We start from the raw sequence: 72089 nt of genomic DNA, 5'->3' as shown, positions 1-72089 counted from the left end.
GGAGAATGTTGTGGTCTAGAGGCAAAATGGTGATCATGGTAATACAGCCGGACTACACCACCGATAAAGCAGCCACAGCCGGTGACTGAGAAGAATCTGTGACTTCTCTGCATTTAGTGATTACTACTCACCTGGGTAGTCATGTGTAGGAATCTCCTCTTTACACCACTCGTCACCCCTCACATATGTCTCTGTAGTATTAATATGGGTCTGATCTTCACCCTGAAACAAATATTGTAAAAGTCACAGACAGATGGAGAAGTCACATCTATGATCAGTTCTAATCCTGCCATCTCCACCGTTCTCATTACACAAGAATAAAACATACTAGATGGTGGCCCGATTCTAACGCATCTGGTATTCTAGAATATGTATAGTAGTATATAGCACAGCCCACAAAGTATATAACACAGCCAACATAGTATATGTTATGATCAGGTGACCTTGGAGCAGCATGAATAACTGTCACTGGAGTAGGTGGTAACTATACTGACCGCAAACCCTGATCTTAACACAGCAACTAGAAGTAGCCGTGGGGTGTGCCTAACAAAACCTAGACACCTCGACACAGCCGGAGGACTAAATACCCCTATAGATGGAAACAGGAATTCTACCTTGCCTCAGAGCAGAACCCCAAAGGATAGACAGCCCCCCACAAATAATGACTGTGAGTAGTAGAGGAAAAGACACACGCAGGCAGGAAACAGGATTTAGCAAAAGAGGCCACACTAGCTAAAATAGGAAAGGATAGGACAGGATACTAAGCGGTCAGTATTAAAATCCTTCCAAAAATATCCACAGCAGAAAATACAAAAACTCCACCATCTAACTAAAGATGTGGAGCGTATATCTGCAACTCCAGAGAATCCAACAAGACTGAGAAAACACTGACACAGTCTAAGCTGGACAAGAGAAAACAAATGAATAGCACAGAATATAAGCACACAGCTTGTGTGCCACAGAAAAAGAAACATACACTTATCTTTGCTGAATTGGCAGCTAAGCAGAATAAGCCAAAGAGATCCAACACTTCCCAAGAAACATTGACAACTGGAAAGGACTAATGAGTCCTGCAAACCTAAATACTCCAGTCAGAATTGCAATCAGCAGATACACCTGTCCAAGACTGCAGCCCAGGGACAACTGCATTACCACCTACAACCACCGGAGGGAGCCCAAAAGCAGAATTCACAACAGTATATAACACAGCCACGTAGTATATTGCCCAGCCACGTAGTATATAGCCCAGCCACACACTATATAGCACAGCCACGTAGGGGTCATTCCATATCAAGTGATCCAAATATGAATATTTTTTTTACCTTACGTCTTTAGATTTTTTTTATTTTTTGTTTTTATGAAGTACAACTTTAGTTAATTACAAATAAAAGTTTAGAATTTTTTTCTTCATCAGTTAATTTTTAAAGTTTTGAAAAAGGGCGGATTTTGGCCTGGCATGGCTTTACATTTTTTATCATATCTCGGGCTAGAATTAAGATATAGAGGTGGGAGCAGCATCATTTTTCTCAGAACGGTACCAGCTTTCATTTGATATTTCACAACACTATGTTTCTTTATATTTTTCTTTGGAGAAATCAAATTAAAAATTTTGATGCGCAATTCTGAAAAAAAACGTATGTTTTAAAATTGTGAAAACATGCATGTGTGTTACTCGTGTCCTTGTTTATATTTGTACAGGGACTCAACTTGGGATCTATCAAATTTGTATTTTTTTTTAAGCCTTGAATCATCTGATTTTATGTTTGTGTGAGTTTCCTCCTTTTTGCTTTTCAAATTACAACTTATTGCATTCAACATTTATATGTAACAATAAAGAAACACAAAAAACAAATACCGAGGTGACAGAATAAATACATCTTCATCATCATAACACAACTTGCTCAGTATTTTCAACCTGAATTCTTTGAACAAGCCAAAAGATAAAAGGTGATCACAACCTCAAGTGTGGTTTTCTAAATACAGTCTGATCCTAATTATATGTTAAAAACAAGATTAAAAGAACCAATATTTCTACCACCTATTTATACATGGAACAATTTTTTTCTACTATATCACTAAACATGTCATTTCTGAAGTGTTTAAGAAGAATAGTACAGTAGTTAAATCCTCGTTCTATAAAATATGAACTAATCAAACAATTAATAGTAGGTTTTTACACTGGCCTGTTATCATCAATGTGTCCCTTCTAGTGGGTGAAATGTCATCTTGTCCATAAGGGCTCAGTAGCAATGGCCGTCTCCTTCTGTGTCAGAGTATGGACGGCCGGTCATGGTGCTCGGCTCCCCCTGAGTTATATCTGATTTTTGTTCACTTTTACAATGTCTGATTTTCTTGGATACACAAAGGACGGCACTGGACCAGAAAGTGCAGAAAAGTCACTTCTACGTCTTCATTTTCACAATCTTTGGAGAGTCCAGTAGCCGCCAGCGCCGATCATATTCACAGGTCACATAGCCAGTTGTGTCATCCATTGCAGATCTTGTGCCGCCTTCTACCACTTCATGGTCGTCTCTGTCTTTATTTCCACTACATGGGATGACAGTCCGGTATTGCCGAGTCCCTGTGATGGGTTCTGCTTCCTGTAACTGATGTTATAACAAACTCTCCTCCTCCTCTTCGTAGTCCTGGTTTGTACAATACATGAACTGGATGTTAAGAATATTTTTCTCCCTCCATTTGCGGAGTTGCTTGGGTGATAAGATTTGGTGTGAATACCGTCTGTGGAGGCCCGAGCTGCCGGCCGGTCATCTGCTCTGCAGTCAACGTCTACCCCTGGTCATTCTCAGCCCTAACAAAGCTTCTCCTCTGTCCTCTCCTGCTTCTAAGTGGTAACATAATAAAATAATACAGTAATATCTAGCAATCATGGATTATTTGGTAAATCTAGACCCCACAATGATAGACCACAGGCTGAACAGATCTGAAATCAAGATTTTTGAACTGACACTAATAGTTTTATTTTTTAAAATATGATCCCATCACGATCCCATCTTGTATTTTGGTACAGATGTGGATAGGAGCATAGCAGGCACATGTGCAGTTTTTGAAATTTTTAAATTAAACGTTTTTTTCGGAAATGCGTTTTAAAGTTTTGCGCTTGCGTTCGCATAGGTAAAATATTATCAAAGATACTCTTGTGACATATCTGGTGAAAGCCTGTACGGTTTTGAGTAGAATGGTGTTTATTTTGTTTCTCTAGCTCTTTTCTAGCCTGAGTTATGGGGAGAAATGTAAAGGCATGCAATACCGAAATTCACACTTTTTCTGAACTTTGAAAAATCAATAAAAAATAAAATATCTAGAATTTTTTCTTCTTCACATTTTGCATTCTCTGACACACTGTTACCAAATAACAAAATCTCAAAAGAATTAAAAATATAGTGGTTAAAATCATTGGTTCACTTGACATGGAATGACCCGTAGTATATAACACAGCCCATGTAGTATATAACACAGCCACATAGTATATTGCCCAGCCACGTAGTACATAGCAGAGCCCAAGTAGTATATAGCACAGAGACATGGTCTATAACACAGGCCACGCAGTATATAACACAGCCCAAATAGTATATAGCACAGCCACGTAGTATATAGCACAGCCACGTAGTATATAGCACAGCCACGTAGTATATTGCACAGCCACGTAGTATATTGCACAGCCACGTAGTATATTGCACAGCCACGTGGTATATTGCACAGCCACGTAGTATATAGCACAGAGACGTAGTATATAACACAGGCCATGCAGTATATAACACAGCCCAAGTAGTATATAACACAGCCCAAGTAGTATATAACACAGCCCAAGTAGTATATAGCACAGCCACGTAGTATATAGCACAGCCACGTAGTATATAGCACAGCCCACGTAGTATAAAGCACAGAGACGTAGTATATAACACAGGCCACGCAATATATAAAACAACCCACGTAGTATCCAACACAGCTCATGTAGTATATAGCAATGTGGGCACCATACCCCTGTTAAAAAAAGAATTAAAATAAAAAATAGCTATATACTCACCTTCCGACGGCCCCGGACCCAGCCCAGGCGTTTACAGATGATCCTCACAACGCTCCGGTCCCAAGAATGCATTGTGGCAATAGCACGTGATGATGTAGCGGTCTCGCGAGACCGCTACGTCATCTCCAGTCATTGCCGCAATGCATTCTTGGGACCTGAGCGTCGCGATGAGCGGGAAAGGCGCCGGAAGGTGAGAATATAATGATTTTTTATTTTTTTATTATTTTTAACATTAGACCTTTTTACTATTGATGCTGCATAGGCAGAGTTAATAGTAAAGAGTTGGTCACACAGGGTTAATAGCAGCGTTAACGGACTGCGTTACCACCGCGTTATGCCGAGATGTAACACAGTCCGTTTAACGGACTGCTAAACCGCTATGGGGGCACTGACTGGAGGGGAGTAGGGAAGGGCGAATTCGTGGCCGGACTGTTCCCGTCGCTGATTGGTCACGGCTGGCCGCGACAAATCAGCAACGCGGGATTTCCGTGACAGACAAACAGACGGAAGTGACCCTTAAGACGATTATATAGATAGATAATACTGGGGGATAAAACAAGACTGAGCACAAGACCTTCACAGCCATCTACACATCATAGGGGAGATCCCATGACACCTTCTCTCCATCTACCTGATGATTCTGAGGAACATTGTGATCTTCTTGTTTACAGTCCTGTGGATAAAGAGGACGGTGACATCTCTCTGGTATTGTCCTCTTACTGGACAGATCTGGAGGAAACACATACAGGGACTGAATTCATTCTTTACATACAGATAATTATAGGCCGTGTGTATTTAGTCCTGTCTGTTACCTGGTGATGTGAGGGGCAGGGGAACCTCCATCATGACGTCCTTGTACAGATCTCTGTGTCTTTCTAAATACTCCCACTCCTCAATGGAGAAATAGACAGTGACATCCTGACACCTTATAGGAACCTGACACATACAATGATACCGTCATCCCCTGATCCCTTCATAGTGTTACTGTATAATGTCCCAGCATTGGGACGTACTAAAAAGAATGAAGAAAAGGAATAAATAAAAAGAATGAACATAATAACTTATAGGTCCAAAGAGATGGAGAGGTGTTATAGATTTCTTATGCATCTTGGATATGAACTGAACATAAATTATATGTAAAAAAAATTAGGAAATCAACATAGATCCCGTAAAAAAGGTATATATTATATTCCCTGAGCTTTATAGGTGGGGAATGAACATAAAATATGTGTAGAGAATAGGAGAATGAACACATATCCCATATAAACAGGTGTATATTATATTCCCTGAGATTTATAGGAGGGGAATGAACATGAAATATATGTAGAGAATAGGAGAATGAACACATATCTCATATAAACAGGTGTATATTATATTCCCTGAGCTTTATATGGGGGGAATGAACATGGAATATATGTAGAGAATAGGAGAATGATCACATATCCCATATAAACAGGTGTATATTATATTCCCTGAGCTTTATAGGTGGGGAATGAACATGAAATATGTGTAGATAATAGGGGAATGAACACATATCCCATGTAAACAGGTGTATATTATATTCCCTGTGCCTGATAGGTGGGGAATGAACATGAAATATGTGTAGATAATAGGGGAATGAACACATATCCCATGTAAACAGGTGTATATTATATTCCCTGAGCTTTATAGGGGGGGAATGAACATGAAATATATGTAGAGAATAGGAGAATGAACACATATCCCATATAAACAGGTGTATATTATATTCCCTGTGCCTGATAGGTGGGGAATGAACATGAAATATATGTAGATAATAGGGGAATGAACACATATCCCATATAAACAGGTGTATATTATATTCCCTGAGCTTTATAGGTGGGGAATGAACATGAAATATATGTAGAGAATAGAGGAATGAACACATATCCCATAATAAACAGGTGTATATTATATTCCCTGAGCTTTATAGGTGGGGAATGAACATGAAATATATGTAGAGAATAGGAGAATGAACACATATCTAATATATAATTGCCTAGAATACTACTTCCTGCAATTTGTGCCAACTTCCGTGGCTTTGTCCGGAGCTAATGTCCGGAGCTAATGTCCGGAGCTAATGTCCGGAGATAAGTGACGTCAACAGTGTCCAGTGTCTGATTGGTTGCCGCCTGCTGCGAGCGACCAATCAGAAACGTGTCGTACTGTGACACACTCCGCCCGCCATTTTGGTGTGATTTTTGAATTTTTACCTCACAGCAAGTTTCTACTGCGTGGAGGCGGGCCCAGTGACGTTGCTCTTCAAGCTCCTGCTGAATTTCGTCAAAAAAATGATAATACCATTTACCAAAACTATATATATTTAGTTGTGAAGTGGTTCAGTGACATTTTCACACCAATTTTGAACTTTTGTTTGGTGTTTTCTCCATATACTGCCTATTATTCACTGACTGTTATACTGAGAGATTGCCGTTTATTAACCTCTTCTTTGCCACATTGGGTATATTGCTCTATTATTTGCCACATAAGGACATTGTCCATTATTGCCCAGCAATTTCTCTGCAATATAAACTGCCTATTTATTAATATCTGCATTCCTGCAAAGAACTATTGCCTATTATTAACTGGCTATTTTCCTACTACCTGACACTGCCTCTTATTAACCTGTTGTTTGCCACCACCACGCTTAAAGCTGTTTAGCTTAGCCAACATGAGCTCTAATAGTAAGGATACTAATGACACAGAGCCCAAAGCTGCTGATGGCGCACGTAAGATTAGGTCTGATAGAAAGTATACTAATAATGCAGAGCAAAAAGACGCCGATGCCGCACGTAAGCGCAAACAGCGTGCTAACAAGAGTACAGAGGATAGATGCAAGCGCATGGACACTGTTAAGTATACTAATGACACAGAGTCCAAAGCTTATGATGGCGCACGTAAGATCAGGTCTGATATAAAGTATGGTAATGATGCAGAGCGAAAAGCCGCCGATGCCGGATGTAAGCGCAAACAGCGTGTTAACAAGAGTACAGAGGATAGATGCAAGTGCCTGGATACTGTTAAGTATACTAATGACACAGAGTCCAAAGCTGCTGATGGCGCACGTAAGATCAGGTCTGATATAAAGTATGGTAATGATGCAGAGCGAAAAGCCGCCGATGCCGCATGTAAGCGCAAACAGCGTGCTAACAAGAGTACAGAGGAGAGATGCAAGCGCCTGGACACTGTTAAGCATACTAATGACACAGAGCCCAAAGCTGCTGATGGTGCACGTAACATCAGGTCTGAAAATAAGTATACCAATGACGCTGAGCGAAAAGCCGCCGATGCCGCACGTAAGCACAAACAGCGTGCTAACGAGACTACAGAGGACAGACATAAGCGCCTGGACACTGTTAATGCTGCTTGCAATAAACGCATTACTAATGAGTCTTTTGAGGACAAAACTAATCGATTAAGTAATAAAGCTGCTGCTGCACGCTCTCAACGTTGCAAACATAATATTTCCACGTCCTCAGTCATAGATTCTGCCCACAATACAGCTTCTTTGTCTCCATTCATAGAATGTGTGCAGCTTGAAGCTCCTTTAACCGTTGGTAAATCTGCACGTAAGCGCAAACACTGTCCTACTTACACTCCAAATGATAAACGCCATCGCCTGCACACTGTTAAGTCTGCTTATAAGACATGCTTCACACCTGACTCTTCTAAGGCAACAAACAAACCATTACCAAATGCAGCTGGTGCACGCCGTGAATGGCGCAAAAAAACCGCTTGCACCTCCATATTAATAAACTCTGACCACGATACACCTTCCAACTCCTCAGTGATCGTCTGATGTCTTTCATCCCTCCCCTCATAAGCATGTTCATGGATCCTGTGTAACTGTACCTTAAATAACAAGAATTGTCAAGAGCTGGTGAGTGCAGCCATTTTTTGTTCTTTCTTACTATTATTTATTAATTGTATTATTCTTACATTTGAATAAATAAAGTATATATGGATTCTAGACTCCCGATTCTTTAGAATCGGGCTGCCATCTAGTCCCATATAAACAGGTGTATATTATATTCCCTGAGCCTGATAGGTGGGGAATGAACATGAAATATATGTAGATAATAGAGGAATGAACACATATCCCATATAAACAGGTGTATATTATATTCCCTGAGCATGATAGGTGGGGAATGAACATGAAATATGTGTAGATAATAGGAGAATGAACACATATCCCATATAAACAGGTGTATATTATATTCCCTGAGCCTGATAGGTGGGGAATGAACATGGAATATATGTAGATAATAGAGGAATGAACACATATCCCATATAAACAGGTGTATATTATATTCCCTGAGCTTTATAGGTGGGGAATGAACATGAAATATGTGTAGATAATAGAGGAATGAACACATATCCCATATAAACAGGTGTATATTATATTCCCTGTGCCTGATAGGTGGGGAATGAACATGGAATATATGTAGATAATAGAGGAATGAACACATATCCCATATAAACAGGTGTATATTATATTCCCTGAGCTTTATAGGGGGGGAATGAACATGAAATATGTGTAGATAATAGGAGAATGAACACATATCCCATATAAACAGGTGTATATTATATTCCCTGTGCCTGATAGGTGGGGAATGAACATGGAATATATGTAGATAATAGAGGAATGAACACATATCCCATATAAACAGGTATATATTATATTCCCTGAGCTTTATAGGGGGGGAATGAACATGAAATATGTGTAGATAATAGGAGAATGAACACATATCCCATATAAACAGGTGTATATTATATTCCCTGAGCTTTATAGGTGGGGAATGAACAGGAAATATGTGTAGATAATAGAGGAATGAACACATATCCCATATAAACAGGTGTATATTATATTCCCTGTGCCTGATAGGTGGGGAATGAACATGAAATATATGTAGATAATAGGGGAATGAACACATATCCCATATAAACAGGTGTATATTATATTCCCTGTGCCTGATAGGTGGGGAATGAACATGAAATATATGTAGATAATAGAGGAATGAACACATATCCCATATAAACAGGTGTATATTATATTCCCTGAGCTTTATAGGAGGGGAATGAACATGAAATATATGTAGAGAATAGGAGAATGAACAAATATCCCATATAAACAGGTGTATATTATATTCCCTGAGCTTTATAGGTGGGGAATGAACATGAAATATGTGTAGATAATAGAGGAATGAACACATATCCCATATAAACAGGTGTATATTATATTCCCTGTGCCTGATAGGTGGGTAATGAACATGGAATATATGTAGATAATAGAGGAATGAACACATATCCCATATAAACAGGTGTATATTATATTCCCTGAGCTTTATAGGGGGGGAATGAACATGAAATATGTGTAGATAATAGGAGAATGAACACATATCCCATATAAACAGGTGTATATTATATTCCCTGTGCCTGATAGGTGGGGAATGAACATGGAATATATGTAGATAATAGAGGAATGAACACATATCCCATATAAACAGGTATATATTATATTCCCTGAGCTTTATAGGGGGGGAATGAACATGAAATATGTGTAGATAATAGGAGAATGAACACATATCCCATATAAACAGGTGTATATTATATTCCCTGAGCTTTATAGGTGGGGAATGAACAGGAAATATGTGTAGATAATAGAGGAATGAACACATATCCCATATAAACAGGTGTATATTATATTCCCTGTGCCTGATAGGTGGGGAATGAACATGAAATATATGTAGATAATAGGGGAATGAACACATATCCCATATAAACAGGTGTATATTATATTCCCTGTGCCTGATAGGTGGGGAATGAACATGAAATATATGTAGATAATAGAGGAATGAACACATATCCCATATAAACAGGTGTATATTATATTCCCTGAGCTTTATAGGAGGGGAATGAACATGAAATATATGTAGAGAATAGGAGAATGAACAAATATCCCATATAAACAGGTGTATATTATATTCCCTGAGCTTTATAGGAGGGGAATGAACATGGAATATATGTAGATAATAGAGGAATGAACACATATCCCATATAAACAGGTGTATATTATATTCCCTGAGCCTGATAGGTGGGGAATGAACATGGAATATATGTAGATAATAGAGGAATGAACACATATCCCATATAAACAGGTGTATATTATATTCCCTGAGCTTTATAGGGGGGGAATGAACATGAAATATATGTAGATAATAGAGGAATGAACACATATCCCATATAAACAGGTGTATATTATATTCCCTGAGCTTTATAGGAGGGGAATGAACATGAAATATATGTAGAGAATAGGAGAATGAACAAATATCCCATATAAACAGGTGTATATTATATTCCCTGTGCCTGATAGGAGGGGAATGAACATGGAATATATGTAGATAATAGAGGAATGAACACATATCCCATATAAACAGGTATATATTATATTCCCTGAGCTTTATAGGGGGGGGGAATGAACATGAAATATGTGTAGATAATAGGAGAATGAACACATATCCCATATAAACAGGTGTATATTATATTCCCTGAGCTTTATAGGTGGGGAATGAACAGGAAACGTGTAGATAATAGAGGAATGAACACATATCCCATATAAACAGGTGTATATTATATTCCCTGTGCCTGATAGGTGGGGAATGAACATGAAATATATGTAGATAATAGGGGAATGAACACATATCCCATATAAACAGGTGTATATTATATTCCCTGTGCCTGATAGGTGGGGAATGAACATGAAATATATGTAGATAATAGAGGAATGAACACATATCCCATATAAACAGGTGTATATTATATTCCCTGAGCTTTATAGGAGGGGAATGAACATGAAATATATGTAGAGAATAGGAGAATGAACAAATATCCCATATAAACAGGTGTATATTATATTCCCTGAGCTTTAAAGGAGGGGAATGAACATGGAATATATGTAGAGAATAGGAGAATGAACACATATCCCATATAAACAGCTGTATATTATATTCCCTGAACCTGATAGGTGGGGAATGAACATGAAATATATGTAGAGAATAGGAGAATGAACAAATATCCCATATAAACAGGTGTATATTATATTCCCTCAGCCTGATAGGTGGGGAATGAACATGGAATATATGTAGAGAATAGGAGAATGAACACATATCCCATATAAACAGGTGTATATTATATTACCTGAGCCTGATAGGTGGGGAATGAACATGGAATATATGTAGAGAATAGAGGAATGAACACATATCCCATATAAACAGGTGTATATTATATTCCCTGAGCCTGATAGGTGGGGAATGAACATGGAATATATGTAGATAATAGGAGAATGAACACATATCCCAGATAAACAGGTGTATATTATATTCTCTGAGCCTGATAGGTTGGGAATGAACATGAAATATATGTAGAGAATAGAGGAATGAACACATATCCCATATAAACAGGTGTATATTATATTCCCTGTGCCTGATAGGTGGGGAATGAACATGGAATATATGTAGATAATAGGAGAATGAACACATATCCCATATAAACAGGTGTATATTATATTCCCTGTGCCTGATAGGTGGGGAATGAACATGAAATATATGTAGATAATAGGAGAATGAACACATATCTCATAAACAGGTGTATATTATATTCCCTGAGCCTGGTAGGTGGGGAATGAACATGAAATATATGTAGATAATAAAGGAATGGACAGATATCCCATATAAACAGGTGTATACTATATTCGCTGAACCTGATAGGTGGGGAATGAACATGAAATATGTGTAGAGAATAGAGGAAAGAACACATATCCGTCAATACATACAGGCACATAGAACAATTCCTAAGACCCACGACTTTAATAAGGAGGCTGATTTTCTGACACAGAAATTTATCAACAAAGGGTACGACAAACGTCAATTGATGCAAACAAAAGAACTAGTGGAAAACATACCGAGGTTAAATTTACTCCAAAATAAAAAAAAATGAGACCCTAACATTAGGGAAGATATCCCTATCATTTTCCAATACAATGCAAATTGCCATATTTTAAGGAATATAGTGGAAATATATTGGAGTGTCCTAAAAGAAGACTATGTGAATATTTTTCCGCCCAATGATGACAGAAGTATTCTAGGAGTGATACCTTTATTGGCTAACCAGAAAATAATATGTTTGCAGCTTTCAGAGCACAGTGGCTCCTTCTTCAAGCAAGATTACTAATTATTTTCTGGTTAGCCAATAAAGGTATCACTCCTAGAATACTTCTGTCATCATTGGGCAGAAAAGTATTCACATCGATTTTTCTGGCTAACACAGTACCACAATACAATTTGTTATTGTAGATCATCTAAAAGAAGACAAAAATCAAGGGAGATCGTTTATCAGCTCATTCCAAATGTATTTACAAGAAAGCTAGAAATTTGGGCAATCTAATAGCCCCCACAATCACCAATCCCTAAATAAGTCCTCTTTCACACTTCTTACAAGTCCGCAGAGGATTTTACCCCTGCAGCAAGTGTAAGACATGCAAAACATTGCAGACAGGAAAATAATTTAACCCCTTTCGTTACCCCTAAGGGTGGTTTGCACGTTAATGACCGGGCCAATTTTTACAATTCTGACCACTGTCCCTTCATGAGGTTATAACTCTGGAACGCTTCAACGGATCCCAGTGATTATGATATACTTTTCTCAGGACATATTGTACTTCATGTTAGTGGTAACATTTCTTTGATATTACCTGTGTTTATTTGTGAAAAAAATAAATTTGTCAAAAATTTTTGAAAATTTCGCAATTTTCCAAATTTAAATGTTCATGCCCTTAAATCATACTGATTTATCACACAAAATACATAATAAGTAACATTTCCCACATGTCTACTTTACATCAGCACAATTTTGGAACATCTTTTTGTTAGGAAGTTATAAGGGCTAAAAGTTCATCAGCGATTTCTCATTTTTACACCATTTTTTTAGGGACCACATCTCATTTGAAGTCATTTTGAGGGGTCTATATGATAGAAAATACCCAAGTGTGACACCATTCTAAAAACTGCACCCCTCAAGGTGCTCAAAACCACATTAAAGAAGTTTATTAACCCTTCAGGTGCTTCAGAGGAATTTTTGGAATGTTTAAGATAACAAAAAATGAACATTTACCTTTTTTTCAATTTTTTTTTATTTCAGATCCAATTTGTTTTATTTTACCAAAGGTAACAGGAGAAATTGGACCCCAACAGTTGTACATTTTGTTCTCAGTAGCATATACCCCATATGTGGGGATAAACCACTGTTGGGGCGCATGGAAGAGCTTGGAAGGCAAGAAGCGCCGTTTGACTTTTCAATGCAAAATTGGATGGAATTGAGATAGGAGGCCATGTCGCGTTTGGAGAGCCACTGATGTGCCTAAACAGTAGAAACCCCCCACATGTGACCCCATATTGGAAACTAGACCCCCCAAGGAACTTACCTAGATGTGTTGTGAGAACTTTGAACCCCCAAGTGTTTCACTAGAGTTTATAAGGCCGGCGTCACACTAGCGAGTTTTATGGACGTATGAGTGCAGAAAATACGTCCGTAAAACACGCCTAACAAACGTCCCAATTATTCTCTATGCCCCTGCTCCTATCTGCCGTATTTTATTGATCAGTATTATACGGCTTTCTACGGCCGTAGAAAATCGCAGCATGCTGCGTTTGTCACCGTATTGCGCAAAAAAAACGCCAATGAAAGTCTATGGAAGCCAGAAAAATACGGATTACACACGGACCAGCAGTGTGACTTGCGAGAAATACGCAGCGGTGTTAGAGAGAAAAGCCAGCAATTCAGTGCGGTGTACAGTAAAATCACACTGACAGCTTACAGTAGAATAGGTAGAATAAATGTGTACACATAGAATAGGTGTGTATATATATATATATATGTCAGTGAGACACATATATGTATATATATTATTACTTCATACAGCGCTAGATAGCTTTAAAGCCGGTAATTCAATTGCCGGCTTTTGCTATCTCTTTCCTAAACCCGACATGATTTGAGACATGGTTTTCATACAGTAAACCATCTCATATCACCTTTTTTTTGCATATTCCACACTACTAATGTTAGTAGTGTGTATATGCAAAATTTGGCCGTTCTAGATATTAAATTAAAGGGTTAAATGGTGGAAAAAATTGGCGTGGGCTCCCGCACAATTTTCTCCGCCAGAGTAGTAAAGCCAGTGACTGAGGGCAGATATTAATAGCCTGGAGAGGGTCCATGGTTATTGCCCCCCCCCCCCCGGCTAAAAACATCTGCCCCCAGCCACCCCAGAAAAGGCACATCTGGAAGATGCGCCTATTCTGGCACTTGGCCACTCTCTTCCCATTCCCGTGTAGCGGTGGGATATGGGGTAATGAAGGGTTAATGTCACTTTGCTATTGTAAGGTGACATTAAGCCAAATTAATAATGGAGAGGCGTCAATTATGACACCTATCCATTATTAATCCAATAGTAGTAAAGGGTTAAAAAAACACAAACACATTATTAAAAATTATTTTAATGAAAAAATCACAAAGGTTGTTGTAATATTTTATTCTACGCTCAATCCACTCACTGTAGACCCTCGATCTGTAACAAAAAAAAAATAATAAGCCAACAATATACATACCTTCCGAAGATCTGTAACGTCCAATGATGTAAATCCATCTGAAGGGGTTAAATTATTTTGCAGCCACGAGCTCTGCTAATGCAGCGTTGTTCGTGGCTGCAAAACCCCGGGGAATGAAGGTAAAGTAGGTCAATGACCTATATTTACCTTCATTTGCGGTGAGGCGCCCTCTGCTGGTTGTCCCTAGATCGTGGGAACTTTCCTAGAAAGCTCCCAGGCTCGAGTTCATATGAGGACAACCAGCAGAGGGCGCCTCACCGCAAATGAAGCTAAATATAGGTCATTGACCTATATTTAGCTTCATTCGCCGGGGTTTTGCAGAAATGAGCAGCTGCATTAGCGGAGCTCGTGTCTGCAAAATATTTTAACCCCTTCAGATGGATCTACATCGTTGGACCTTACAGATCTTCGGAAGGTATGTATATTGTTGGTTTATTATTTTTTTTTAATTTACAAATCGAGGGTCTTCAGTGAGTGGATTGAGCGTAGAATAAATTAATACAACAGCCTTTGTGATTTTTTCAATAAATTAATTTTTAATAATGTGTGTGTGTTTTTTTATTAACCCTTTACTAGTATTGGATTAATAATGGATAGGTGTCATAATTGACGCCTCTTCATTATTAATTAGGCTTAATGTCACCTTACAATAGCAAGGTGGCATTAACCCTTCATTACCCCATATCCCACCGCTACACGGGAATGGGAAGAGAGTGGCCAAGTGCCAGAATAGGCGCATCTTACAGATATGCCTTTTCTGGGGTGGCTGGGGGCAGGTGTTTTTAGCCAGGGGGCGGCCAATAACCATGGACCCTCTCCAGGCTATTAATATCTGCCCTCAGTCACTGGCTTTACTACTCTGGCGGAGAAAATTGTGCGGGAGCCCACGCCAATTTTTTCCGCCATTTAACCCCTTATTTTACTAGCTAGAACAGCCAAATTTTGCATATACACACTACTAACATTAGTAGTGTGGAATATGCAAAAAAATGGTGATATGAGATGGTTTACTGTATGTAAACCAGGTCTCATATCATGTCGTGTTTAGGAAGGAGAAAGCAAAAGCCGGTAATTGAATTACCGGCTTTTCTCTCTAACAGCGCTGCGTATTCCTCGCAAGTCATACTGCTGGTCCGTGTGTAATCCGTATTTTTGGGGCTTCCATAGACTTTCATTGACGTTTTATTTGCGCAATACGGTGACAAACGCAGCATGCTGCGATTTTCTACGGCCGTAGAAAGCCGTATAATACTGATCAGTTTAATACAGCAGATAGGAGCAGGGGCATAGAGAATAATTGTGCCGTATTTTTTGCGAGTTTTACGGACGTAGTTTCTGCGCTCTTACGTCCGTAAAACTCGCAAGTGTGACGCCGACCTTAGGGTTATGGCTTGTTAACTATCATTGTTAGGATTAGGAAAGGCCAGGTGATACAAATTTCCCAGACTTATAAAACCCAGACTCCTCTATCCTTGTGCCAAAAACAGCAGCCTTGGGTTCTTCTAAGGGTATGTGCACACGTTGAGGATTTTGCTGCGGATCCGCAGCAGTTTCCCATGAGTTTACAGTACAATGTAAACCTATGACAAACGAAATCCTCAGTGCACATGCTGTGGAAAAAACGCGCAGAAACGCAGCGGTTTATAATCCGCAGCATGTCAATTCTTTCTGCGGAATCCGCAGCGGTTTTACACCTGCTCCAATAGAAAACTGCAGGTGTAAAACCGCAGCGGAATCCGCAGTAGAAACCACAATAAATCCGCAGTAAAAACCACAGCGGTTTTGCACTCTGGTTTTCCAAAATCCAGAGTCCTCCAGAATACTAAGCAGCTGCCTAGCACTCTGAAAATTAAAATGGTGGAGGCTCACAAAGCAGGAGAAGGCTGTTAGAAGATAACAAAGCGTTTTCTTCAAGTTGCCATTTCCTCAGTTCGAAATGTACGGTAATTAAGAAATGGCATATATATTCACATGCAGGAGTCTGCTACAGACGCAGTCTGCTGCAATTCATCTTTTAACTTCCATCTTTTAAATTACATCTTTTTAATTATGATTTTGAATTAGACTGAATTCTAGAATGCATTTGGCTACTTATCACTACTACAATATTATCATCATCTGCACCATCTAATCGAGCTGTTCTCCTCTTCCCATAGGTATGCACTGACTTTCCCCAGCTCTCTCTGGCATACCTCCCAACTTTTGAAGATGGGAAAGAGGGACAAAGTTTGCGGCGCGCGTTGCGCGCCGCTGCAAATTTTAGGTCACGCCTCTGACCACACCCATTCACTAGTCACACCCATATCCACGTCTCAACCACACCCATTTAGCACTGCTGATCAAACTGTTCATAAAGAATAATTATAAACAAAAAAATATGGCCACACAGTGCTCCATACTGTATAATGGCCACACAGTGCTCCATACTGTATAATTGCCGCACACAATGCTCCATACTGTATAATGACCGCACATGATGCTCCATACTGTATAATGACCGCACATGATGCTCCATACTGTATAATTGCCGCACATGATGCTCCATACTGTATAATGACCGCACATGATGCTCCATACTGTATAATGACCGCACATGATGCTCCATACTGTATATCGGCTGCACATGATGCTCCATACTGTATAATGACCGCACATGATGCTCCATACTGTATATTGGCTGCACATGATGCTCCATACTGTACAATGACCGCACATGATGCTCCATACTGTATAATAACCGCACACGATGCTCCATACTGTATATTGGCTGCACATGATGCTCCATACTGTATAATGACCGCACATGATGCTCCATACTGTATATCGGCTGCACATGATGCTCCATACTGTATAATGACCGCACATGATGCTCCATACTGTATATTGGCTGCACATGATGCTCCATACTGTACAATGACCGCACATGATGCTCCATACTGTATAATAGCCACACATGATGCTCCATACTGTATATTGGCCGCACATGATGCTCCATACTGTATAATGACCACACATGATGCTCCATACTGTATATTGGCCGCACATGATACTTTGTACCGTATAATGGCCACACATAGCTACTCCTACACACACGGCTCCGCTCCATACATCTCGTACACACGGCACTACTCCGTACACCTCGTACACACACGGCTCCGCTCTATACACATTGCACACGCTCCGTATACTTTGAGCACGCATGGCTCTGCTCTGTACACCTCATACACACGTGGCTCAGCACTGTACACCTCGTACACACGTGGCTCCGCTCCATACACCTTTCACACTCTGCTCTGATCCGCACACCTCTTACACACACGACTCCGCTCCGTACACCTTTCACATGCTGCTCCGCTCCGTACATCTCGTACACACCCGGCTCAGCTCCGTACACCTCGTAAACACGCGGCTGTGCTCCGTACACCTCGTACACACGCGGCTGTGCTCCGTACACCTCGTACACATGGCTCCGTACACCTCTTACACACGATTCCGCTCCGTACACCTTTCACATGCTGCTCCGCTCCGTACACACGCGGCTGTGCTCCGTACACCTCGTACACACGGCTCCGTACACCTCTTACACACGATTCCGCTCCGTACACCTTTCACATGCTGCTCCGCTCCGTACACACGCGGCTGTGCTCCATACACCTCGTACACACGCGGCTGTGCTCTGTACACCTCGTACACATGGCTCCGTATACCTCTTACACACGACTCCGCTCCGTACACCTTTCACATGCTGCTCCGCACACCTCGTACACACGCGGCTGTGCTCCGTACACCTCGTACATATGGCTCCGTACACCTTTCACAGTACGAGGTGCACCGAGCGGAGCCGCGTGTGTGTACGAGGTGCACCGAGCGGAGCCGCGTGTGTGTACGAGGTGCACCGAGCGGAGCCGCGTGTGTGTACGAGGTGCACCGAGCGGAGCCGCGTGTGTGTACGAGGTGCACCGAGCGGAGCCGCGTGTGTGTACGAGGTGCACCGAGCGGAGCCGCGTGTGTGTACGAGGTGCACTGAGCGGAGCCGCGTGTGTGTCTGTGTACGAAGTGTACTGAGCGGAGCCTCAGCCGCGTGTGTGCACCGGGCGGAGCTGCAGCTTGTAATTAGCACATGATGATACAGTGACTGTCATAGGGGATTAGGCTTAGCACTTTTATGCCTGGGGAAATAAAGCAGCCACATTGATTAGTGTTGTCACTCTCTCCCAGGGAGCTGCTCCTCCTCCACAATGCACTGGACGGAGTCATCTCTGTGACATCCACTACTCACTGACCTGCATCTGTCCCATTAGCAGCCTCCAGTCCACTAATGGTCTGCTGCTTACATTGCTGCCGGCACCCAGGCTGTGTTCGGCTGTGACTGTTATGTCACCTCAGGTGTCCCCTCTCTCTGAACTGTGAGGCACACTGGAAGTCAGACTCAGGAACACACCGACGGGGAAGGGGCGTGGCCTAACAAAAGGGGGCGTGTGACAGCAGCTTCTCCTGTTCTGTCTGCGGGACGCTCTGCGTCCCGGGCAGGACAGACGGGGCAAGCATGAAATCCGGGGCAGTCCCGCACAATGAGGGACGGTTGGGAGGTATGCTCTGGCTCCTGAATGTCTCTGTATATTGCATCGATTTTCCATGGTATGCACTGACTTTCCCCAGCTCTCCCTGGCTCCTGAATGTCTCTGTATATTGCATCGATTTTCCATGGTATGCACTGACTTTCCCCAGCTCTCCCTGGCTCCTGAATGTCTCTGTATATTGCATCGATTTTCCATGGTATGCACTGACTTTCCCCAGCTCTCCCTGGCTCCTGAATGTCTCTGTATATTGCATCGATTTTCCATGACTGAATTGGACTGGAATTGACTGGAAGGTAACAGAATACCAACCACTACATTGTTTCGGTTTCTTTTCTCTTTCACCCCCATACTACTTTCCTTCTTACAATCTCCTGCAATTCCTCCACCTAGTAAGGAACTAGTCATTTCTTCCTCCATCCTCCCCAGCCATCTCACCTTCTCCTCAGAACTGTTCCTCCACATACAATCCTTTTTCTCCAGACACACACGGCCGCATCATGTCCTTTCCTACTCCCACCTTCTAATACTCTGTCTGTTACTCCTCATTGCTGGTGACATATCCCCAAATCCCGGTCCTCCCCAACTCATCCCCACACTCGTTTCTTACCCCCTGCCACGATCCTCCGCACGTTTTCCCAACCATGACAACCTCATACCCATTCATCCTGCCCCCACTCCCCTGGGCCCCCTACCTGGAGCACTATGGAACGCACGCTCCGTCTGCAACAAACTGACATTTATCCATGACCTCTTCATCACCAACAAACTCTCCTTCCTCGGCCTCACTGAAACCTGGCTCACCCCCTCTGAGTCGGCCTCTCCAGCTGCGATCTCCTATGGTGGATTCCACCTCTCTCACACCCCTCGCCCCAGCAACAAACGTGGTGGAGGAGTTTGCCTTGCTCCTGTCCGACACCTGCTCCTTCACTCCAATCCCGCTACCACCCTCCGCTACTCTTCCCTCGTTTGAGGTGCACTCTGTCTGCATCTATTCCCCCTCCAACCTCCAGCTGGCTGTCATCTACCGCCCCCCAGAACTAGCCATCTCAACCTTTCTCGACCACTTCACCACCTGGCTACTTCATTTCCTCTCTGTCGACATCCCCACTATCATCATGGGTGATTTCAATATCCCCATTGACACTTCCACCTCAACTGCCTCTAAACTTCTATCACTGACTGCCTCCTTTGGCCTCACTCAATGGTCCTCTGAGGCCACTCACAAAGATGGCCACATGCTGGACCTCATCTTCACCCGCCTCTGCTCCCTTACTAATCTCATTAACACAACCCTCCCCCTGTCTGACCACAACCTACTGACATTCTCTTCCCTCTCCTCTCCTAATGTGCAACCCCCACTCCACAAACTCCCTCGCAGAAATCTTAAACATCTCAACTTACAATCACTCTCGGAGTCCCTTCTCCCTCTCACAGACATAGCTTCCCTTCGTGACACAGATGCTGCTGCCACTTTTTATAACACCACAATAACAGCAACACTCAATTCGGCCGCCCCGCTCATGCATAATAAAACCCGTACAATCAACAGGCAGCCCTGGCTGACCAGCCTGACCAAAGAATTGAGACTGGCTTCCAGGATTGCTGAGTGGAGATGGAAGCAATCCCGCTCTGCCGACCACTTCACTGCATACAAGCAGTCCCTCGCCACCTTCAAGTCTGCGCTCACTGCCGCAAAACAAACTTACTTCTCATCTCTCATATCCTCCCTGTCTCACAACCCTAAACAGCTTTTCAACACTTTCAATTCTCTACTCCGTCCCCCAGCACCTCCCCTCCTCCCCCCTCATTTCTGCTGAAGACTTCGCCTCTTTCTTTAAACAGAAGATCGATACGATCAGAGAAAGCTTTGGCCCACAGCGCCCACTGCCCCTCTTAGCTGCTCAACCCTGCTCCTTTAAAACCAGCTTCTCCACCATGACAGAAGATCAGCTCTCCACCCTCCTGTCAAGATCACACCTCACCACCTGCACGCTCGACCCGCTCCCGTCCCACCTCATCCCTAACCTTTCCACGGTCTTCATCCCAACCCTAACGCACCTCTTCAACCTTTCACTCACAACAGGTGTCTTCCCCTCATCCTTCAAGCATGCCAAGATCACACCCATCATCAAAAAGCCCTCCCTTCACCCATCCTCTGTGTCTAGCTATCACCCGATATTTCTTCTCCCTTATGCTTCCAAATTGCTGGAGCAACACGACCATCTTGAACTGTCCTCCCACCTCTCCTCCTGCTCCCTCTTTGATCGGTTACAATCAGGCTTTCGTTCCCATCACTCAACTGAAACTGCCCTAACTAAAGTCACCAATGACCTACTAACTGCCAGGAGTAAGCGACACTACTCTGCCTTCGACACTGTGGACCACTCCCTTTTGCTACAAATCCTCTCATCTCTTGGCATCACAGACTTGGCCCTTTCCTGGATCTCGTCATATCTGACAGACCGAACATTCAGTGTCTCCCTCCCCCACACCACCTCCTCACTTCGCCCCTTGTCAGTAGGTGTTCCTCAAGGCTCTGTTCTAGGACCCCTACTCTTCTCCATCTACACTTTCGGCCTGGGACAGCTCATAGAATCCCACGGTATGCAGTACCATCTCTGCGCTGATGACACGCAGATCAACCTATCCGGACCTGACCTCACCTCCTTACTTACCAAAATCCCGCACTATCTGTCTGCTATTTCAGCCTTCTTTTCTGCTCGCTTTCTACAACTGAACATGGACAAAACAGAATTCATCATCTTTCCCCCATCTCACTCTACCCCTCCACCAGACCTATCCATCAATGTCAATGGCTGCTCACTTTCCCCAGTCCCACACGCCCGGTGCCTTGGGGTGATCCTCGACTCTGCCCTCTCTTTCAAGCCACATATCCAAGCCCTTGCCTTCTCCTGCCGTCTCAAACTCCGGATTTCCCAGATCCGTGCTTTCCTTGACCGCAACACCACAAAAACGCTAGTGCATGCCCTTATCATCTCCCGCCTCAACTACTGCAACCTCCTACTCTCTGGACTCCCCTCTAGCACTCTGGCACCAATCCATCCTACACTCTGCTGCCCGACTAATCTACCTGTCTCCCCGCTATTCCCCAGCCTCTCCCCCATGTTAAGCCCTTCATTGGCTTCCTATCGCCCAGAGACTCCAGTTCAAAACCCTCACAATGACATACAAAGCCATCCACAACCTGTCTCCTCCATACATCTGTGACATGGTCTCCCAGTACCTACCTACACGCAACCTCTGATCCTCTCAAGACTTCCTTCTCTACTCCCCTCTCATCTCTTCTTCCCACAACCGCATCCAAGACTTCTCCCATGCTTCCCCCATACTCTGGAACTCTCTACCCCAACACATCAGACTCTCGCCTACCATAGAAACCTTCAAAAAGAACCTGAAAACTCACCTCTTCCGACAAGCCTACAGCCTGCAGTGATCCTGAAGTTACTGAACTGCCGCACAACCTGCCCTACCCTCTCCTAGTGTTTCATCACCCATCTCCTGCAGACTGTGAGCCCTCGCGGGCAGGGTCCTCTCTCCTTATGTACCCGTGTGCCTTGTTATTTGCTCATGTTTAATGTATTTGTCTATATCTGCCCCGTATTCACATGTAAAGCGCCATGGAATAAATGGCGCTATAAAAATTTATAATAATAATAAATAATAATAATTTAACAGGAACAATGGAGGTCAAGGCACGGTCTGGAAGACCAAGCAAAATTTCAGTAAGAGCTGTTTGTAGGATTGCTAGAAAAGCAAATCTGCACCTCACTTGACTGTAAAAGACCTCCAGAAAGATTTAGCAGACTCCGATGTTGTGGTACGTTGTTCTACTGTTCAGAGACACCTGCATAAATATGGCCTTCATGGAAGAGTCATCAGAAAAAAACTCCTGCGACCTCACCATAAAGTTCAGCATCAAAAGTATGCAAAAGAACATCTAAACAAGCCTGATGCATTTTGTATACAAATTCTGTGGACCGATAAGTTTAAAATAGAACTATTTGGCCTCAATGATCAAAGGTATGTGTGGAAAAAAAGGGCACAGAATTTCAGGAAAAGAACATCTACCCAACCATACATGGGGTGGATCAATCATGCTTTGGGTTGTGTTGCAGCTAATAGCACGAGGAACATTTCCCAAGTAGAGGGAAGAATGAATTCAATTAAATTTCAACAAATTATTGATGCAAGCATAACACTAAATGTAAAAAAGCTAAAGGTGAAAAGAGGATGGCTTCTCCAAATGGATAATGATTCTAAACACATGTCACAATCCACAATAGATGGCCTCAAAAGGCACAAGCTGAAGTTTTTACAATGGCCCTCACAGTCCCCTGATGTGAAAAATAGATAAAGGTGTGCACAGCTTGTGGAGTGTGGTGCCCAGGTAGGTTCCAACACCTTAGTAATATGAAATGAAACCTGGCACTCAACTTGTACGTGAAAGCGGTTTTATTTACCAGCAACAAAAAAACGTTTCGGTCGTTAATCTGACCATCATCAGTTACTGTGAGTATAAATAAAGAAAAAGCAAATTGCACAAAGAAACCAAAGTACATATAAAAAATAAAGTATTTACAAAAAATATAGAGCTTTCAACATCAAGATGGCATGGTTACATATAGAGATTAGTATATAAATGGTATAATGTAAGGTACAAAAGATCATACAGGCGAAATAGAATGAAATAGAACACTGTATAGAAACAACCAATCCTGGCACAATATAAGGAATGTGGATAGTAGGAAGGTAAATAACATACCGTATAGATAGTGTTGTCTATAGTGAGTGTACGCTCCTGTGAGCGAAGGGCTATGTTTTCTGTAATGGAAGGGTTAACCTAGTTAGGTGGGGGATAAATGGGTGAATAATGTGCCCCATGCGATATAATAGCATACCCCTGTTATGGGAAGAGACCGGGTATGTGACCGGTAACCTATAGAAAAAATAAGTATACTGCTGAGTATATTAATATGGCTGCAGCAGGGGGGAAAGTGAGGATAGGTAGTATGTGACGTGTGATGTGGCTTGTGATGTGACGTGACACGGTGTCCACCGCTGGTCTGCTATCTACTGTGCCCCTGCACGTTTTATGTGCTATCAGGAAGTGTTGCTGGCCGGAAGGAGTCGTGTCCCGCCAGCAGCAGTGAATGCTGGTAGTGATGTATCTCCTGCTGTGTCCAGCAGGACGGTGAATGTACTCCTTCTCTGTGGGCGTGTGAAGGGGTGGAGTAGTAGAGGTGACGTCACCACTATGGCGGTGCGGTCCAGGGCTCTTTGTTTGCGTGTCACCTTGTAAGGAAGGTGGGAGGGGGAGAATGATGGCTTATGGCCATGCATTTTAAAGGCACTGCGGGTTCTGTGTCACTATATGTGAATGGGTGTATTATTACCTGGTGTCGGAAAGTAGAAGTAAAACCTGTGTACTCTGGACTAATGGTGGTAGGACGTATTACGCCTGTAAGAGAGACTATGGAAAGCAGGCACAACTATAATATTACAAAGTAAGTGCAGGTGGATTAGAGTGAGCCAGCCAGAGTAGTGAGTGCCAGTGGGAAGTTTGAATCCAGGAATCAATACAGGCGACTCTAAAAGAATAGAAAACAGGCAATTAGACACCAAAAACTGTAACATTACACCTATATTCAGACAAAAGCCAACAGATCATATTCCCTATTTAACCCCTTAGGGGCCAAGGTTTCCAGGGTGTGCATCCAGAGGGCTTCCCGTTTTTTTAGAAGTGCAATCCTATCGCCACCTCGTCTCTGTGGGGGAACAGAGTCGATTACCTGATATTTGAGTTGTGAAATTGAGTGTCCCTGTGTAGCAAAATGCTGGAGGATCGGTAAAAGCAGATTATTACAACGTATAGTAGATTTATGCTTGGAGATCCTATCGCGTATGGATTGCGTGGATTCCCCAATGTATAGTAGTCCACAGGGACATTTAATCAGGTATACGACGAAGGATGAATCGCACGTATAGTAATCTTTGATCCCAAAGCTCTTGCCTGTGTTGGGGTGTTGGAAGGTACCGCCCTTTTGTACGTTCCCACATTGCGCACAATGTAGGCATGGATATGTGCCCATTCTAGGTTGTGTTAAGAACCTTGATCTTTTTGCTTGTGTGGGACCCAAGTCTGCCCTCACTAAATTGTCCCTGAGATTTTGTGGTCTTTTATAGCAAGGGAGAAATGGAAGTTTGAACTCTGGGACATTGGGATATGCTGTGGAGAGTAAAGGCCAATGTTTCCTGATGTGTTTATGTAGGATAGAAGTGAATGGGTGGTAGACGTGTACAAATGGAACACGTTTACCTTGATCCCTAACCTGTGGGTGTGACGGAGGATTCCTTTGTTTGTCAAGGACATCAGTGGGGTAACCGCGATGTCGGAAATTGGTTGTCATTTCATTTATACGTTGGTCCCGTACGCTGTTGTCAGTGACTATGCGTTGTACGCGCTGGTATTGTGATCTAGGTATGAAGCGTTTTACAGCGGGAGGATGGAAACTCTGATAGTGTAGAATGCTGTTGCGATCGGTTGTTTTTTTATGAAGATCAGTAGTTAAACGTCCATCCTTATCTTTCAGAACCACTGTGTCCAGGAAACTCACGGATTGAGTATCATGGGACATGGTGAACTGTATGCCTGGCCATGCCCCATTGAGAAAGGAGAGAAATGCCTCCAGGGATTCCAACGTGCCCCCCCATAAGCAGAAAACGTCATCAATGTAACGGGTCCAGTATAGGATGTTAGTCTCAAATAGAGGATGTTTGTAGATGGCAGATTCCTCGAAATGGGCCATATAGGCATTTGCATAGGGGGGCACAACTTTGGAACCCATGGCGGTCCCACGGGCCTGCAGGAAGTACTGGTCCTGAAAAAGAAAATAGTTATTGAACAATACCAGAGAGAGAAGGTCCACACATAAGTTAACAGCATCCGTATGCATTTCCGCTGTCGTAAGGAGATGGTGTACTGAATTTATACCCTCTACATGGGGGATTGAGGTGTACAGGTCCTTTACGTCCATTGTAACAAGGATGGTGTGGGGTGGTACTGTACCTATAGACTGGATCCTACTAAGGAATGCCCCTGAACATGATGTGAACATCATTGAAAATCTTTGGCTAGACCTCAAAATAGCAGGAATCTTGCAGAACTGGGAAAGTTTTCCAAGGAAGAATGGATGTAAATACCTAAAAAGAAAAAAAAATAAATAAAGACTCTTGTCTGGCAACAAAATGCATTTACAACCTGTGATACTTGCAAAAGGGGGTGTTACTAGGTACTAACCATTCAGGGTGCCTAAACGTTTGCATCAGCCCATTATATATATATATATATATATATATATATATACACTACTGTTCCAAAGTTTAGGGTCACTTACAAATGTCCTTATTTTTGAAAGAAAAGCAAAGATTTTTTCCAATGAAGCTAACATTAAATGATTCAGAAATACACTCTATACATTGTTAATGTCGTAAATGACTATGCTAGCTGCAAACGTCTGGTTTGTAATGCAATATCTTCATAGGTGTATAAAGGCCCATTTCCAACAACAATCACTCCAGTGTTCTTTATGGTACTTTGTGTTTGCTAACTGTGCAAGAAGGCTAATGGATGGTTAGAATACCCTTGAAAACCCGTGTGCAAGTATGTTAGCACAGCTGAAAACAGTTTGGCTGATTAGAGAAACTATAAACTGGACCTTCCTTTGAGCTATTTCAAAATGTGGAGCATTACATTTGTCAGTTCCATTAAACTCTCAAAATGGCCAGAAAAAAAGAACTTTCATGTGAAACTCGACAGTCTATTCTTGTTCTTAGAAATGAAGGCTATTCCATGCGAGAAATTGCCAAGAAACTGAAGATTTCCTACAATGGTCTGTACTACTCCCTTCAGAGGAGAGCACAAACAGGCTCTAACCAGAATAGAAAAAGAAGTAGAAGGCCCCGATGCACAACCGAACTACAAGACAAGTACATTAGAGTCTGTAGTTTGAGAAATCGATGCCTCACAGGTCCTCAACTGGCAGCTTCATTAAATAGTACACGCAAAACGCCAGTGTCAATGTCTACAGTGAAGAGGCGACTCCGGGATGCTGGCCTTCAGGACAGCGTGGCAAAGAAAAAGCCATATCTGAGACTGGCTAATAAAAGGAAAAGATAAATATGGGCAAAAGAACACAGATATTGGAAAATGGTGCTATGGACAGATGAATCCAAGATGGAGGTGTTTGGATCACAAAAAAGGACATTTGTGAGACGCAGAACAACTGAAAAGATGCTGGAAGAGTGCCTGACGCCATCTGTCAAGCATGGTGGAGGTAATGTGATGGTCTGGGGTTGCTTTGGTGCTGGTAAAGTGGAAAATTTGTACAAGGTAAAAGGGATTTTGAATAAGGAAGGCTATCACTCTATTTTGCAATGCCATGCCATACCCTGTCGACAGCGCTTGATTGGCGCCAATTTCATCCAACAACAGGACAATGACCCAAAGCACACCTCCAAATTATGCAAGAACTATTTAGGGAAGAAGCGGGCAGCTGGTATTCTATCTGTAATGGAGTGGCCAGCGCAGTCACCAGATCTCAACCCCATTGAGCTGTTGTGGGAGCAGCTTGACCGTATGGTGTGCAAAAAGTGTCCATCAAGCCAAACCAACTTGTGGGAGGGGCTTCTGGAAACATGGGGTGAAATTTCTCCAAATTACCTCAGCAAATTAACTGCTAGAATGCCAAAGGTCTGCAATGCTGTAATTGCTGCAAAGGGAGCATTCTTTGACGAAAGCAAAGTTTAGAGGAGAAAATTATTATTTCAAATAAAAGTCTTTTTTTCGAACCTTGTCAATGTCTGGACTAGATTTTCAATTCATTTGGCAACTCATTTGATTAATAAAAGTATGAGTTTTCATGGAAAACACAAAATTGTCTGGGTGACACTAAACCTTTGAACGGTAGTGTATAGTATAGATTACTGTTACTGGACATGATGGAATAATCCATACCATATATTCTGGTATATTCAGCAACATCCTGAATGGAATCGATATTCAAATTCCAGGATGAACAATATCGACCAAAGATCACCGATGCTGTATAAAGGAAAAGATAAATGAACAACGAATTATAATCATATAAAACCACTTAAGTTAAAAATATATAATCCATACATGGACAGATATACTGGGTGACACTAAAAGGGGTCAGAGAAAAGGAACAAAGCTGTTCTGTTCATTAAGGCCAAATGGTTGAATAGTCTTCAATGTCCAAATCCATTTGTCTCTAATTGTGCCATTTTTTGGCTGGTTTTGCCACCCCGTATCTTAGGAGTATTCAGATCAATCCCACAAACTTTTAGAAGAGCTGGATTGCAGTCATGATAAACCCTATCCCCTTAACAACCAGGGGTATTTTTGTTTTTGTATTTTCATTTTTTTGCTCCCCTTTTTCCCAGAGACATAACTTTTTTAATTTTTGGTCACAATGGCCATGTGAGGGCTTGTTTTTTTGCCGGACAAGTTGTACTTTTGAACGCCACCATTGGTTTTACCATGTCATGTAACAGAAAATGGGAAAAAATATCCAAGTGCAGTGAAATTGTAAAAAAAGTGCAATCTCACACTAGTTTTTGTTTGGCTTTTTTATAAATGCTAAAACTGACCAGCCATTATGATTCTCCAGGTCATTACAAGTTCACAGACACCAAACATGTCTAGGTTCCTTTTTTATCTAAGTTGTGAAAAAAAGTTCCAAAGTTTGTAAAAAAAAAGTTGCCATTTTCCGAGACCCGTAGCGTCTCTATTTTTTGGGATGTGTGGCCGGGTGAGGGTTTATTTTTTGTGTGCCGAGCTGACGTTTTTATTGCTATAATTTTGTTGTAGATACGATCTTTTGATATTATTTTATTGCAATGTTTCAGCCACCAAAAAAACGTAATTCTGGTGTTTTGATTTTTTTTCTCACTGCGATGTTTAACGATTGGATTCTTTTTTTATATTGATAGATCGGGCGATTCTGAACGCGATGATACCAAATATATGGATATTTGATTTTTTTATTGTTTTATTTTGAATGGGGCGAAAGGGGGAGTGATTTGAACTTTTAGGGTATGTGCACACGTTGCGGATTCCATTGCGGATTTTCCGCGCAGATTCTGCAGAATCCGCAGGTAAAATGACCTGCGTTTTACCTGCGGATTTTGCCTGCGTTTTTACACCTGCGGATTCCTATAATGGAATAGGTGTAAAAACAATGTGGAATCCGCACAAAGAATTGACATGCTTCGGAAAATAAACCGCTGTGTTTCTGAACAGAATATTCCGCAGCATGTGCACAGCGGATTTGGTTTTCCATAGGTTTACATGGTACTGTACACCGCATGGAAAACTGCTGCAGATCTGCAGGGCCAAATCCGCAACGTGTGCACATACCCTTATATTTTTTTTATTTTTAAAATATTTTTAAAACATTTTTTTTTACTTGCTTTAATAGTCTCCACTTTTTCTCCTATTTTTATTCCAGGAATGTAATGCACCGTTAGCTCTTTATTTTCTTACTATATATACCCTTTGCTCTGTGTCCTTTCATTATATAAGCTATTTATAAGTGCACAGTATCTATTGACCTTATAAACTGATATTGAGTGATATATCTACAAATCGTTTATACACTATGTGCAGAATACTTAGGCAAGTTGTATTTTGATCACATGATACTTTTTATACATGTTGTCCTACTCCAAGCTGTTCAGGCTTGAGAGCCAACTACCAATTAAGTAAATCAGGTGATGTGCATCTCTGTAATGAGGAGGGGTGTTGTCTAATGATATCAACACCCTATATGTGGTGTGCTTAATTATTAGGCAACTTCCTTTCCTTTGGCAAAATGCGTCAGAAGAGAGATTTGACGGGCTCTGAAAAGTCCAAAATTGTGAGATGTCTTGCAGAGGGATGCATCAGTCTTGAAATTGCCAAACTTTTGAAGCGTGATCACCGAACAATCAAGCGTTTCATGGCAAATAGCCAACAGGGTTGCAAGAAGCGTGTTGGGCAAAAAAGGCGCAAAATAACTGCCCACAAATTGAGGAAAGTCAAGCGTGAAGCTGCCAAGATGCCATTTGCCACCAGTTTTGCCATATTTCAGAGCTGCAACGTTACTGGAGTAACAAATAGCACAAGGTGTGCAATACTCAGGGACATGGCCAAGGTAAGGAAGGCTGAAAAACGACCACCTTTGAACAAGAAACATAAGATAAAACATCAAGCTGGACCAAGAAATATCTTAAGACTGACTTTTCAAAGGTTTTATGGACTGATGAAATGAGAGTGACTCTTGATGGGCCAGATGGATGGGCCAGAGGCTGGATCAGTAAAGGGCAGAGAGCGTCACTCTGACTCAGGCACCAGCAAGGTGGAGGTGGGGTACTGATATGGGCTGGTATCATCAAAGATGAACTTGTGGGACCTTTTCGGGTTTAGGATGGAGTGAAGCTCAACTCCCAGACCTACTGGCAGTTTCTGGAAGACAACTTCTTCAAGCAGTGGTACAGGAAGAAGTCGGTATCGTTCAAGAAAAACAGGATTTTCATGCAGGACAATGCTCCATCACATGCCTCCAACTACTCCACAGCGTGGCTGGCCAGTAAAGCTCTCAAAGAAGAAAAAATAATGACATGGCCCCCGTGTTCACCTGATCTGAACCCCATAGAGAACCTGTGGTCCCTCATAAAATGTGAGATCTACAGGGAGGGAAAACAGTAAACCTCCCAGAACAGTGTCTGGGAGGCTGTGGTGGCTGCTGCACGCAGTGTTGGTCGTAAACAGATCAAGCAACTGACAGAATCTATGGATGGAGGCTGCTGAGTTTCATCGTAAAGAAAGGTGGCTATATTGGTCACTAATTTTTTTTGGTTTTGTTTTTGCATGTCAGAAATGTTTATTTCTACATTTTGTGCAGTTATATTGGTTTACCTGGTGAAAATAAACAAGTGAGATGGGAATATATTTGTTTTTTATTAAGTTGCCTAATAATTCTGCACAGTAATAGTTACCTGCACAAACAGATATCCTCCTAAGATAGCCAAATCTAAAAAAAAAAAAAAACATTCCAATTTCCAAAAATATTAACCCCTTTACCCCCAAGGGTGGTTTGCACGTTAATGACCGGGCCAATTTTTACAATTCTGACCACTGTCCCTTTATGAGGTTATAACTCTGGAACGCTTCAATGGATCCTGGTGATTCTGACATTGTTTTCTCGTGACATATTGTACTTCATGACAATGGTAAAAATTATTTGATAGTACCTGCGTTTATTTGTGAAAAAAACGGAAATTTGGCGAAAATTATGAAAATTTCGCAATTTTCCAACTTTGAATTTTTATGCAATTAAATCACAGAGATATGTCACACAAAATACTTAATAAGTAACATTTCCCACATGTCTACTTTACATCAGCACAATTTTGGAACCAAAATTTTTTTTTGTTAGGGAGTTATAAGGGTTAAAAGTTGACCAGCAATTTCTCATTTCTACAACACCATTTTATTTTAGGGACCACATCTCATTTGAAGTCATTTTGAGGGGTCTATATGATAGAAAATACCCAAGTGTGACACCATTCTAAAAACTACACCCCTCAAGGTGCTCAAAACCATATTCAAGAAGTTTATTAACCCTTCTGGTGCTTCACAGGAATTTTTTGAATGTTTAAATAAAAATGAACATTTAACTTTTTTTCACAAAAAATGTAATTCAGCTCCAATTTGTTTTATTTTACCAAGGGTAACAGGAGAAAATGGACCCCAAACATTGTTGTACAATTTGTCCTGAGTATGCCAATACCCCACATGTGGGGGTAAACCACTGTTTGGGCGCATGGCAGAGCTCGGAAGCGAAGGAGCGCCATTTGACTTTTCAATGCAAAATTGACTGGAATTGAGATGGGACGCCATGTTTCGTTTGGAGAGCCCCTGATGTGGCTAAACATTGAAACCCCCCACAAGTGACACCATTTTGGAAAGTAGACCCCCTAAGGAACTTATCTAGAGGTGTGGTGAGCACTTTGACCCAACAAGTGCTTCACAGAAGTTTATAATGTAGAACCGTAAAAATAAAAAATCATATTTTTTCACAAAAATTATCTTTTCGCCCCCAATTTTTTATTTTCCCAAGGGTAAGAGAAGAAATTGGACCCCAAAAGTTGTTGTACAATTTGTCCTGAGTACGCTGATAGCCCATATGTGGGGGTAAACCACTGTTTGGGCGGATGGGAGAGCTCGGAAGGGAAGGAGCGCCGTTTGACTTTTCAATGCAAAATTGACAGGAATTGAGATGGGACGTCATGTTGCGTTTGAAGAGCCACTGATGTGCCTAAACATTGAAACCCCCCACAAGTGACACCATTTTGGAAAGTAGACCCCCTAAGGAACTTATCTAGAGGTGTGGTGAGCACTTTGACCCACCAAGTGCTTCACAGAAGTTTATAATGTAGAACCGTAAAAATAAAAAATCATATTTTTTCACAAAAATTATCTTTTTGCCCCCAATTTTTTATTTTCCCAAGGGTAAGAGAAGAAATTGGACCCCAAAAGTTGTTGTACAATTTGTCCTGAGTACGCGGATACCCCATATGTGGGGGTAAACCACTGTTTGGGTGGATGGGAGAGCTCGGAAGGGAAGGAGCGCCGTTTGACTTTTCAAAGCTAAATTGACAGGAATTGAGATGGGACGCCATGTTGCGTTTGAAGAGCCACTGATGTGCCTAAACATTGAAACCCCCCACAAATGACACCATTTTGGAAAGTAGACCCCCTAAGGAACTTATCTAGAGGTGTGGTGAGCACTTTGACCCACCAAGTGCTTCACAGAAGTTTATAATGCAGAGCCGTAAAAATAAAACAAAATTTTTTTCCCACAAAAATTATTTTTTTAGCCCCCAGTTTTGTATTTTCCTGAGGGTAACAGGAGAAATTGGACCCCAAAATTTGTTGCCCAATTTGTCCTGAGTGCGATGATACACCATATGTGGGGGGAACCACTGTTTGGGCACATGGGAGGGCTCAGAAGGGAAGGAGTGCCATTTGAATGCAGACTTAGATGGAATGGTCTGCAGGTGTCACATTGCGTTTGCAGAGCCCCTAATGTACCTAAACAGTAGAAACCCCCCACAAGTGACACCATTTTGGAAAGTAGACCCCCTTAGGAACTTATCTAGATGTGTGCTGAGCGCTTTGACCCACCAAGGGCTTCACAGAAGTTTATAATGGAGAGCCGTAAAAATAAAAAAAAAATTTTTTCCCACAAAAATTATTTTTTAGCCCCCAGTTTTGTATTTTCCCGAGGGTAAAAGGAGAAATTCGACCCCACAATTTGTTGTCCAATTTGTCCTGAGTGCGCTGATACCCCATATGTGGGGGGGAACCACTGTTTGGGCGCATGGGAGGGCTCGGAAGGGAAGGAGCTCCATTTGGAATGAGGACTTAGATGGAATGGTCTGCAGGTGTCACATTGCATTTGCAGAGCCCCTAATGTACCTAAACAGTAGAAACCTCCCACAAGTGACACCATTTTGGAAACTAGACCCCCTAAGGAACTCATCTAGATGTGTTGTGATATCTTTGAACCCCCAAGTGTTTCACTACAGTTTGTAACGCAGAGCCGTGAAAATTAAAAAAAAAAATCTTTCCCCCCAAAATTATTTTTTAGCCCCCAGTTTTGTATTTTCCCGAGGGTAAGAGGAGAAATTCGACCCCAAAAGTTGTTGTCCAATTTGTCCTGAGTACGCTGATACCCCGTATGTTGGGGGAAACCAACGTTTGAGCGCATGGCAGAGCTCGGAAGGGAAGGAGCGCCATTTGGAATGCAGACTTAGATGGAATGGTCTGCAGACGTCACATTGCGTTTGCAGAACCCCTAATGTACCTAAACAGTAGAAACCCCCCACAAGTGACCCCATATTGGAAACTAGACCCCCCAGGGAACTAATCTAGATGTGTTGTGAGAACTTTGAACCCCCAAGTGTTTCACTACAGTTTATAACGCAGAGCCGTGAAAATAAAAAATCTTTTTTTTCCCCACAAAAAATATGTTTTAGCCCCGAGTTTTGTATTTTCCCAAGGGTAGCAGGAGAAATTGGACCCCAAAAGTTGTTGTCCTATTTGTCCTGAGTACGCTGATACCCCATATGTTGGGGTAAACCCCTGTTTGGGCACACGGGAGAGCTCGGAAGGGAAGAAGCACTGTTTTACTTTTTCAACGCAGAATTGGCTGGAATTGAGATCGGACGCCATGTCGCGTTTGGAGAGCCCCTGATGTGCCTAAACAGTGGAAACCCCCCAATTATAACTGAAACCCTAATCCAAACACATCCCTAACCCTAATCCCAACAGTAACCCTAACAACACCTCTAACCCTGACACACCCCTAACCCTAATCCCAACCCTATTCCCAACCGTAAATGTAATCTAAACCCTAACTGTAACTTTAGCCCCAACCCAAACTGTAGCCCTAGCCCTAACCCTAGCCCTAACCCTAATCCTAACCCTAGCCCTAACCCTAGCCCTAACCCTAGCCCTAACCCTAGCCCTAACCCTAGCCCTAACCCTAGCCCTAACCCTAACCCTAGCCCTAGCCCTAACCCTAACCCTAGCCCTAACCCTAGCCCTAACCCTAGCCCTAGCCCTAACCCTAGCCCTAACTCTAACCCTAGCCCTAATGGGAAAATGGAAATAAATACATTTTTTTAATTTTTCCCTAACTAAGGGGGTGATGAAGGGGGGTTTGATTTACTTTTATAGCGGGTTTTTTAGCGGATTTTTATGATTGGCAGCCGTCACACACTGAAAGACGCTTTTTATTGCAAAAAATATTTTTTGCGTTACCACATTTTGAGAGCTATAATTTTTCTATATTCTGGTCCACAGAGTCATGTGAGGTCTTGGTTTTTGCGGGACGAGTTGATGTTTTTATTGGTAACATTTTCGGGCACGTGACATTTTTTGATCGCTTTTTATTCCGATTTTTGTGAGGCAGAATGACCAAAAACCAGCTATTCATGAATTTCTTTTGGGGGAGGCGTTTATACCGTTCCGCGTTTGGTAAAATTGATGAAGCAGTTTTATTCTTCGGGTCAGTACGATTACAGCGACACCTCATTTATATCATTTTTTTATGTTTTGGCGCTTTTATACGATAAAAACTATTTTATAGAAAAAATAATTATTTTTGCATCGCTTTATTCTCAGGGCTATAACTTTTTTATTTTTTTGCTGATGATGCTGTATGGCGGCTCGTTTTTTGCGGGACAAGATGACGTTTTCAGCGGTACCATGGTTAGTTATATCTGTCTTTTTGATCGCGTGTTATTCCACTTTTTGTTCGGCGGTATGATAATAAAGCGTTGTTTTTTGCCTCGTTTTTTTTTTTTTTTTCTTACGGTGTTTACTGAAGGGGTTAACTAGTGGGCCAGTTTTATAGGTCGGGCCGTTACGGACGCGGCGATACTAAATATGTGTACTTTTATTGTTTTTTTTTTTTTATTTAGATAAAGAAATGTATTTATGGGAATAATATTTTTATTTTTTTTTCATTATTTTGGAATATTTTTTTTAATTTTTTTTTACACATTTGAAATTTTTTTTTTTTACTTTTTTACTTTGTCCCAGGGGGGGACATCACAGATCAGTGATCTGACAGTTTGCACAGCACTCTGTCAGATCACTGATCTGATAGCAGTGCAGGCTGCTTCACAGTGCCTGCTCTGAGCAGGCTCTGTGAAGCCACCTCCCTCCCTGCAGGACCCGGATCCGCGGCCATCTTGGATCCGGGGCTGGAGGGAGCAGGGAGGGAGGTGAGACCCTCGCAGCAACGCGATCACATCGCGTTGCTGCGGGGGGCTCAGGGAAGCCCGCAGGGAGCCCCCTCCCTGCGCGGTGCTTCCCTGTACCGCCGGCACATCGCGATCATCTTTGATCGCGGTGTGCCGGGGGTTAATGTGCCGGGGGCGGTCCGTGACCGCTCCTGGCACATAGTGCCGGATGTCAGCTGCGATAAACAGCTGACACCCGGCCGCGATCGGCGGCGCTCCCCCCGTGAGCGCTGCCGATCGCATATGACGTACTATTGCGTCCTTGGGAAGAAAAGCCCACCCCACATGGACGCAATAGTACGTCTAATGGCAGAAAGGGGTTAAGCTTTGATATTTATGAGTCTTTTGGGTTGATTGAGAACATAGTTGTTGATCAATAATAAAAATAAACCTCTAAAATACAACTTGCCTAATATTTCTGCACACCGTGTATATCCATGTATGTATTTATCTTATACTCAATAAATACGGTGCACTTAATCTCATTTCAACCTTGATAGCAGGGGCTGGCTGGCACTTTTTCAGCCTGGGGGGCAATCACAAGGCAGTGGCCCTACAGTTGCATTACTGTACCCTGCTTATCTCTGGCCACTGCAATAAAACAGCAGAGATAACTGGCTTTAAAAACAGGCTGGTACATAGATATGTGAACAGAGCTTGTTGCCTATTTATGGAAGCAGAACCAAGCTGACTGCCTACATAGATACTGTAACAGAAGCAAGCTGACTACATAGACACGAGAACCATGATTGCTACGTAGACAAAGAAATTGACTGGAGCTTACTACAGAGATAAGGGAGCAGAACCAAGCTTATTACAGACATATGGAAGCAGAACCAAGCTTACCACAGAGATATGGGAACAGAACGGAGCTTACTACAGAGATATGGGAGCAGAACCGAGATTACTACAGAGATATGGGAGCAGAACCGAGCTTACTACAGAAATATGGGAGCAGAAACGAGCTTACTACACAGATATGGGAGCAGAATCGAGCTTACTGCAGAGATATGGGAACAGAACAGAGCTTACTATAGAGCTATGGGAGCAGAACCGAGTTTACTACAGAGATATAGGGACAGAATGGAGCTTACTACAGAAATATGGGAGCAGAACCGAGCTTACTATAGAGATATGGGAGCAGAACCGAGCCTACTATAGAGATATGGGAGCAGAACCGAGCTTACTACAGAGATATGGGAGCAGAACCGAGCTTACTACAGAGATATGGGAGCAGAACCGAGCTTACTCCAGAGATATGGGAGCAGAACCGAGCTTACTACAGAGATGAGGGAGCAGAACCAAGCTTACTACAGAGATAAGGGAGCAGAACCGAGCTTACTACAGAGATATGGGAGCAGAACCGAGCTTACTACAGAGATATGGGAGAAGAACCGAGATTACTACAGAGATATGGGAGCAGAACCAAGCTTACTACAGAAATATGGGAGCAGAGATGAGCTTACTACAGAGATATGGGAGCAGAACCGAGCTTACTACAGAAATATGGGAGCAGAAACGAGCTTACTACAGAGATATGGGAGCAGAATCGAGCTTACTGCAGAGATATGGGAACAGAACAGAGCTTACTATAGAGCTATGGGAGCAGAACCGAGTTTACTACAGAGATATAGGGACAGAATGGAGCTTACTACAGAAATATGGGAGCAGAACCGAGCTTACTATAGAGATATGGGAGCAGAATCGAGCCTACTAGAAGTTCTGTAGAAGGACGTAGATCTGGGTATTTATTATGATGGAATATAGGCTGAACTGGATGGACAAATGTCTTTTTTCGGCCTTACTAACTATGTTATGTTACTATGTTACTATAGAGATATGGGAGCAGAACCGAGCTTACTACAGAGATATGGGAGCAGAACCGAGCTTATTCCAGAGATATGGGAGCAGAACCGAGCTTACTATAGAGATATGGGAGCAGAATCGAGCCTACTAGAAGTTCTGTAGAAGGACGTAGATCTGGGTATTTATTATGATGGAATATAGGCTGAACTGGATGGACAAATGTCTTTTTTCGGCCTTACTAACTATGTTATGTTACTATGTTACTATAGAGATATGGGAGCAGAACCGAGCTTACTACAGAGATATGAGAGCAGAACCGAGTTTACTACAGAGATATGGGAGCAGAACCGAGCTTACTACAGAGATAAGGGAGCAGAACCGAGTTTACTACAGACATATAGGAACAGAAAGGAGCTTACTGCAGAGATCTGATATTTTGTTACAGGCTCAAGGATTGTGATGAATAATAAATGCTCACACGAAAATTGAATAAACAAAAATGAATTTACTTAATAAATAATAAGAAATAAACAGTCACTGAAAACAGTAAAATAACATTATTCATACATTATTATGGTACAAGTCATCAGGGTGTCTCTGTATCTCCCATCTCTCTTCCATGTGTGTGTCTGTCCCCCATCTCTGTTGCATTTCTGTGTCTTTCATATCTTATACTGTCCAATGTATCTCAGTAAAAAAAACTTTGATGGTCATTGGAATGCCAGAAAGAAACCCCCTTAAACCGGTCGGTTACTGACAAAAAGTAGCTGGTCATTTACTAACAACAAATAAATTTACTAATAACAAATAACTGGTCATTTAATAAACAACAAATGACGTTCTGCTAGCTGGGTCATCTGGTTGGACAATTAAACTTCAAAGACCTTTTGCTAACTCCATACAGTAAGGATATACTGAATATATTATATAATAAACTGATTGAAACCATATCAATATATCAATAATTAGTATTAATTAATTGGAGTGTTTGAAAGCATTAAAGATAACTTACTACACATATGGGAGCAGAACCGAGCTTACTACACATATAGGAGCAGAACCGAGCTTACTACAGAGATATGGGAGCAGAACTGAGCTTACTACAGAGATATGGGAGCAGAACCAACCTTACTACAGAGATAAGGGAGCAGAACCGAGCTTACTCCAGAGATATGGGAGCAGAACTGAGCTTACCACAGAGATATGGGAGCAGAACCAACCTTACTACAGAGATAAGGGAGCAGAACCGAGCTTACTGCAGAGATAAGGGAGCAGAACTGAGCTTACCACAGAGATATGGGAGCAGAACCGAGCTTACTACAGAGATAAGGGAGCAGAACCGAGCTTACTGCAGAGATATGGGAGCAGAACTGAGCTTACCACAGAGATATGGGAGAAGAACCAAGCTTACCACAGAGATATGGGAGAAGAACCAAGCTTACTACAGAGATAAGGGAGCAGAACCGAGCTTTGCCCCCTTCCTATAGTACAGTTGCTATGCATGGAATTATTTTATAGATTCCTTTTCCCCCACTCTTCCACTCCTCTCTATCCATCTATGATGGAGGGATTTCATTCATCTGCCGTCTTTTTATCTACCACTCTTTCGTTCTCTATGTGAGAAAAAATATATATATTTTGTGATTTAATTTACGTCCTTATGTGACTTCTTATTTCCCTCCTTTCCTATATAGGAATCATAAAAGTCCACCATTTTTTGTATTTTATTTTATTTTAATCATTGTTTGTCTTTTTCAGTTACTCACATTTACAGCATATTGTCTGCACAGTCCAGTCCATGAGTGTTGATCTGCGGCCATTCTGGAGTCTATTATGATCGTTCTGCATTCCTAATAAAAGCAAAGGATGTCTTTTTTTAAGACACATGTTTTTACATCGTCTGTATATATTATTGTTATGCACATGTATGCACTATTGTCACTTTATTATCATATATATATATAGTAGTTGCAATCTTACATCTAACTTTATTCACATGTTGTTGCTTATAAAACATTGTGATATTTTGAGTATATTGATTAGTGTTTTTGTCACTTATTTGTGGGACATACCGTCATGATTGTTCACACAACACGTGTAGCGATTCGGTTTTGGTTCTATTCATTTATTCCTTCTCCCCCACAATGGCGCATCCATGGTCTTCAGTAAAATGGCCACTGACGGTGCGCGCATGCGCTCTGGGTCCCGGGCTGTTTCTTCCCCCTCCGCAGCTATCAGTTACTATCAGTACTTGCCGTGCACGCATGTCATTTGACGTCAGACGGCGGAGTTCCGCCCACATGCGAGCACGGTGATAACGGCTGTGGGGAGGGTGAAATGGGGTCCCAGGCGCGCGTGCGCCGGAAATCGGGTGCAGTTCCGGTATGGGAGGTATTTATACTAGTAGGATTGATCAATGGTTAACCCCCTTTCGAAAAAGCTAGGCGGCGAAATGCGCGTCAAGGGGCAGCTGAGCACCTCAGGAAGCCATCCGTTCACATTATGGGTAAGCTCATGGGAACGACTATTTAACTACTCTGACTAGGGGCAACAATGGAGTGTTTTATCCCCGTATGTTGGTATTGATATGAACAATCATGTACTATTCCCATGTAACCCCCCTTTGGATGTACTAGCTTCCCTGGAGATTGCTCAGTTTTTCCTGCATGTTTTCTCCTCAAAATCTCCTTTTGTATTTGCTATGACAGCAGTTTACTGAAAGTATGTGTTTATGTCTGTTGTTGTGACTTTTTGTAACAATAAAGCATTTATATATTTTATCATGCTTTGTGGGACTAATTTACTCCATTTTTTGGTCCTATATGTTTTTTGGAGTTGTCCTTGTAACCCGGTATATTTGGGTAACACTAGTAAGGGGGTGATACGAGTGTCTTCTCAACCCCATTTACTTAACACGCTTACTGATTATTGTTTGGATATTGATTTTTCTGTGTCATTCACAGATTCTAATCTTAAGCGAATGGATTTTCGTACCCGAGACCAAACGTGGCTCTCTCGGCTACAGGAGGTTTTTAAGGAGGATTCTGCAGGCGTTTTAACCACTAATGGTGGCGATTCCAAGGAGAGGATTGTGAGACTAAAGTCACTCCTACATAGACGAACGAAATTGTGGTGGAATAGGGCATCGTTGGGACAGTATCTGACTCGGGACCTAATACCAAGAGGCCTGAGAATCCAGATTTTCCCATCATTTGTGGTTGATGATGACAATTTTAAAAGGGATTGGGAGAATCTGGCCACTAAATGTTCCCGGGGCTTTATGGAACTGCTGATGAAGGCAGATGAGATGAAATTAGGAGATATTGAAAAAGAGATTGATGATATACAGGGTATCATAAAGGATGAACTTACATCTGAGGCCCTAGAACAACTTAATGTGGACCTAGAGAAAGACTTTTCAAAGTGGGAGCAGGAAATTGGAGCTGTTAAGACAAAGAAATTACAGCAGGATAATTTGGATTATCAGGAGAATAGAGTATACCGCTGGAAAAATAATAAGAGACCACGTCCCATGTCCCAATTAAAGACAGGCTCTATGTCGTCGTTAACATCAATGGAGGAGTCCAGTGTGGCATCTGATCAATTTAGATCAGTAAATGGAGAGGCGGTCAGAAAAATACAACCTGGGAGGACCGCCAAGAGACGGTATAATAAAAGGAAAGTCTCACCCTCGCCAGTGTATGACCGCAAAGTGAAAGGCACACACTTGGAGGTAATTAATTTATCATCCCACTCCCTCTCAGAAACACAAGTGAATTTACTGAAGTTGGGCCTAAATTTTATACCCTCTAATAAATTTGATTTTTTCACAGCTCTAAAAGATACGCACCTCTTTTGTCGCAAATTGATTTAAAAAAAATTACATAGTCAAAGAGATTTAAATCAAGGTCCCTCTAATGATGCAGAACGGGAAGCCCTTGAAGTACTGGAGGACCTATTGAGGGAACAATAATCTGAGACTCCAGGTAATTTTCCCATGGCTGTTGTGTCCAGATCGCTCACGTTCCCTCCCTTGTCTCTGTGCCCTCAAGTTGAGATTTTTTGTAAACTTGTAACTGAGGATTTGAGGAAAATACCAAATTATATTTGTAATGATAATCTCACCAATGCACAAAGGAAAGCCTTGAGGGACTTACAGTCACTGGAGTCAGTGGTCATTAAACCAGCGGACAAGGGAGGGAACGTGGTCATCTGGCCAACTGAGAAATATGAGAAGGAGGCTTTCCGCCAGTTAAAGAACAAATCTATTTATCAGGCCTTACCCCAGAACCCTATTATGCCCTATACTAGGGAATTAGAATCTATTCTGTCATATGCGAGCGAGTCTGGCATTGTCCCAAGGAAGGTCCTTGATGGGTTATTACCCAAGTTCCCTAAGATTGCCACTTTCTATCTTTTGCCGAAAGTGCACAAAGACATGGCAAATCCCCCTGGCTGACCAATTGTCTCTGGCATAGTAGGGCTGTGTGTGAGAACACATGCAAATTTATTGACCATTATTTGAAATCGTTGGTAGAAACGCTCCCCTCCTATGTCAGAGACACATCCGATGTGCTTACTAAGGTCAACGGTCTGTTCCTTGAGGCGGGGATGTTATTGGTTACTATTGATATTGAATCTTTGTATACCTCAATCAGGCATGAAGATGGCCTTAGGGCGGCCCGCTTTGTCCTCGAAATGGCGAACTGGGATGGCCATCTTGTGGAATTCATTTTGGATTTACTTAAATTTATTTTGACCCATAACTTTTTTGTTTTTAAGGATAGTTTTTTTTTGCAGGTACAGGGTACTGCAATGGGTGCGGCATGTGCTCCGTCGTATGCTAATTTGTTTTTGGGTTATTGGGAAAGAGTTATTTTCCAGGGTGACGGAGCACATGCTGCGGACCCAGTGATAGGCTGATTTCGTTACATTGATGATGTTTTGATGATTTGGAACGGTGACGAGGCCAGCCTATCAAAATTTATGCAGGAGTTAAATGAAAATTCTTTTAACCTTAAGTTTACCTACTCTTGGAATCGGAAGAGAGTAGATTTTCTGGATATTTCATTAATTGTTGCGGAGGATGGTTCAATTGAAACGGATTTGTTTCGTAAAGAGACATCCGTCATTTCGTTGCTCCATGCCTCATCGGCACACAATTACTCTACCATTAAGGCCATCCCAGTTGGCCAGTTTTTGAGGAACAGGCGGGTCTGCTCAACTGAGGCCCGCTTCGAGGAACAGTCCGCTATTTTGACTGATCGGTTCAAGGCCAGGGGGTACAGTGGTCGGTGCATTAGGGCGGGCTATAGACAAGCCAAATCAAAACGGAGGGAAGACTTGCTGCTGCAGCCCAAAAAATCAGATAGAGAGGGGAATTTGGAGACTAGGTTTATCTCCACTTCCAATTGCCACTGGGACCGGATCCGTGGGATTTTGAATAAACATTGGTCAGTGTTGCGCACAGATGGAGCTCTGGCGGCTCATTTATCCCCATTTCCACTCATGACACAACGCAGGGGGAAAAACCTTAGAGATTGTTTGGTGAAAAGTCACTATGTGACTAAACAAAAGTTTAGGGGCAGCTGAGCACCTCAGGAAGCCATCCGTTCACATTATGGGTAAGCTCATGGGAATGACTATTTAACTACTCTGACTAGGGGCAACAATGGAGTATTTTATCCCCGTATGTTGGTATTGATATGAACAATCATGTACTATTTGCATGTAACCCCCTTTTGGATGTACTAGCTTCCCTGGAGATTGCTCAGTTTTTCCTGCATGTTTTCTCCTCAAAATCTCCTTTTGTATTTGCTATGACAGCAGTTTACTGAAAGTATGTGTTTATGTCTGTTGTTGTGACTTTTTGTAACAATAAAGCATTTATATATCTTATCATGCTTTGTGGGACTAATTTACTCCATTTTTTGGTCCTATATGTTTTTTGGAGTTGACCTTGTAACCTGGTATATTTGGGTAAAACTAGGAAGGGGGTGATACGAGTGTCTTCTCAACCCCATTTACTTAACACGCTTACTGATTATTGTTTGAGTAAGGATATACTGAATATATTATATAATAAACTGATTGAAACCATATCAATATATCAATAATTAGTATTAATTAATTGGAGTGTTTGAAAGCATTAAAGATAACTTACTACACATATGGGAGCAGAACCGAGCTTACTACACACATGGGAGCAGAACCGAGCTTACTACAGAGATAAGGGAGCAGAACCGAGCTTACTCCAGAGATATGGGAGCAGAACTGAGCTTACCACAGAGATATGGGAGCAGAACCAACCTTACTACAGAGATAAGGGAGCAGAACCAAGCTTACTGCAGAGATAAGGGAGCAGAACTGAGCTTACCACAGAGATATGGGAGCAGAACCGAGCTTACTACAGAGATAAGGGAGCAGAATCGAGCTTACTGCAGAGATATGGGAGCAGAACTGAGCTTACCACAGAGATATGGGAGAAGAACCAAGCTTACTACAGAGATAAGGGAGCAGAACCGAGCTTACTACAGAGATATGGGAGCAGAACCAACCTTACTACAGAGATAAGGGAGCAGAACCGAGCTTACTGCTGAGATAAGGGAGCAGTACCGAGCTTACTACAGAGATATGGGAGAAGAACCGAGCTTACTCTGGAGATATGGGAGCAGAACAGAGCTTACTACAGAGATGTGGGAGAAGAACCGAGCTTACTCTGGAGATATGGGAGCAGAACCGAGCTTACTACAGAGATATGAGAGCAGCACCGAGCTTACTACAGAGATATGGGAGCAGAACCGAGCTTACTACAGAGATATGGGAACAGAACGGAGCTTACTACAGAGATATGGGAGCAAAACGGTGCTTACTACAGATATATGGGAGCAGAACCGAGCTTACTGCAGAGATAAGGGAGCAGAACCGACCTTACTACAGAGATATGGGAGCAGGACCGAGCTTACTGCAGTGATATGGAAGCAGAACTGAGCTTACTACAGAGATATGGGAGCAGAACCGAGCTTACTGCAGAGATAAGGGAGCAGAACCGAGCTTACTACAGAGATATGGGAGCAGAACCGAGCTTACTACAGAGATATGGGAGCAGAACCGAGATTACTACAGAGATATGGGAGCAGAACCAAGCTTACTACAGAGATATTGGAGCAGAACCGAGCTTACTCCGGAGATATGGGAGCAGAACCGAGCTTACTACAGAGATATGGGAGCAGAACCGAGCTTACTACAGAGGCATTGGAGCAGAACAGAGCTTACTACAGAGATAAGTGAGCAGAACCGAGCTTAGTGCAGAGATATGGGAGCAGAACCGAGCGTATTACAGAGATATGGTAGCAGAACCGAGCTTACTGCAGAGATATGGGAGCAGAACCGAGCTTACTACAGAGATATGGGAACAGAACCGAGCTTACTACAGATATATAGGAGCAGAACCGAGTTTACTACAGAGATATAGGAGCAGAACCAAGCTTACTACAGAGATATGGGAGCAGAACCGAGTTTACTACAGAGATATGGGAGCAGAACCGAGCTTACTACAGATATATAGGAGCAGAACCGAGTTTACTACAGAGATATAGGAGCAGAACCAAGCTTACTACAGAGATATGGGAGCAGAACCGAGTTTACTACAGAGATATGGGAGCAGAACCGAGCTTACTACAGAGGCATTGGAGCAGAACAGAGATTACTACAGAGATAAGTGAGCAGAACCGAGCTTACTGCAGAGATATGGGAGCAGAACCGAGCGTATTACAGAGATATGGTAGCAGAACCGAGCTTACTGCAGAGATATGGGAGCAGAACCAAGCTTACTACGGAGATATGGGAACTGAACCAAGCTTACTACAGAGATATGGGAGCAGAACCAAGCTTACTACAGAGATATGGGAGCAGAACTGAGCTTACTACAGAGATATGGGAGCAGAACCAAGCTTACTCCAGATATATGGGAGCAGAACCGAGCTTACTACAGAGATGAGAGAGCAGGACCGAGCTTACTACAGAGATAAGGGAGCAGAACCGAGCTTACTACAGAGATAAGGGAGCAGAACCGAACTTACTACGGAGATATGGGAACTGAACCAAGCTTACTACAGAGATATGGGAGCAGAACCGAGCTTACTACAGAGATATGGGAGCAGAACTGAGCTTACTACAGAGATATGGGAGCAGAACCAAGCTTACTCCAGATATATGGGAGCAGAACCGAGCTTACTACAGAGATGAGGGAGCAGGACCGAGCTTACTACAGAGATAAGGGAGCAGAACCGAGCTTACTACAGAGATATGGGAGCAGAACTGAGCACCTCAGGAAGCCATCCGTTCACATTATGGGTAAGCTCATGGGAATGACTATTTAACTACTCTGACTAGGGGCAACAATGGAGTATTTTATCCCCGTATGTTGGTATTGATATGAACAATCATGTACTATTTGCATGTAACCCCCTTTTGGATGTACTAGCTTCCCTGGAGATTGCTCAGTTTTTCCTGCATGTTTTCTCCTCAAAATCTCCTTTTGTATTTGCTATGACAGCAGTTTACTGAAAGTATGTGTTTATGTCTGTTGTTGTGACTTTTTGTAACAATAAAGCATTTATATATCTTATCATGCTTTGTGGGACTAATTTACTCCATTTTTTGGTCCTATATGTTTTTTGGAGTTGACCTTGTAACCTGGTATATTTGGGTAAAACTAGGAAGGGGGTGATACGAGTGTCTTCTCAACCCCATTTACTTAACACGCTTACTGATTATTGTTTGAGTAAGGATATACTGAATATATTATATAATAAACTGATTGAAACCATATCAATATATCAATAATTAGTATTAATTAATTGGAGTGTTTGAAAGCATTAAAGATAACTTACTACACATATGGGAGCAGAACCGAGCTTACTACACACATGGGAGCAGAACCGAGCTTACTACAGAGATAAGGGAGCAGAACCGAGCTTACTCCAGAGATATGGGAGCAGAACTGAGCTTACCACAGAGATATGGGAGCAGAACCAACCTTACTACAGAGATAAGGGAGCAGAACCAAGCTTACTGCAGAGATAAGGGAGCAGAACTGAGCTTACCACAGAGATATGGGAGCAGAACCGAGCTTACTACAGAGATAAGGGAGCAGAATCGAGCTTACTGCAGAGATATGGGAGCAGAACTGAGCTTAACACAGAGATATGGGAGAAGAACCAAGCTTACTACAGAGATAAGGGAGCAGAACCGAGCTTACTACAGAGATATGGGAGCAGAACCAACCTTACTACAGAGATAAGGGAGCAGAACCGAGCTTACTGCTGAGATAAGGGAGCAGTACCGAGCTTACTACAGAGATATGGGAGCAGAACCGAGCTTACTCTGGAGATATGGGAGCAGAACAGAGCTTACTACAGAGATGTGGGAGAAGAACCGAGCTTACTCTGGAGATATGGGAGCAGAACCGAGCTTACTACAGAGATATGAGAGCAGCACCGAGCTTACTACAGAGATATGGGAGCAGAACCGAGCTTACTACAGAGATATGGTAACAGAACGGAGCTTACTACAGAGATATGGGAGCAAAACGGTGCTTACTACAGATATATGGGAGCAGAACCGAGCTTACTGCAGAGATAAGGGAGCAGAACCGACCTTACTACAGAGATATGGGAGCAGGACCGAGCTTACTGCAGTGATATGGAAGCAGAACTGAGCTTACTACATAGATATGGGAGCAGAACCGAGCTTACTGCAGAGATAAGGGAGCAGAACCGAGCTTACTACAGAGATATGGGAGCAGAACCGAGCTTACTACAGAGATATGGGAGCAGAACCGAGATTACTACAGAGATATGGGAGCAGAACCAAGCTTACTACAGAGATATTGGAGCAGAACCGAGCTTACTCCGGAGATATGGGAGCAGAACCGAGCTTACTACAGAGATATGGGAGCAGAACCGAGCTTACTACAGAGGCATTGGAGCAGAACAGAGCTTACTACAGAGATAAGTGAGCAGAACCGAGCTTAGTGCAGAGATATGGGAGCAGAACCGAGCGTATTACAGAGATATGGTAGCAGAACCGAGCTTACTGCAGATATGGGAGCAGAACCGAGCTTACTACAGAGATATGGGAACAGAACCGAGCTTACTACAGATATATAGGAGCAGAACCGAGTTTACTACAGAGATATAGGAGCAGAACCAAGCTTACTACAGAGATATGGGAGCAGAACCGAGTTTACTACAGAGATATGGGAGCAGAACCGAGCTTACTACAGATATATAGGAGCAGAACCGAGTTTACTACAGAGATATAGGAGCAGAACCAAGCTTACTACAGAGATATGGGAGCAGAACCGAGTTTACTACAGAGATATGGGAGCAGAACCGAGCTTACTACAGAGGCATTGGAGCAGAACAGAGCTTACTACAGAGATAAGTGAGCAGAACCGAGCTTACTGCAGAGATATGGGAGCAGAACCGAGCGTATTACAGAGATATGGTAGCAGAACCGAGCTTACTGCAGAGATATGGGAGCAGAACCAAGCTTACTACGGAGATATGGGAACTGAACCAAGCTTACTACAGAGATATGGGAGCAGAACTGAGCTTACTACAGATATATAGAAGCAGAACTGAGCTTACTACAGAGATATGGGAGCAGAACCGAGCTTACTGCAGAGATAAGGGAGCAGAACCGAGCTTACTACAGAGATATGGGAGCAGAACCGAGCTTACTACAGAGATATGGGAGCAGAACCGAGATTACTACAGAGATATGGGAGCAGAACCAAGCTTACTACAGAGATATTGGAGCAGAACCGAGCTTACTCCGGAGATATGGGAGCAGAACCGAGCTTACTACAGAGATATGGGAGCAGAACCGAGCTTACTACAGAGGCATTGGAGCAGAACAGAGCTTACTACAGAGATAAGTGAGCAGAACCGAGCTTAGTGCAGAGATATGGGAGCAGAACCGAGCGTATTACAGAGATATGGTAGCAGAACCGAGCTTACTGCAGATATGGGAGCAGAACCGAGCTTACTACAGAGATATGGGAACAGAACCGAGCTTACTACAGATATATAGGAGCAGAACCGAGTTTACTACAGAGATATAGGAGCAGAACCAAGCTTACTACAGAGATATGGGAGCAGAACCGAGTTTACTACAGAGATATGGGAGCAGAACCGAGCTTACTACAGATATATAGGAGCAGAACCGAGTTTACTACAGAGATATAGGAGCAGAACCAAGCTTACTACAGAGATATGGGAGCAGAACCGAGTTTACTACAGAGATATGGGAGCAGAACCGAGCTTACTACAGAGGCATTGGAGCAGAACAGAGCTTACTACAGAGATAAGTGAGCAGAACCGAGCTTACTGCAGAGATATGGGAGCAGAACCGAGCGTATTACAGAGATATGGTAGCAGAACCGAGCTTACTGCAGAGATATGGGAGCAGAACCAAGCTTACTACGGAGATATGGGAACTGAACCAAGCTTACTACAGAGATATGGGAGCAGAACCAAGCTTACTACAGAGATATGGGAGCAGAACTGAGCTTACTACAGAGATATGGGAGCAGAACCAAGCTTACTCCAGATATATGGGAGCAGAACCGAGCTTACTACAGAGATGAGGGAGCAGGACCGAGCTTACTACAGAGATAAGGGAGCAGAACCGAGCTTACTACAGAGATAAGGGAGCAGAACCGAACTTACTACGGAGATATGGGAACTGAACCAAGCTTACTACAGAGATATGGGAGCAGAACCGAGCTTACTACAGAGATATGGGAGCAGAACTGAGCTTACTACAGAGATATGGGAGCAGAACCAAGCTTACTCCAGATATATGGGAGCAGAACCGAGCTTACTACAGAGATGAGGGAGCAGGACCGAGCTTACTACAGAGATAAGGGAGCAGAACCGAGCTTACTACAGAGATATGGGAGCAGAACTGAGCTTACTACAGAGATATGGGAGCAGAACCAAGCTTACTCCAGATATATGGGAGCAGAACTGAGCTTACTACAGAGATATGGGAGCAGAACCGAGCTTACTACAGAGATAAGGGAGCAGAACCGAGCTTACTACAGAGATATGGGAGCAGAACCGAGCTTACTACAGAGATAAGGGTGCAGAACCGAGCTTACTGCAGAGATATGGGAGCAGAACCGAGCTTACTACAGAGATATGGGAGCAGAACCGAGCTTACTACAGAGATAAGGGAGCAGAACCGAACTTACTACGGAGATATGGGAGCAGAACCGAGCTTACTCCAGAGATATGGGAGCAGAACCGAGTTTACTACAGAGATAAGGGAGCAGAACCGAACTTACTACGGAGATATGGGAACTGAACCAAGCTTACTATGTCTACTACAAGATACGGAAACAGAACCAATATATATCGTACCAGAATCTAGATTACTACATTGATACAGTACCAGAACCAAGGTTACTGCTTAGATATGGTACCTTAACTGAGCTCACTTACAAACATACATGCAACTCCAGAAACCCGGACATGTAAACACACAGTACGGCAGGGGCATTGCTGGGGTCCTTAAAGATCAAGGGCCCAAGCCTGAAAGTTTCTCCCCATACAACCAACCTTTAGCCATTTAATATAGCATGTACAAATAATTACAGTATACCACTGTTGCTAACCAAAAATACACAATGCAAAGACGAATATTATCAATATTACTACTATAAAAGACCAAAACAATACGGCTGCACAATGCCCACTATCATCACCACCACACCGCGAATACATAATATAACGACCTCTATATAACAAAACATTCCATACAAAGACCAATGACACCACCATGCACCTTCTACTACATAATGACTGAAAAATAAATAAAAAAAAAAGCTACTAAAAAGAGCAATATTGCGTGGCCTAGCGAGGAATGTGAGCGGACGTGCGGCTGATCTCTCTCCCCGCACCGCTCTGAACAGTGACCTTTGAAGGCGCCGCCGAACGCCAAAAACCGGCCAGAGAGGTCCCGCAAGTACCCGGCGAGGGGGAGAAAGCACCGCTGTTAACGAGCGGTGAGGAGCGGAGATGCCGCGCCGCAAGCAGTCGGCGCCAGCAGCCGGCGCGAAAATTCAAGATGGCGCCGTGGCTGAGGAGGAGGCGGCCAGAGCCAGCGTTTCATACCGCCGGAGGCTGGAGGTAATAGCCTGGCTGGAGCGCTTTGCCCGTACGGAGGAGGGGGGAGCCCTGCTGTTGGGTCCAGAAGGACTTGATGAGGTGGAAGCCCTGATGAGGCAGAAAGGTGGAGGGGAAGTCAGTGCCAGTGAAGTGGAGGTGCAACGTTCCCCAGGGAGGGCGCAGGGAGTGCACAGTGCAGAAAATGTGACACCTGCTGATAGCCCTGTGCAGACCAATGATTCTAATGAAGTGCAGCAGCCAAGTACGGGGGAACCAACACTGCAGGACATTTTCTCTGTCGTTATACACTGCAAATCTGCTTTGGCTGCGCTGAACCTAAGGGTGGATGATCTCACAGTTGAAAAGAAGTCCCTTAATTCTGCTATGCACAAAGTGGAAAAAAGAGTGGAGGTGGTGGAGGAGCGTGTGGGCAGTGTGGAGGACCAGACAAACGAACTGTTAAAAAGAGAAAAGAAATATATTCAATGAATCGCAGAGTTAGAATTTAAGACAGATGATTTGGAAAATCGATCCCGGAGAAACAATTTAAGAATAATCGGCGTGCCGGAGAAGGTGGAGGGAAACAACCCCACTGAATATATTGAGGCATGGCTTAAGAACTCGGTGGGAGGAGCAGACCTTACCAACCATTTCTCGGTGGAGAGGGCTCATCGGGTCCCCACTCGTCCTCTGCCGCCTGGATCTGCCCCTCGAGCTATATTGGCAAAAATTTTGGACTACCGGGATCGGGAAACTCTACTGAGGAAGGCTAGGCTGAGTGATGGCCTGAGCATAAACGGAAGTCGGATCTCCATTTATCCGGATTACTCGGCATCGGTGCAGAAACTTAGAATGAAGTTTGGTGAAGTCAAGCGACGGCTCCGTGAACTGGACCTAAAATACTCAATGCTCTACCCAGCCAAGCTCAGGGTGGTGGCGATGGATCGTGTTCAATTTTTTCAAAATCCGGAGGAGGCGACGCAATGGCTGGACACCAACGCCAAGAAAATTGGCACTGATCGGAACCGTTGAGACTGATTCTGAAGATCTATAACTCTACTGGTTCTGCCTCTCTTTGGGGGAGGGGTTCTGTTTGAATGTTACTGTTGAAGTTGGTCTAATTATACCTAACGATTACAGTATTGTGTTCGGCGGCGCAATGAATAGTTCATATTGGTCGCGGTGGGTGGGGGAGAGATGGACGGTAAAGGAACTAGCTCTAGGGTATATCAAGTGCCCTCAATTCTCATATAGAGAAAGAAAGTTCGGAGTATCTGAGTTATTTTGAATTCCAGATGGGGAAGGTTGGTTTAGTCGTTGGGGACATGATGGGTTACTTGGAGGGGATTGACCTGCCTAGGTTGAGCAGAGAAGAATGTGAGTTGTTGGAGGAGCCGATTGGGGAGGAAGAATTGGGAGCTGCTTTGGCGAGGGTTGCTGGGGGTAAGGCTCCGGGGGCGGACGGTATTCCAGCCGAGGTGTACAAGGTACTGAAAGAAACATTGTTGGCCAGATTGTCGGAGGTGTATAATAGTTCACTGGAAAGAGGGGAGCTACCTTCATCAATGAGAGAGGCTATTGTGGTCGTTATACCTAAGGCCGATAAGGACCCACAACTACCAGAATCCTATAGACCAATCTCACTTTTGACGGCCGACATCAAGATTCTGGCAAAAGCTCTGGCAAATAGGTTATCCAGGGTGATTGACAGACTGGTTCACCCGGATCAGTCAGGCTTTATGCCCAACAAATCAACGGCACTCAATCTGAGAAGGTTATTTTTAAATTTGCAAATCCCCTCTGACAATGTCGGAAGACGGGTTGTGGTATCCTTAGACGCCCATAAGGCTTTTGATTGCGTGGAGTGGAGCTATTTGTGGTCAGTACTGGAACGAATGGGGTTTGGACCTAAATTTATTTCATGGGTGCGGCTGTTGTACTCTTCTCCGGTAGCCAAAATTAGAGTGGATAACGCTCTCTCTGAGACCTTTTCATTGTCTAGAGGTACTAGACAGGGCTGCCCTTTGTCCCCGCTGCTCTTTGCGTTGGCGGTGGAACCCCTTGCTGCGAAGATCAGAGGTTCCCGGGAGGTGAGGGGTTTTATGTACGGGGAGGCAGAGGAAAAAGTAGCGTTGTACGCTGATGATATTCTGCTATTCTTGGAGGATTCTGAGGAGACCCTGGTTAAGACGGAAGCCATTATTGAGGAATTTGGTAGTTACTCGGGCCTAAGGATCAATTGGGACAAATCGAATATGATGTTGATAGATGGGGATAGCGGGGACGGTGGTGGGGAGGTTTCTTCTACAAGGTTGAAGCTAGTTGATAAATTTAAATACCTGGGGATTCAGATCGCTCTCCCTTTGACTAGCTTTGAGGAACTGAATTTGGCACCTCTTCTGCGTAGGATACGTACTAAGGTCCAGGCGTGGAGGAAGTTACATTTATCAGTAATCGGCAGGATAAACTTGATAAAGATGATTGTGATGCCACAACTACTTTATGTGCTGCACAACTCCCCTATATGGATATCGCAGAATAGGTTTCGGAGGATTAGATCTTTGTTTGGGGAGCTGATTTGGGGTGGAAAGAGCCCCACATTTAAACAGGAAACTCTACAGAGACCAAAGACGGAGGGAGGGGTGGCATTGCCTAATCCATGGTTGTATTTTTTGGCTTCACAGTGCCAGCATTTCAAGGGATGGGGAGATGTGGTAGGTGGGACGCGGGCACCTTGCAGCCTGAGATCACTGATTGGGACGAAGGTGTTGAGTGAGGGTCTGGAGGGGGGACATTTCCGAGAGAAGGGCTCTAAATTTTGTACTATTAGGCTCATCCATAAGGTTTGGGACAAAGTTAAGGGGATTAGGGGTGTGCACGCACTCACTAGATTCTCACCCATTTGGAATAACTGTGTCCTACAGGAGTTTAGACAGATACAGATGGAGGGATTTCATAATTGGAGGGAGGCAGGCATCTCTCGGATGGGCCAGATTCTACACCAGGGCAGAATTAGAGACTTTGAGGCATTGCAGGAGGAGTTTTTACTACCGGACTCTGAGTTGTTTCAATACCGCCGTCTTTCACATGCGCATCGGGCACAGTGTAGGAGAGGACCCGTTGAAATACAGGTGGACCTAATGCTAGATTTTATCCTTGTAGGGGGTGGCACGAAGGGGGTGATTTCGGGAATATACGAATTCCTTTTGTTCTCTTTCTTGGAGGAACACCCTATTAGGGCAAGGGCGAAATGGGAGGCGGACCTGGGGGCAATTGATAATGATCATTGGGAATCAGTACTGGACTATGTGCCCAAAATATCAATGAGCCAGCCTGGGAGGCTGTCACAATTATTTGTTATTCATAGGGCATATAGAACTCCGGATATGTTATTCAAAGCCGGATTGAGATCTAGTTCAGAATGCCCCAGATGCTCGCAGTCCGATGCGGGCATCCTTCATATGTTATGGCAGTGCCCCAGGTTGTCCTCCTTCTGGGTGGTGGTGCTGAATAAAGTGGGACTGGCATATGGTTGCACTGTGCCGCGTGATCCCCTGGTATGTGTTTGGGCTATGTTGAGGAGATCATAACTGATAAGATGTATAAAGTGGTTATTTGCCAGACTGTTATTTATCGCGCGAAAGTTGATTGCCAAATTCTGGATTAGAGAAGAGCCACCAACAAGGAGAGACTTTATGAAGCAAGTGGACCATATTATTGCTTTGGAGAGGAGTATCTACGTTAGGAGGAGCAAGGCGGACCTCTTTGACAGGCTGTGGAACCCGTGGCTTGAATCAATGTGATTTAAAAGACCTTGTGCTCCATTGGGAGGTTTATTGACAAATCATCCTCCTTTTCTTGTACTTTTATATATGACAAAGTAGGGGGGGGTCGACTCTTGACAGGTCTCTAGAGGGGGGGGGGGAAGGGGGGTGGGAGTTTGGTTTGGGACTAAATATGTTTTCCTTTTTAAAAAAAAAAAAAAAAGTATTGTACACAGATATATTGCTGATAACAAAGTATTCCTTTTATTGTTTATGTGCAATATTTATGGTTTAATAAAAAATATCTGATTTAAAAAAAAAGAGCAATATTCCCACCTTACAGTACGGGAACCGTATATTGGCAGATATCAGTCCTGCAGAACACACAGTTGATTACAGTACAGTTATATACGAGTAGTAACTTACCGCTGACGTTCTTTCTGATTTGGGTCGCTCACTTTTCCCGTCTTTTCCATCTGGCCCAGACCGACATGACAACTTCTCCAGCCACAACTCATCTATACAAATTACAACAAAAACACAACTCCCCCACTCTGCGTGCACCCTAATATTTAAAAAATGGTGTCATTACTCCCTGCCCCGAAAAATTAAAGTGTGCCATAGAAAGTATTATGCTCATACTGTGCTACATAGAAAAGGCCTGTATGCTCCTTTGAAGAACACAATATCCCAAATGCCCCCTTCTAACAACAAATACCCTTGAGTGTCCACTTAAAGATAACAATGCCCCCCAAGAAAAAAATAATGGAACCTGAGTGCCCCTATTAAAACTAATAATGTCCCCATTTATAACAAATAATGTCCTCTGAGTGCCCACACAGCTCTGAATATACAGAATGATGGCCATACAGCCCCCAATACACAATATGATGGTCCCCAAAGCCCTTTATTATACACTAAATGGTGGCCCGATTCTAACGCATCGGGTATTCTAGAATATGCATGTCCACATAGTATATTGCCCAGCCACGTAGTATATTGCCCAGCCACGTAGTATATTGCCCAGCGATATAGTATATTGCCCAGCCACGTAGTATATTGCCCAGCCACGTAATATATTGCCCAGTGACGTAGTATATTGCCCAGTGACGTAGTATATTGCCCAGCTATGTAGTATATTGCCCAGCTACATAGTATATTGCCCAGTGACGTAGTATATTGCCCAGCCACGTAATGGGCTTAAATGAAAATTTGAGCTTTGCCCCCTTTTTATAAGAATTTTGTAGTATTGATTTTTTTTAAAAAAATTCTTTTTATCAGTAATAGAATGTTTTTATATATGTGTTTTTAATAAAATCTTACCTGTATATGTAACTTTGTTCTCTTGTGAACCACCAGTACCATCAATTTCATTTATTTTTTCTATTATTTATTTTTGTGTTTTAGGTCCGGATTTTAATTTTTATTTTTTTATACTTGTAGCTATACATACCTGATGTTGAGATTCTGTGGATGATCTGAAATTATGGCCCTCTGGATTACTTTCGTGGTTGTTGCCAGCCCGACTGGAAGTCGTTATCCTCTATGAAGATCCTGTGGATGGAGATGGGAAGATTTTGATCTCTACATTTGCAAAAGATATTTAACAGTAGTAACTGGAGTATTTGTATGTTTATTTTGATATAGAAGTTCATTGCTCTTTAGAATCTGTATATATAAAATAGTTACATTAGGTTTGTAAGTTATTAGCCCATACATCTGTAAAATTTAGTGTAAAATTTAGTGTGTATTCAAATGTACGGCCTCATATGCCATATACGGGGACACAGTGGGTCTATGTCCTTGTATATAGACTGATTGAAGTAAACATGGTAGAGTTGTCAAGGTAAAAATATATGTCTTTATACACTTTTGTACTTTTATATATTCTTATGCTGTGAAACAATAAGTTTTTCCCTTCGCTTGCTAATGCAAATTTAACTGTATTTAAGATGGCTGCCAGTATTCACCTTTGCCCTACTTTCAGGCTGAAGAAACAAGTTTCACATTCCAGAAGGACAAGTATCATTTCTCTGGAAATGATACTTAAAGCGATGTGGACAAGATGTGGACAAAGGAAGATTCATCAGATGATGTCAGAGCCAATCAGAAGGACTGAATACTAGATACATTGCTTAACCCCCGCCTAACCCCGCCCTCTGCACACCTTCCCCCAATGGATCATGTAATATTGTGTATCAGGAAATAAAGTTCAGTCGTTGCTGTGACGTTACACACGAGTATGCAATGAGTTTGAACCAGCATTGTGTCTGACTCATTCTTATCCGGTACCAACATGCTCTTAATATGATTTGGAATGACTGGTGGATGAAGGGTATTGTCGTGACGACCCCGACAGAGTAGATTATTCCATGTGGCCATTGGATTGTTGAGGCTCTGATATAGCCTTACCTATGGAGCCCATTCATTCATACCTTATGGAGTACTGTGAAATACAAGCCGTCATGTTAATATAGATGGGCAGGTTATTCAATGGGGTAATTATATTGATTTCCTTTTTCATTTGGTGCTGTATTGGAATGTGCACTGAGAGACTGAGGTCAGCACCTGAGAATCCTCCTATACTGCGCTCTGGGTGGAGCGCATGCGCGGTCTGTGATCCGGAGTCTGTGTCACTGCGTCCCCGTGTCCTAGGCAACGTCGGGCACTTAGTCCCGTGCGTCCGGTCACGTGGGGCGCGGCCTCGGACTTCCGGGTCCTCCTGACCGCGCATGCGCCGACCATACACTTAGGGGCGCAGATGATAGGAGGACGCACATTATAAAAGAGCATCCCGGACCGTAGTGTGACACCCCCTGACGAAGGAGAATTGTCCGAAACGCGCGTCGGGGTACGTTACAGCAGGACCCAGCCACCCAATAAGGTATATACCGGCATATGATTTGAATTAGTCCTATTTGTTCATTTGCACATCATTGAGTTCAATGCTCATTAGGAGCAGTTTATTAGCATAGATTAGCACATTACAGTGGGTTTTATGCACTTGACACTTTGTATATTGGCAGATTCCTCTTTATATATTTTATGAGTGTATTTTAGTGTATGAGGAAATGAGGTTGGTTATTTGGTTTTCACACACGTATATTTATGCACTTTATACACATATTGTTTACATATTATGAACTGGGACACATCGTGCAATATTGGGTGAGCTTGTTAAATCTATTTTATATAGTAGTTCTGCTGTACGCACAAATCTATTTGGTTTTATATCTTTTATAAATTATTTTATGTACTGTCATTTGATTATAAATTAATAAAAATATATATTGGCAATTATCTCTGGTCTGGGTAATCCCTGGTGTTCCATATTGGGTGTGACGGAGGTACTTTCGTTCACTTGGTGGTAGTAGTCACCGTCCTTACACAGAGCACTGCTGTGATATATTTCCTCAAGTATTGAATATACATGAATATATATTTGAATTAAATTGTATATGTATATCACTGAGCGGTAAATCTGTGTTTTTCATATTTGCCCAGCCACGTAGTATATTGCCCAGTGACGTAGTATATTGCCCAGCCACGTAGTATATTGCCCAGTGACGTAGTATATTGCCCAGTGATGTAGTATATTGCCCAGCCACGTAGTATATTGCTCAGTGACGTAGTATATTGCCCAGCGATGTAGTATATTGCCCAGCCATGTAGTATATTGCCCAGTGACGTAGTATATTGCCCAGTGACGTAGTATATTGCCCAGCTACGTAGTATATTGCCCAGCTACGCAGTATATTGCCCAGCCACGTAGTATATTGCCCAGTGATGCAGTATATTGCCCAGTGACATAGTATATTGCCCAGCCACGTAGTATATTGCCCAGTGACGTAGTATATTGCCCAGTAATGTAGTATATTGCCCAGTGACGTAGTATATTGCACAGCGACGTAGTATACAGCACAGAGCCACGTAGTATATTGCCCAGCTACGTAGTATATTGCCCAGTGACGTAGTATATTGCCCAGCTACGTAGTATATTGCCCAGTGACGTAGTATATTGCCCAGCCACGTAGTATATTGCCCAGTGACGTAGTATATTGCCCAGTGACGTAGTATATTGCCCAGCCATGTAGTATATTGCCCAGTGACGTAGTATATTGCCCAGTGACGTAGTATATTGCCCAGCCACATAGTATATTGCCCAGCTACGTAGTATATTGCCCAGTGATGTAGTATATTGCCCAGCTACGTAGTATATTGCCCAGTGACGTAGTATATTGCTCAGCCACGTAGTATATTGCCCAGTGACGTAGTATATTGCCCAGTGACGTAGTATATTGCCCAGCCACGTAGTATATTGCCCAGCTACATAGTGTATTGCCCAGCCACGTAGTATATTGCACAGCGACGTAGTATATTGCCCAGCCACGTAGTATATTGCACAGCAACATAGTATATTGCACAGTTACGTAGTATATTGCCCAGTGACGTAGTATATTGCCCAGTGACGTAGTATATTGCACAGCAACGTAGTATGCAGCACAGAGCCATGTAGTATATTGCCCAGCCATGTAGAATATTGCACAGCGACGTAGTATATTGCCCAGCCACGTAGTATATTGCACAGCAACGTAGTATATTGCCCAGCCACGTAGTATATTGCACAGCGACGTAGTATATTGCAGTTATGTAGTATATTGCCCAGTCATGTAGTATATTGCCCAGTGACGTAGTATATTGCACAGCGACGTAGTATACAGCACAGAGCCACGTAGTATATTGCCCAGCTACGTAGTATATTGCCCAGTGACGTAGTATATTGCCCAGCCACGTAGTATATTGCCCAGCTACGTAGTATATTGCCCAGTGACATAGTATATTGCCCAGTGACGTAGTATATTGCCCAGCCACGTAGTATATTGCCCAGCTACATAGTGTATTGCCCAGCCACGTAGTATATTGCACAGCGACGTAGTATATTGCCCAGCCACGTAGTATATTACACAGCGACATAGTATATTGCACAGTTACGTAGTATATTGCCCAGTGACGTAGTATATTGCCCAGCCATGTAGTATATTGCACAGCGACGTAGTATATTGCCCAGCCACGTAGTATATTGCACAGCAACGTAGTATATTGCCCAGCCACGTAGTATATTGCACAGCGACGTAGTATATTGCAGTTACGTAGTATATTGTAGTATATTGCCCAGTCATGTAGTACATTGCCCAGTGACGTAGTATATTGCACAGCGACGTAGTATACAGTACAGAGCCACATAGTATATTGCCCAGCTACGTAGTATATTGCCCAGTGACGAAGTATATTGCCCAGTGACGTAGTATATTGCACAGCAACGTAGTATGCAGCACAGAGCCATGTAGTATATTGCCCAGCCATGTAGTATATTGCACAGCGACGTAGTATATTGCCCAGCCACGTAGTATATTGCACAGCAACGTAGTATATTGCCCAGCCACGTAGTATATTGCCCAGCTACGTAGTATATTGCCCAGTGACGTAGTATATTGTCCAGCTACGTAGTATATTGCCCAGTGACGTAGTATATTGCCCAGCCACGTAGTATATTGCCCAGCTACATAGTATATTGCCCAGTGACGTAGTATATTGCCCAGCTACATAGTATATTGCCCAGTGACGTAGTATATTGCACAGCGACGTAGTATATTGCCCAGCCACGTAGTATATTGCCCAGTGACGTAGTATATTGCCCAGCCATTTAGTATGTTGCCCAGCCACGTAGTATATTGCCCAGTGACGTAGTATATTGCACAGCGACGTAGTATACAGCACAGAGCCACATAGTATATTGCCCAGTGACGTAGTATATTGCCCAGCCATTTAGTATGTTGCCCAGCTACGTAGTATATTGCCCAGTGACGTAGTATATTGCCCAGCCACGTAGTATATTGCCCAGTGACGCAGTATGGTATATTGCCCAGCCACGTAGCATATTGCCCAGCTACATAGTATATTGCCCAGTGACGTAGTATATTGCACATTGACGTAGTATACAGCACAGAGCCACGTGGTATATTGCCCAGCCATGTAGTATATTGTCCAGTCACGTAGTATATTGTCCAGTGACATAGTATATTGCCCAGCCACGTAGTATATTGCCCAGTCACGTAGTATATTGCCCAGCTACGTAGTATATTGCCCAGTGACGTAGTATATTGCCCAGTGACGTAGTATATTGCCCAGCCACGTAGTATATTGCCCAGCTACATAGTGTATTGCCCAGCCACGTAGTATATTGCACAGCGACGTAGTATATTGCCCAGCCACGTAGTATATTGCACAGCGACATAGTATATTGCACAGTTACGTAGTATATTGCCCAGTGACGTAGTATATTGCCCAGCCATGTAGTATATTGCACAGCGACGTAGTATATTGCCCAGCCACGTAGTATATTGCACAGCAAGGTACTATATTGCCCAGCCACGTAGTATATTGCACAGCGACGTAGTATATTGCAGTTACATAGCTACATAGTACAGTACAGAGCCACGTAGTATATTGCCCAGCTACGTAGTATATTGCCCAGTGACGTAGTATATTGCCCAGCCACATAGTATATTGCCCAGCTACGTAGTATATTGCCCAGTGACGTAGTATATTGTCCAGCTACGTAGTATATTGCCCAGTGACGTAGTATATTGCCCAGCCACGTAGTATATTGCCCAGCTACATAGTATATTGCCCAGTGACGTAGTATATTGCCCAGCTACATAGTATATTGCCCAGTGACGTAGTATATTGCACAGCGACGTAGTATATTGCCCAGCCACGTAGTATATTGCCCAGTGACGTAGTATATTGCCCAGCCATTTAGTATACGCTAGTATATTGCCCAGCCACGTAGTATATTGCCCAGTGACGTAGTATATTGCACAGCGACGTAGTATACAGCACAGAGCCACATAGTATATTGCCCAGCCACGTAGTATATTGCCCAGTGACGTAGTATATTGCCCAGCCACATAGTATATTGCCCAGCTACGTAGTATATTGCCCAGTGACGTAGTATATTGCCCAGCCACGTAGTATATTGCCAAGTGACGTAGTATATTGCCCAGCCACGTAGTATATTGCCCAGCTACATAGTATATTGCCCAGTGACGTAGTATATTGCACAGCGACGTAGTATACAGCACAGAGCCACATAGTATATTGCCCAGCCACGTAGTATATTGCCCAGTGACGTAGTATATTGCCCAGCCACATAGTATATTGCCCAGCTACGTAGTATATTGCCCAGTGACGTAGTATATTGCCCAGCCACGTAGTATATTGCCAAGTGACGTAGTATATTGCCCAGCCACGTAGTATATTGCACAGCGATGTAGTATACAGTACAGAGCCACGTAGTATATTGCCCAGCTACGTAGTATATTGCCCAGCCACATAGTATATTGCCCAGCTACGTAGTATATTGCCCAGTGACGTAGTATATTGCCCAGCCACGTAGTATATTGCCAAGTGACGTAGTATATTGCCCAGCCACGTAGTATATTGCCCAGCCACGTAGTATATTGCCCAGTGACGTAGTATATTGCACAGCGACGTAGTATATTGCCCAGCCACGTAGTATATTGCCCAGTGACGTAGTATATTGCCCAGCCATTTAGTATGTTGCCCAGCTACGTAGTATATTGCCCAGTGACGTAGTATATTGCCCAGCCACGTAGTATATTGCCCAGTGACGTAGTACGGTATATTGCCCAGCCACGTAGCATATTGCCCAGCTACATAGTATATTGCCCAGTGACGTAGTATATTGCACATTGACGTAGTATACAGCACAGAGCCACGTAGTATATTGCCCAGCCACGTAGTATATTGCCCAGTGACATAGTATATTGCACAGCGACGTAGTATATTGCCCAGTCACGTAGTATATTGCCCAGTCACGTAGTATATTGTCCAGTGACATAGTATATTGCCCAGCCACGTAGTATATTGCCCAGTCACGTAGTATATTGCCCAGCCACGTAGTATATTGCCCAGCCACATATGTCACAGGTTACAAAATAAAAAATAAACATACTCACCTTCGGATCCGAGGGCCCCTTGTAGTTCTGACATACTCACCATGCGATCTGATCCGAGGGCCCCTTGTAGCGCGCGGCTGCCGCCATCTTCCGTTGCCAGGATGCATTGCAAAATTACCCAGATGACTTAGCGGTCTCGCGAGGCCGCTAAGTCTTCTGGGTAATTTTGCAATAAATCGCCGGGAATGGAAGATAGCGGCCAGCTCAGCGGACTACAGAGGGTGAGTATAGCAGGTTTGGATTTTTTAAATTATTTTTAACATTACATTTTTTACTATTGATGCCGCATAGGCAGCATCAATAGTAAAAAGTTGGGGACACACAGGGTTAATAGCGGCGGTAACGGAGTGCGTTACCCGCGGTATAACGCGGTCCGTTACCGCCGGCATTAACCCTGTGTTAGCGGTGACTGGAGGGGAGTATGCGGGCGCCGTGCACTGACTGTGGGGAGTAAGGAGCGGCCATTTTCTTCTTCTGATTGGTCGTGGCTATTTTGCTGCAACCAATCAGCGACTTGGATTTCCATGATAGACAGAGGCCGCGACCAATGAATATCCGTGACAGACAGACAGAAGGACAGAAAGACGGAAGTGACCCTTAGACAATTATATAGTAGATTGAGGACCCCAGAGCTCCCTATATATAATAAAATGGCTATATAACACCTATATAAAATATGATGTTCCCATTGACCCTATACACCATGTTCCAAATTATTAGGCAAATTACATTTTTCTCGGATTTTCCTAAATGGTCGGTGCACATGACAGTCAGTCTAATAAAAGTCATCACCCGTTAGAGTATACATCGAATTTTATTGAAGAAACCTCCCAATGATAACAGTATAATCTCCAAAATGAATAAAACCTCACAATGCACTGTTCCAAATTATTAGGCACAGTAGAATTTCTAAACATTTGATATGTTTTAAAGAACTGAAAATGCTCATTTGTGGAATTTGCAGCATTAGGAGGTCACATTCACTGAACAAAAATGCTATTTAAGTCCAAAACATCCTAACAGGCCAAGTTACATTACATAGGAACCCTTATTTGATATCACCTTCACAATTCTTGCATTCTTGAGTTTTTGGAGAGTTTCTGCTTGTATTTCTTTGCATGAAGTCAGAATAGCTTCCCAGAGCCGCTGTTTTGATGTGAGCTGCCTCCCACCCTCATAGATCTTGTGCTGGATGATATTCCAAAGGTTTTCTATAGGGTTGAGGTCAGGGGAAGATGGTGGCCACACCATGATTTTATCTCCGTTTATGCCCATAGCAGCTAGTGACTCAGAGGTATTCTTTGCAGCATGAGATGGGGCATTGTCATGCATGAAGATGATTTTGCTCCTGAAGGCACGTTTCTGCTTTTTATACCATGGAAGAAAGTTGTCAGTCAGAAACTCTATATACTTTGTAGAGGTCATTTTCACACCTTCAGGAACCTTAAAGGGCCCGACCAGCTGTTTCCCCATGATTCTGGCCCAATACATGACTCCTCCACCTCCTTGCTGACGTCGCAGCCTTTTTGGGACATGGTGGCCATCCACCAACCATCCACTACTCCATCCATCTGGACCATCCAGGGTTGCTCGATACTCATCAGTAAACAAGACTGTTTGAAAATTAGTCTTCATGTATGTCTGGGCCCACTGCAACCGTTTCTGCTTGTGAACACTGTTTAGGGGTGGCCGAATAGTAGGTTTATGCCCCACAGCAAGCCTTTGAAGGATTCTACACCTTGAGGTTCGAGGGACTCCAGAGGCACCAGCAGCTTCAAATAACTGTTTGCTGCTTTGTAATGGTATTTTGGCAGCTGTTCTCTTAATCCAATCAATTTGTCTGGCAGAAACCTTCCTCATTATGCCTTTATCTGCTTGAACTCTGTCTGTGCTCTGTTTCAGTCACAAATCTCTTCACAGTATGATGATCACTCTTAAGTTTTTGTGAAATATCTAATGTTTTCATACCTTGACCAAGGCATTGTACTATTTAACGCTTATCAGCAGCAGAGAGATACTTGCTATTTCCCATATTGCTTGAAACCTGTGGCCTGCTTAACCCCTTAATCCCATATGACGTACTATCCCGTCGAGGTGGGGTGGGCTTTAATTCCCACCGACGGGATAGTACGTCATAGGCGATTGGCCGCGCTCACGGTGGGAGCGCGGCCGGGTGTCAGCTGCCTATCGCAGCTGACATCCGGCACTATGTGCCAGGAGCGGTCACGGACCACCCCCGGCACATTAACCCCCGGCACACCGCGATCAAACATGATCGCGATGTGCCGGCGGTATAGGGAAGCATCGCGCAGGGAGGGGGCTCCCTGCGGGCTTCCCTGAGACCCCCGCAGCAATGCGATGTGATCGCGTTGTTGCGAGTGTCTCCTACCTCCCTCCTCCTTGCTGGACCCGGATCCAAGATGGCTGCGGCATCCGGGTCCTGCAGGGAGGGAGGTGGCTTACCAAGTGCCTGCTCAGAGCAGGCACTTGGTAACGCTGCACTACACTGCTCTCAGACAGATCGGTGATCTGTCAGAGTACTGTCCCCCCCTGGGACAAAGTAAAAAAGTTTAAAAAAATTTTTCCAAATGTGTAATAAAAAAAAAAAAAAAATATTCCTAAATAATGAAAAAAAATATATATATATTATTCCCATAAATACATTTCTTTATCTAAATAATAAAAAAAAACAATAAAAGTACACATATTTAGAGTCGCCACGTCCGTAACGACCCGACCTATAAAACTGGCCCACTAGTTAACCCCTTCAGTAAACACCGTAAGAAAAAAAAAAAACGAGGCAAAAAACAACGCTTTATTATCACACCGCCGAACAAAAAGTGGAATAACACGCGATCAAAAAGACAGATATAAATAACCATGGTACCGCTGAAAGCGTCATCTTGTCCCGCAAAAAACGAGCCACCATACAGCATCATCAGCGAAAAAATAAAAAGTTATAGTCCTGAGAATAAAGCGATGCAAAAATAATTATTTTTTCTATAAAATAGTTTTTATCGTATAAAAGCGTCAAAACATTAAAAATGATTTAAATGAGGTATTGCTGTAATCGTACTGACCCGAAGAATAAAACTGCTTTATCAATTTTACCAAACGTGGAACGGTATAAACGCCTCCCCCAAAAGAAATTCATGAATAGCTGGTTTTTGGTCATTCTGCCTTACAAAAATCGTAATAAAAAGCGATCTAAAAATGTCACGTGCCCGAAAATGTTACCAATAAAAACGTCAACTCGTCCCGCAAAAAACAAGACCTCACATGACTCTGTGAACCAAAATATGGAAAAATTATAGCTCTCAAAATGTGGTAACGCAAAAAAAATATTTTTTGCAATAAAAAGCGTCTTTCAGTGTGACGGCTGCCAATCATAAAAATCCGCTAAAAAAACCGCTATAAAAGTAAATCAAACCCCCCTTCATCACCCCCCTAGTTAGGGAAAAATTAAAAAAATGTATTTATTTCCATTTTCCCATTAGGGTTAGGGCTAGGGTTAGGGTTATGGTTAGGGCTAGGGTTAGGGTTAGGGTTAGGGCTAGGGTTAGGATTAGGGCTAGGGTTAGGGTTAGGGCTAGGATTAGGGTTAGGGTTAGGGCTAGGGTTAGGGCTAGGGTTAGGGTTAGGGCTAGGGTTAGGGCTAGGTTTAGGGCTAGGGTTAGGGCTAGGGTTAGGGTTAGGGCTAGGGTTAGGGCCACAGTTAGGGTTGGGGCTAAAGTTAGGGTTAGGGTTGAGGCTAAAGTTACGGTTAGGGTTTAGATTACATTTACAGTTGGGAATAGGGTTGGGATTAGGGTTAGGGGGGTGTCAGGGTTAGAGGTGTGGTTAGGGTTACTGTTGGGATTAGGGTTAGGGGTGTGTTTGGATTAGGGTTTCAGTTATAATTGAGGGGCTTCCACTGTTTAGGCACATCAGGGGCTCTCCAAACGCGACATGGCGTCCGATCTCAATTCCAGCCAATTCTGCGTTGAAAAAGTAAAACAGTGCTCCTTCCCTTCCAAGCTCTCCCGTGTGACCAAACAGGGGCTTACCCCAACATATGGGGTATCAGCGTACTCAGGACAAATAGGACAACAACTTTTGGGGTCCAATTTCTCCTGTTATCCTTGGGAAGATACAAAACTGGGGGCTAAAAAATATTTTTTTGTGGGAAACACTTGTAGTGAAACACTTGGGGGTTCAAAGTTCTCACAGCACATCTAGATGAGTTCCCTGGGGGGTCTAGTTTCCAATATGGGGTCACTTGTGGGGGGTTTCTGCTGTTTAGGTACATTAGGGGCTCTGCAAACGCAATGTGACACCTGCAGACCATTCCATCTAAGTCTGCATTCTAAATGGCGCTCCTTCCCTTCCGAGCCCTCCCATGCGGCCAAACAGTGGTTCCCCCCTACATATGGGGTATCAGCACACTCAGGACAAATTGGACAACAACTTTTGGGGTCGAATTTCTCTTCTTACCCTCGGGAAAATACAAAACTGGGGGCTAAAAAATATTTTTTTTGTGGGAAAAATTTTTTGTTTTATTTTTACGGCTCTGCATTATAAACTTCTGTGAAGCCCTTGGTGGGTCAAAGCGCCCAAAACTAGATAAATTCCTTAGGGGGTCTACTTTCCAAAATGGTGTCACTTGTGGGGGGTTTCAATGTTTAGGCACATCAGTGGCTCTCCAAACGCAACATGGTGTCCCATCTCAATTCCTGTCAATTTTGCATTGAAAAGTCAAACGGCGCTCCTTCCCTTCCGAGCTCTCCCATTCGCCCAAACAGTGGTTTACCCCCACATATGGGGTATCAGCGTACTCAGGACAAATTGTACAACAACTTTCGGGGTCCAATTTCTTCTCTTACCCTTGGGAAAATAAAAAATTGGGGGCGAAAAGATAATTTTTGTGAAAAAACATGATTTTTTATTTTTACGGTTCTGCATTATAAACTTCTGTGAAGCACTTGGTGGGTCAAAGTGCTCACCACACCTCTAGATAAGTTCCTTAGGGGGTCTACTTTCCAAAATGATTTAAAAAAAGAAGAGAAAGAAATAGACCAAAAATCGGGGATCACCGGAGGCACGGATCAAATAAAAAAAGGCAAATTTTATTAAAAAGTGTATAGACGGACACAGAAAACCACATAGAGCACACATTAAAAACATTTAAAACATTGGTCATCCATGTGACCTATACATGGTACACTTAGGCCCAAAATGGAGCCATCCCCCTGTATGAGCCAACTCCCCAGTATCAATAGATGACAAATATAAAGAAAATCCTAACTATTACCGAGTGTGATGTCTATGTGAACAGCACCTTATTTTATTATACAAAAAATATTGAAGATATTGATTAAAGAGAGCTAAATGGTAAGTACACATATAGTCATATAGCTAGCACATTCAGCATGTGTCACAATGACTTGTAAGGAGATCCACATTGTCTAGATGCACCATGTTATAATGAAGGCAACATCCATGGTGCAAACATATGAAAAAAATGAGTCATCTAGACATGAACTCCAATTGCCATAGAAATAAATAAAGATACCTATGGAGATGCAGATAACCAGCCCAGCTGAGGGCACAATCAGGTTCAAAGACTAATATGTCTATTAGCAGAGTAAGTACGAGACTCAATGTGCCAAAGCTGCAGAGACTCCCATGCTGAAGAGGCATACACACAGTTACCAAAGCCTCTGGGGCTAGATGACCAAAGCTCAATCACGGCATATAAAGTGAAGCCAAGGGCTGCTGGACACACACGGGACCACCTGGGGAGTGGAGACAGGGGGTACGCTGACCCGACGCGTGTCGCCACACTCAGTGGCTTCGTCAGGGGTAACTCCTGTCAGTGTACTGCATCCTAATATACGGATTAATCACTTAAGAAATAGCGGCAGCTGTGCTGCTTACCAGAGAAGCATGTAGTCAGGAAACATTGAGGTGCCTCCCCCAGCATCCAGGGAGAGCTGCCAGCACCTGCGCACACAGGCGTCTCTCCTGTGTAATGTCTCGTCACACCAGGTTGTCAAGGGTGCCTGGCAACACCCCGCGTCATCGGATCTTCAACACAGTAGCCATGGGAGCACCGACGCTTGGGCTGGTATGCGTCCCTGCGCCCCCTGGTGGAGTATTGCAAGTGCTTGTGAATGTTTCAGTTCTAAATGCACAAAAACATTGCAAAAGGACAGTGGAGCTGGCTGCATACGTGAGCTCCATCCATTACATGTTATTGCACCCAGGCAGCATGAATGCTGTGCCTGTAATGTATCACCATACTTTGTATACAGGGTGCCGACAGACACCTTTAACCCCATGCGTGCCATCGCGCAGGGGAGCAGAAAAGTGGCACAAACATGTACATAGCAAATGCCACACTTAGATCAAGATGCCAGAGGGGCCCAGCAACATTCCCCCCATACCACGTCATCAGATCTCAGGCAGAGTTGTCATGGGCACATGGACACTTGACCTGATGTGCGTCTTCGTGCCCCATGTTGGTGCACTACAGGCTCTTATGAGCATTAGATTGCAAGTGCCCAGAACCACCGTAAGCCTACAGATATACAAATACCAGTAAGGCAACATATAGTCTCGTATAGGATAACGATATCTCATTAGATAAGCTTCGGCACATTCAAAGTAAGTTATCATAGCTGTGTACAGGGACTTCACCTGTCACATTTCATTGCACCCAGGCAGCAGTTATGTAGCTGCATAGATGCCACACCTGTAGTATTTAGGACATACCCAGACATCCAACCCCACGCGTGTCATCGTGCAGGGGGGCAAACAGGTGTAAAAAATGTGCATTGCCACATACATTGCCACATCGGGTAGGACCATAACTTTGTTAGAATGGAGCACGTAGCGTAAAGCATGCTCTTCTAGTGCCCTAATCAGGACTATTACAAGACTTAAAGACTCCATACCTTATGTGCAATATCATATTATAAACACTCAAGTCATGCTACAACTCAGCCAGCGTTGGCCCTATATGGGATTGCTGGAATTCCCCAGTTACACTTTGTCCAACCCCAAAAGTCTTAAAGGGAACCCGTCACCTGAATTCGGCGGGACAGGCCCGCGGCCACACGGGCGGGGCCCCCGGGCGCCCGACCCAAAAACACCCGCCGGCCGCAACACCGGGCCGAAGCTCACTCCCCGCCCTCCGCAGCACACGCCCGCGCAAGACAATAATCTTGCCCCGCGCAGGTGTGCACCACGGAGGACACAGCACGAACCCCAATCCAACATCCCGGCCAGCACGCAGCCAGCGGGCAAGGAAAGGGCGAAGCAAACACCCGAAAACCCCGCCCACACGACCGCAAACCCGCCCCGCCAAACCCAGGCGACAGGCCCCCCTCAATCAGGGTGCAAATATGGGCTCCCATCACACTCCAGGCAAAATTGCCCGGGGCACGTGGACAACTATGCTCACTGTATGTCAACACCAAATACGTCATTACAAACCAGTAATGTAGACTTGAAATGGCTGGAAAGCATGACAAAAATAAATATTTACATGTAAAATTGCTGGTTTAATGAAGCAACCTAAAGCCTCTTTCAAGGACAGAATAATATTATATATATACATATTCCATGTAAACTCAAAGTGGGCCACAGATGGGATGTGGCACTACTACAAAGAGACAAAATCACTGCAGAAGTCCCAATTATCAAAAGATATTTGGACATGCAGGTCAAGGGCATACGGTCTGGTGTTGTTGACAAAGACATCACATATAGAACCAGCAGGAGTGATACTAGTACGAAAGGTGCTTATATTAAATTAGAGTCCTAGTAGTGCTGTTCACATAGAGATCCAATTTCTACCTAGGCTACTGCAAGTTATTGCTAAATAGAAGACCTAGTTCAAAATATAAAGGTGATGAATGATGATAACAAGACCAGAAACATATAAAGCGTTCCTAGACATACATGCATTTGCATATTTCCCATAAGGGATGGGGGCATTTTTCTGGATCACTGCGTTGAGAAACACGTGATGGTGTCTCCGCGGTGTTGGATGTTTTGATCTCCCCGAGGTCATTCATCCTTATGTTTATAGTCCTTTTACTAGGCACTGCTCCTAATAGCCAGTTTCCTACTCCACACTGATGAGGGGCAAATACCCCGAAACAGCTGTCTGTGGATGGATACCATGTTTTGGCATAGGTGGTTTTTCTTTTTGGATGCTGCCCTTCCCGTGGTTGTTCCTTCTCGGTGAAAGTCCTGGCTATTTATTGCTTGCGTTGAGAAACACGTGATGGTGTCTCCGCGGCTTTTCTACATGCATTTGCTTCACCATTGCCACAGAGAGTTCCAGAACATCGCAGAAGATGTTCAATGGATCAGGAACTTGATGGTGATGCATCCAGATGGGAAAGGAACCTGACAATCATGTGAGCTCCTGAAATAAATCTTGCCTTCCTTGATGAGAGAGACAATTTGCAGATCATTGCTTATTTCTTTAAGCTTATTATTAGTTATAGCTAAATAGAGTTTTATGTTCCTCTCTCCCACGATACAAAATGTCTCAGTTCATAATATAAGATCTTAGAACGACATAAGTTGAGTTCACATTATATTACTGTAATATCCGTCTGTATTACATTACTCGCTGTATATTCCATGGTTCCCCTTAATAGGATCCCTAGGACTGAAAGTTTTGACTTACGCCTGTAAAGACAACCCCCAGTTAGGGACTTGCAGTTGGATCTGCTTGTTTCGCAGTTTCCTAATGTTCGATATATTCATAATCTATACCTCTTAGACGCTGAGAGGTAGACATTACCCTGTGTGGCCTATTTAAAAAAAACAAAAAAACAATCAGGTTCCTCGCATCATGTTCTCATTCACTTTATGCAGTTAATAGCCCTCTGTGTCTGTACTGCTACATACTTAGGCAGTTAACTGGTTCATGCAGCTTTACATGAACACCCAAGCCTTACACTATGGCCGGTCCGAATAACTAAAGCAATTGTTACCATCCACCTCTCGTGTCTCCCCTTTTCCTCATAGTTTGTAAGCTTGCGAGCAGGGCCCTCATTCCTCCTGGTATCTGTTTTGAACTGTATTTCTGTTATGCTG

At 43.1% G+C, this 72089-nt stretch overlaps 1 long non-coding RNA gene across 1 annotated transcript; it reads right to left on the bottom strand.

The window, feature by feature from the left end:
• Positions 1-23759: 23759 nt before the first annotated feature.
• Positions 23760-68996, bottom strand: LOC138663186 (uncharacterized). Its single transcript, XR_011318127.1, has 6 exons — positions 68910-68996; positions 56405-56505; positions 39773-39856; positions 28339-28425; positions 26392-26525; positions 23760-24913 (listed from the first exon to the last, which is right to left on the bottom strand). It is a non-coding gene; the product is annotated as an uncharacterized lncRNA (long non-coding RNA).
• Between the last annotated feature and the right edge of the window lie 3093 nt (positions 68997-72089).

This window comes from Ranitomeya imitator, chromosome 2 (genome assembly GCF_032444005.1).
Source record: "Ranitomeya imitator isolate aRanImi1 chromosome 2, aRanImi1.pri, whole genome shotgun sequence".
In the NCBI taxonomy this organism is placed as follows: Eukaryota; Metazoa; Chordata; class Amphibia; order Anura; family Dendrobatidae; genus Ranitomeya; species Ranitomeya imitator.
The sequence above is the reverse complement of the archived record's forward strand: the minus strand, read 5'-3'. Positions and strand labels throughout refer to the sequence as shown.